At 28.8% G+C, this 72,089-nt stretch overlaps 4 protein-coding genes and 1 long non-coding RNA gene across 8 annotated transcripts; 2 read left to right on the top strand and 3 right to left on the bottom strand.

The window, feature by feature from the left end:
* Positions 1–10,145: 10,145 nt before the first annotated feature.
* Positions 10,146–11,275, bottom strand: LOC124920585 (caffeoyl-CoA O-methyltransferase 5-like). The gene is made up of 3 exons (XM_047461098.1): positions 11,052–11,275; positions 10,834–10,978; positions 10,146–10,744 (listed from the first exon to the last, which is right to left on the bottom strand). Exons 1-3 carry the CDS (start codon positions 11,210–11,212, stop codon positions 10,319–10,321), a joined length of 732 nt encoding a protein of 243 aa, XP_047317054.1. The 5' UTR covers positions 11,213–11,275; the 3' UTR covers positions 10,146–10,318.
* A 24,133-nt stretch (positions 11,276–35,408) lies between these two features.
* LOC124920902 (3beta-hydroxysteroid-dehydrogenase/decarboxylase) lies at positions 35,409–43,117 on the top strand. Of its 2 annotated transcripts, none has more exons than XM_047461482.1 (12): positions 35,409–35,777; positions 35,930–36,019; positions 36,090–36,223; positions 36,958–37,128; positions 38,603–38,728; positions 39,592–39,671; positions 41,046–41,244; positions 41,449–41,554; positions 41,973–42,147; positions 42,276–42,432; positions 42,528–42,594; positions 42,676–43,117. In XM_047461482.1, exons 1-12 carry the CDS (start codon positions 35,546–35,548, stop codon positions 42,819–42,821), a joined length of 1,683 nt encoding a protein of 560 aa, XP_047317438.1. In that variant the 5' UTR covers positions 35,409–35,545; the 3' UTR covers positions 42,822–43,117. The 2 variants fall into 2 exon arrangements, with proteins under 2 accessions (XP_047317438.1, XP_047317439.1); XM_047461483.1 differs by having other exon boundaries at positions 35,636–35,777; positions 35,923–36,019.
* A 1,279-nt stretch (positions 43,118–44,396) lies between these two features.
* LOC124921697 lies at positions 44,397–48,588 on the bottom strand. Of its 2 annotated transcripts, XR_007097703.1 has the most exons (4): positions 48,412–48,588; positions 47,959–48,153; positions 47,091–47,191; positions 44,397–44,642 (listed from the first exon to the last, which is right to left on the bottom strand). It is a non-coding gene; the product is annotated as an uncharacterized LOC124921697 (long non-coding RNA). The 2 variants fall into 2 exon arrangements; XR_007097702.1 differs by having other exon boundaries at positions 47,959–48,588.
* An 8,965-nt stretch (positions 48,589–57,553) lies between these two features.
* LOC124920661 (cell division cycle protein 48 homolog) lies at positions 57,554–61,807 on the bottom strand. The gene is made up of 9 exons (XM_047461200.1): positions 61,716–61,807; positions 61,460–61,625; positions 60,395–60,623; positions 59,531–60,297; positions 59,223–59,444; positions 59,065–59,136; positions 58,713–58,994; positions 58,249–58,608; positions 57,554–58,071 (listed from the first exon to the last, which is right to left on the bottom strand). Exons 1-9 carry the CDS (start codon positions 61,742–61,744, stop codon positions 57,769–57,771), a joined length of 2,430 nt encoding a protein of 809 aa, XP_047317156.1. The 5' UTR covers positions 61,745–61,807; the 3' UTR covers positions 57,554–57,768.
* Positions 61,808–63,430: 1,623 nt separating this feature from the next.
* On the top strand, positions 63,431–68,500 carry LOC124920040 (dolichol kinase EVAN-like). Of its 2 annotated transcripts, XM_047460429.1 has the most exons (14): positions 63,431–63,664; positions 63,868–63,980; positions 64,273–64,479; positions 64,630–64,734; positions 65,203–65,273; positions 65,362–65,442; positions 65,522–65,736; positions 66,491–66,680; positions 66,791–66,856; positions 67,371–67,459; positions 67,532–67,646; positions 67,833–67,884; positions 67,978–68,078; positions 68,182–68,500. In XM_047460429.1, exons 1-14 carry the CDS (start codon positions 63,483–63,485, stop codon positions 68,293–68,295), a joined length of 1,701 nt encoding a protein of 566 aa, XP_047316385.1. In that variant the 5' UTR covers positions 63,431–63,482; the 3' UTR covers positions 68,296–68,500. The 2 variants fall into 2 exon arrangements, with proteins under 2 accessions (XP_047316385.1, XP_047316384.1); XM_047460428.1 differs by lacking the exon at positions 63,431–63,664 and having other exon boundaries at positions 63,847–63,980; positions 68,179–68,500.
* The last annotated feature ends 3,589 nt before the right edge of the window (positions 68,501–72,089 follow it).

Genomic DNA, 72,089 nt, shown 5'->3' with positions numbered 1-72,089 from the left:
TTAATTTCTGTTTTCCTTTAATTATATATATATATATATAGTCAAAATACTTAAATTTTTTATGTTTTAAAAAACTAATGAGAATTTTTAAACTAAACAGAATTATATTTTATTATTCTTATTCAAAATTTTGAGCAATATTTTCATTTTGAAAATCTTTTTATTTATATACTGAATACTAATTATTTTAAAAAATTGGATTGGTTAATACGAGTGATTTTTGGTTACGATAAATTAATGAAACAATAGCAAGTCCAATGGCTGCTTCAGCGGCTGCAATAGCTATAATAAAAATGGAGAAAATGGATCCTTTTAATTGACAACTATAAAAAAAATCAGAAAATGTTACAAAATTTATATTAACTGCATTTAATATAAGTTCAAGACACATAAGGGCTCTAACCATGTTTTTGATTGCACCTATTAAGGCTACTAAAAGAATTGTTGAAATAAGTTCAAATGGAAGAAAAAAATATGTTGATAAATGAATACCAATTTGTTGACTATTACTTATCAAATCTTGCTCTAGAGTCTTGTTTGATCTTGTAGTCCAAATAATGCTATACCATGACGTATCTAGAATAATAGTAATTGGAGAAAAAAATACTTGTACAAATGATCGAAGTAATTCCATTTACAACCGTCCAAATGTATTATTTTCATTAATTAGCTTTAAATTAGAATGAAACTAAATAATTTATTTTATGGATGTGAGGTTATAATTTATTATCAGTAAAGTATATTTTTTTATAATTTAATTTTCTTAAATAATTTTCAGAATTAATATTAATATTTAATACAAATCTCAATAATTATAGATGACTTTTTAGATGAGAAGGGTTTATTTTAGTTGAATTTATTTATAAATAATCAAATTATTTAGATGAAATATTTAATAAAAAATATTAATATATATGAATGGAATGTTATATTTATTGAGTTTATTTTTACTAACATTTTTTCTTTAAAAATAGGAGTATAAAAAACAAAAGTATTACCATAAAAATAAAAGTTGCACAATAAAATTAAATTTATAAAACACATTATTATTTCAATAAAAATGGGAGTATTAAACAAAATAATTGATTTTAATTATTCCAAGTTAGTGTATACATATGAATATATAAATCTAGAGCTAAACACAATTATCTTAAAATTAAAGTATTTTAAGTGAACAAACATTTAGAAGTACAATAACTTGCATTCAAAAGTATAATGACCTACAATGACTTAAAGTACCTAAAACAAACCAAACAAAATTAGAAATTAATGCAATAAAAAAATCAAAATATCTTTTTATAAACGAATTTTATGATAAAATGATCAAAATTTCACTAACTAATAATTTTTTTATATAATTAATATATATGATAACTGAAACTCTTATTATTCTTGCAGTTTTTTATAATTAAAATATATAATATTTTAGATGAGAATTATTAGGTTTACTTTTAAAATAATTAATAAAAAATATTTATATATATATAAAAGTATATATAAAAAAAAGTAATCGATATAGAATAATTAATGATGAAACATTGTTAAGAAATGATGAATATATATATAGAGAGAGTAATGATAGGGGGAGCGAAAGATTTGTAGCGAAAGTGCAGCGAACTGATGAGGAAGGCTGGCTAAGGCATAATGACTCAACATTTCAAATTTTTTATTTCTCTCTCTCCATTCATTAATAATTTCTCTCTCTTTTCTTTATTAATCATTTATTTTTTATATTTTCTTCGATCTTTATTAATAATTTATTTTTATAGTTAATTTATAAATATATGTTTATATATTTTATTATTTAACTTATTTATAAAATTTAAAATAATAATAGAGACAATAATAAATTAAATAAAAAATAACAAAATATATATATTCAAATATATATTATATTTGATGAATATATATTTAAGAGAATATAACATTAAATATAAAATTTCTTAATTTTTTAAAAAATAACAAAAAAATATATATTCAAATATATATTATATTTGATAAATATATATTTAAATTAAATATAAAATTCTTAATTTTTTAATTAATTATTTCTCTTCTCGATTAATATATATATATATATATATATATATATATATATATATATATATATATATATATATATATATATATATATATATATTAATACTTTATTTATTAGTTTTTAAAATAAGTTATAATAGAAAAAATAATTTGTCAAGATAAACTAACTCGAATCAAATTATACTAATATTCAAAATAAATATAACTCAAACTAACTATTAATCGTAAATAAAAATGTTTTTGATAAGAGTTAACTCAATAAGGATAATATAAGAAGAGAATATATAACATTTTGAGTTAATTAATTAAGTTTATATTACAATTCACAAGAAAATGAAATATAAAAAAAAAAAATTAAAGAGAGAAAAAGGAAAAATAACTAATAAAGAATTTAAGTAAAAAATTATATATAATTTTAAAAATTATATATTTAATTTATTCCCTATTATAACTCATTTTAAAATCAAATAAATATATAAATTATATATAGGGAGAGGAGAAATAATTAATTTTAAAAAATTAAGAATTTTTATATTTAATTTTTTATTATCTTAATTTATCAAATATAATATATATTTTTTTATTAATATATATATATATATATATATATATATATATATATATATATATATATATATATATATATATATATATATATATATATATATGAACATCATTTTGGAGAGATTTTATGTACATATAATTAAATATTATTTATTATAATATAATTTTATTTATAATTTTATTATAAAATATCTTATTAGATTGTGTTATGAAATAAAAAAAAAAATAATTAAATAAAAAATAATAATTTTTAATTTTTTTTCTAAATTCACATAGACAAAGAATATTCGGCTTTCTCTTGATTTCAAATCCTTGTCTTTCAGTTTTTTCTTGCAGGCATTTGAAATCCTCCTTACATATTTTCCTATGTATAGCCATCACGTTATATAATTAATATATATGATAACTGAAACTTTTATTATTCTTGTAGTTTTTTATAATTAATATATATAATATTTTAGATGAGAATTATTAGGTTTACTATTAAAATAATTAATAAAAAATATTAATATATATATATATATAAAAGTATATATATAAAAAAGTAACCGACATAGAATAATTAATATAATAATTAATGATGAAATTTTGTTAAGAATTAATGAATATATATTATAAGAAAGAGAAAATATATATGTTGATGAAGATCATTTTGGAGAGAGCTTGATGTACATCTCCAACATTTATATACATATAATTAAAATATTAATATTATTTATTAAAATATAATTTTACTTATAATTTATTATAAAATATCTTATTAGACTGTGTTATGAAATAATATAAATAAATAATTAAATAAAAAATAACAATTTTTAATTTTTTTTTCTAAATTTAGGGAGGTAAAGAATTTTTGGCTTTCTCTTGATTTCAAATCCTTGTCTTCTTTCGCTTCCCATTTTTTTTGTGGGCATTTGAAATCCCCTTTACATATTTTCCTATACATAGCCATCACGTTATCATCTTAAAACAGTAGGTATTTAGCTAGAAGAACAAATAGGATAACACGCATGACCAAATAATAAATGATGATAGAATTAACAACCTGCTATGATTAAATTCAGACTAAATCACATTATTATTATTAATATAATATGAATATATTAAATAGAATAATCAAGACAAATATTATACAATAATGAGAATAATAAATAAATTAATTAAACAACTATTATAAAATAATGTGAATAATAAATAAATTTAGAACAAATAGGATAACACCGCATGACCAAATAATAAATGATGATAGAATTAACAACCTGCTATGATTAAATTCAGACTAAATCACATTATTATTAATAAAATATGAATATATTAAATAGAATAATCAAGACAAATATTATACAATAATGAGAATAATAAATAAATTAATTAAACAAATATTATAAAATAATGTGAATAATAAATAAATTAATTAAATGTTATAATAAATAATAATAATAATATTTCAAAATAAAATTGGAAAATAGTAAAAAATATTAGGTTAAGAATATAGAGATCATATGCATTTAATTTTTTATTTTATTTTATTAATTGGTCATAAAATTTAATCATTACTCATACTTTGACCATATCGGATTCAAAAGAAGATCGATAAAATGTGTAGGATGTTATTGCAGCTGCCTGAAACGATCAGATTCAAAAGAAGATCGATGAAATGTGTATGACGTTGTTGCAGGTGCCTGAAACGATCAAATTCCTAATAAAAATTTCAAAATAGTGAACAACAGATTGTTGAAACATAACCTAATACAAATTCAATTATTGAAATATTATATTGATAGAGAAATTGAGAAGATTACAAGTCGATACAGAGATAACACGCTTGGAGACCGATGATGTTGTTGTAGCTGCCTGAAATGATCAAATTCTTGGAAAAAATGCAAAACAGTGAACAACGAATTGTTAAAACATAACATAATACAAATTCAATTATTGAAAGCATGATATTAATAGAGAAATTGAGAATATTATGAGTCGATATGACTATTCTCTCTTCAATTGAACCTTGTTGATCTAGGATTATTTATATGAGAAAATATTTGGGTGGAGAAGAAGATGAAAAGTCGGGTTGATTTAACATATTGGTTTAATTGTAGTTATATACGTTGATATAATCATTATTTAATGTTAAATTAAATTAATAGATAATTATAATATGATAACTGAAAGTTTTTTTATTCTTGTATATTTTTATATTTAATATTAAATGTTAAATTGAATTAATATAAATATTTTTTTTATAATTAATATAATATATTAACTAAAACTCTTATTCTTTTTACCGTTTTTTTATAAAAAAATTCAATTAATATATATAATATTTTAAAGAAGAATTATTAGATTTATTTTTAAAATAATTAATAAAAAAATATTAATATATATATATATATATATATAAAAGTATATATATAAAGGAGTAACCGACCTAAAATAATTAATGATGAAACTTAATTAATAGAATTCATGAAAATATATATACGGTGAGGGAAAGAAAAACAATTCATAAATGAAGAGAGAGAAATATAAAAAAATACCTTGTGATATGAGAATTATTTTGGAGAGAGCATGATGTACACCCTCAATATTTCAAATTAAGCGTTATTAGATATATATAGATATGTACCCAAATGTTGGTAATAATTCCAACCTATCTTGTGTAGTTTTGATATAGTGATATTATTAAATCAATGATTGTGATTAGTGCATGCATATAATGATTTAGACAAATTCACATAATTATTATATTAAAATCTTTCTTTTATTTGATTTAGTTGTATGATAAAACCTTCATTCAATTAATGTTAAGGTATATCACTTTTGTTACTTAGTATGTCTTAACAATAAATATTATTATTATTTTATTTTTTTAATTAGTTATAATATCTACAAATATTTAATTCAATATTCAAAGCTCTAATTTAATGCATATATGTATTTTTAATTATAAAGACTATTATCACAATTATATCTATGGATAACTTATTTAGGATATATAATCATTTAATGTTTATTGTATATAATGCGACAAATCTTACGCAAAATTAATTGAAGTGATGAACAATCTTACGCGACTCTTACGTGAATCTTAAATATTCAGCTAAGGTTGTTGATATGGGATACTTTCTAGCTTTCCTGTTCTGACTATTAAAGCTCTCGTTGTAATTTCTTGTCATTTGATTGTATCATTTACCGGGGAAAAAAGCACGACTCCATCTTTCCATCCCAATATCTACCAAATAGACAACTATACGAGGGTCCTTAATCCTGATCTTGTAAAAAAACGATTAAACATTGGGATGGTGTATGCACGAGAAGCCAATTCAAATTCTGCGTGGCAGTGATCATTTTTAAATTTGGCCATTATGTTCATCTTGATGTGGTATGTGCATGCACCGTGATATGCTTCTAGAAAAACTAAGCACAATGCATTGACAATATTTGGGTGTCTATCGGATACGAAGACGAGATCTTGGACTGATCCAAATGCCACTCTTAGTTGTTGCATTAAGTATGTACAAGAGTTATTATTCTCTGAATCAAACACGTCAAAAGCAACATAATATAGTTGATCATTTGCATACAATGCTATAGCCACCAATAGTTGACCTCCAACCTTGTGCTTAAGAAAACTAGCATCGACGCACAATACAGGACGACAACTGGTTCTGAAACCCCTAATTGAGAGGCCTAGGGAAATGAACATATACCTGAAATGGCCGTGCCCATCTGTCTGGATGTCTGTTATGGTACCCGGATTATTCATCTTCAACATGTAGAGGTATGATGACAAATTACCATAGGAATCCTCTACAGTCCTCGCACCGCCATTAAGGCTTGTTCCCTAGACCTCCAAGCCTTATTATAACTCATCTTTATTCCATAACGTTTATGCATGTCTTCCATTATTTTCTTAGGCATGTGGTCATGGTGATGGTCCATATACTTGCTCTCCATTCATTCCCCAATAACCCATGATGGTGTTTGCCTTTCATTCCATCGCCTTTACACAATTGAACATGTATGATCTTTTACAAATTTCCGAATCTCAAACATTTCCAAAGATTTTCCTTTCACAGCACGCAATCTCCACTTGCAATTCTAATCCAAACATTTCACCACCCAAATATTTTTTTTTGACTTCGGCACTTTGAATTCAAAATGATTAGCCATCGCATATTTATGTAATCAGTTGAAGTTCTCTTTTATTCTCAAACAATGAACTGACTTCAATTTCCAAAGTTAATGACTCAGGTATCGGATTTTTAATGTCAGGTATGTTACTAGCAACTCAATCACTGCAGCTTGGTTGGAACTCAATTCTAGGAATCCAAACACTACTTGGATTGGTACTAGCAACCCAATAAGCACTACTAGGTTGGGTAATAGGAACCTAATCATCATCCCCTCATTCAGACGCAAACATGGTTCATCTTCAATGTCATTTTCGATTTCAAAGAAAACCTCCCGCTGCTTCGGGAATACGTCAAGATCATCAATTTCTGGAACCACTACACTTTCTTGAGTTGGGTTTATTGGATTTCTAGGTTGTGACTTCTCTACTAAGAATACACACAATGGAGTACGGTTGTGGACTTAAACTACTTCATGTAAAAAGAACTCCACATCCACATTTTTTATATCAATTATATAAGAAAATTTGACATTCATGCCAAGAGCATTATACTTTGCTTAAAGCAATAAATCATAACGAGATTTATCAACATCAGTAGCATAATAGATTAGATTAACTAGTTGGGCATAAGTAGAATTTTGGAGAACAATCGAACCGCTGTTTGACTTTGTAGAAAAATGAGTAACATCATCTGTAGTTTTTCACTCTCCATCAAAGTAAAAAAGTACTTGAGCTGCAATTGAAAATAGTTCAACAACATTACAAGAATTACACGTATTGTAATGTTCTGTTGTTGCCTCACTCACGACTTTTACTTACTTCGGTTGTTGTTTTTTGAAGATGGCGTGAACCATAATCGAGGATGAGTTTGCTAGTAGAGTTTCAGAAAATCCAATACAACAACTTTTCTAAAAGTTTGCAGCAATGAATCTAATGGGATAGGAGCCCCCTATCCAATAGGTTCATTGAAGCAATCTTGTGGACAATTCTTGGCACATTGTATTTCCATGAAACATACCAGCAAACTCCTCATCAGTGAGTATTTCGCGTGAGTGAGACACAATACGCGTGAGTGAGCAAAATATGCGTAACATTTGTCTTTGTTCATATAACGTAGTATTGATTCACATTCATTCAGGAGTTATCGAATACAACCTAGCTATACTATAATATAATCAACCTAGTGTTCATAATCACTAAAGAACATAAACTAAACATACCCATTTTGAGAACAAAGAGTAGTGGGTCACGACTTCAAATGGAGAGGTCGTGGTCGTAGTCGTCGTCAGCTGCTACTCGTGGTCGTGGTTGTGGTCTTCAGGAGAGTAGAGTTTGAGAGTACAGTCGGAGTGGAAAGTGAGAGAGTCGATATTTGTGAATGTTTTTTTTTTTAATTAGGGCAAAAAAATATATATACGATGAAAGACGAGAAATGTCATTCACGTGTTTTCATCTAAAACGCGTGAGTTTATAAACGAGTTTTAGATGAAACGCGTGAATGGTATTTCTCGACTTTCCATTTACGGGAAATGTCACTCACGTTTCATCTAAAACGCGTGAGTTCATAAACGTGTTTTAGATGAAAACGCGTGAATGGAATTTCTCGTTTTCGAACGGTAATTTAGTCGCGCGAGAGGCAATATAGACTTTTCGCAGGTAAAATGACCATTTTTACTGTTTGACCTAAGGAAATAAGATCTCCTTCAATTCTTCTTAAGAAAGGGTATTTGATTTTTAATTTTTTTAAAATAAAACACAACTTTTGATCTGCACTTACTGAAATTTTGAAATCAATTTAAGACTGGACACGAAAAAGATTATTTTCCTCAAAAGTTTTTTTTATAAATTACTTTGTAAATTCCAAATAATTTAATATATGTTTTTGTATGTAAGTTTTAATGGGCTTGATCAACATATTTACTCTCTTTATTTAACATTATTATTAAAAATACATAATTTTTAATATTTTTAATTTAAGATATATTTTTATAAAATACAATGTGACACAAATTAATTAATTTAAATTTAAATATATATCATTAAAAATATATTTTTACATTCATTTTATTTATCTTATTTTAAGTATTAAAAAATAATAATTTTTTTAATTGATTGTATATTTTATTATCATGAAATTAATAAATAAAAATAAATAAATGAATATTATATTATTTTTTATTATTATGTGTAATTCTACTATATCACCTATTTAGAGCAACTCTACTGTCACGCATAATAGGTTTTGATGCTCTTTCTTTCTCTAACTGGCCAACAAATCAAAACCAAAATGCATTTTGATCTCCACCCTCTTTCAACAACAATATGGCTATTTTTTCAAAATGTTCTTTAAACTATATATTTTTTATAACTTTTGATATTTATATATAAAAATTGATTTTTCAATATTTTTTTAATTAAAATATTATAATATTTTAATTAAAAAAATGGTTGAAAAAATACAATAGGACACAAATTAATTAATTAATTTAAATTTAAATATATATCATTAAAAATATATTTTTACATTCATTTTATTTATCTTATTTTAAGTATTAAAAATAATATTTTTTTAATTGATTTTATATTTTATTATCATGAAATTAATAAATAAAAATAAATAAATGAATATTATATTATTTTTTATTATTATGTGTAATTCTACTATATCACCTATTTAGAGCATCTGTCACGCATAATAGGTTTTGATGCTCTTTCTTTCTCTAACTGGCCAACAAATCAAAACCAAAATGCATTTTGATCTCCACCCTCTTTCAACAACAATTTGGCTATTTTTTCAAAATGTTCTTTAAACTATATATCTTTTATAATTTTTGATATTTATATATAAAAATGGATTTTTCAACCATTTTTTTTAATTAAAATATTATAATATTTTGTAAATGTATATTAATTCATTAAATTTTATTATATTTAAAATTTTATTTAACTTTATTTTATTTTAATTTTATTAAATGAATGAAAAAAAATTAGGGTTAAATACGTAGAATTGATAAATATATAAATAATATTAATAAAGTTAATGTAATAAATGAATATTTTAAATATTATTTTGACTTAAATGAGTTTTGGGGTTGAAAATTTATACTATATTGATTAAAATTTTATTTTATTTTATTTTAGTTAAATAATATAATATTATATATTGCACATTGGTTTAAAATAAAAATTAAGAATTTTATCACTGAGATTATAAATTTAAAGTTGAGAAGGTAGATAAAAAGAAAATTGAATTTAAAGTAAAATAGGTTTAATTAATTTATCAATTTTTATAGTAATTTTGTGTAATAAACTCATGATAAAATAAACATTATAAAATACTATCTATTATCTATAATGATTTTGTTGTAATTTTGATATTTAAATTGATAAATTAATAAATGAATTGAATATTCAGAAATATTATTGTTCAATTATAAGATAAAACTTAGTATTATTCTAATAACTAATGATTAAACAAGCCATCAACAACAGAACATACTAGTTTATAGTACTTTGGCTCTTATAATGAACCTATGAAAGAGATAGATAAATAGATATGGGCCATAAATAGGGCGAAAATCATTTGATGCGACGGCACAGGGTAACACCATCACCAATGGGGAGCATGCAGATCTCGATCCTTGGATCAGCAGCTAGCGCTTTATTGAGCTCCAGAACGAAGTCCCTACTGTCCATTATGTACTTCTTTAAGGGAGCATCAGGTGGCGCCGCCACGGAGCCGCCCCACAGGGTGTTGTCATAACCGATTACTCCCCCGATCTTAACCAGATCGATCAACCTCTTGTGGTAATTTATGTAATTGTTCTTGTCCGCATCTACGAATATGAAATCCAAGCTTCCATAATTCTTTTCATCTTTCAACATCTCGTCAAGAACTGGCAGAGCCGGTCCCTCTTTGAATTCAATCTTATGCGCCACCCCTGCCTTCTCAATAACTGGAAGACCCAACTCGTAGTCTTCTCTGTTTATGTCCATTGCTAGAATCTGTACAATACAATTATTACGTACGTACAAAATCTCAAGACTATTTTCTATAACCAGCAGCAGGCTTAATTAATTAATTAATTAATTACCTTTCCGTCGTGGGGGATAGCTAGGGCGGCGGCGAGAAGAGAATATCCGGTGTAGACGCCGATTTCCATGGTGTTTTTGGCATTGATCAGCTTCAAAAGCATGTTCAAAAACTGACCCCCGTCGGCAGAGGTGGCCATTACGCTCCTGTTTCAATTTGCAAACTCCCTAGTAAATATAAATGGAGAAATTGAAAAGAAAAGAAAAGAAAAGAACTGACCATGGATGCTTAGCAGTGACTTCCCTGAGTTCTTTCATGGATTCCGGCTCTCTAGGGTAGACACTGGTTTCAAGTATATACTGGTAAAGATCGTCGCTTTGAAGAAGGCTCTTGTGGCCGAAATCTTGATGGCTCATCTTGTCACCGCCGTTGGCCTCCATCTGATGTCGTCGGTATTTTGGTTTCGCCGGAAAATGTTTTATAGTTAGAAGAGTTCCTGAGGAAAAAGGAAGATGGAGGTACTGGGGATATATATATATATATATATATATATATATATGGGGATGAAGGGTCCGAATGAGAGAGACATATCAAAGTAGACTTTTTATAATTAAAAAAAAAAAAAAAGTTATAAGGGTTTATGTCACATTTTTAAAAGTGAACTTGAAACAAGCTCGGCCCTAACGTAGGTCCCGATTTCTAGAGTCCACTCCATTCAGTGGTTGCCAGTTGTTGGTGAAGGAAAGAAAGTAAAAAAAAAAGAAAGAAGTAAACATCAGTCTTTAATCTTTGCTTTGTTTGATACCAGCTGTTGCCAGCCTTGCGAAGGACCCATACTTTTTTTTCATGTAAGTTTGGGTTATTAAAATTTGGGAAGAATGTCAATTTTATTTATAAAGTTGGATGAAGGTGTCAAATTTGTTTATTAACTTGTAAAATTTTATTTATGTATACAAACTTGTCAAAAAGTGTTAAATTTATTGAATTTAACAGAAATCATTAACGGTGTTAAAAAAATTTCCACCTGTTCCTGCCATGTCATATCCACGTCATTATATAAATATATTAACTTTATAATCAAATCATTTTTTCAAACAGACCTTATATCTTTAAATAAAAATAAAAATAATATCTCTGTAATTCTTCTTCTCATCTTCTTCCTCCCTCACCAAACAGGTTTCACCCCTCTTCCATTACATTCAATCTAAATCTATCTGCATAAAGATCCTTCTAATATTTTGAGTACTGATCTACAACCTCTCTCACTCATTTAATTTAACAGTGTTCGTTTCAACATTTTCTCATCACGTATGCAAATCTCGGCGGCGGAGGAAGCGATGAAATTGGAATTGAACGTAGCTTCGATTTGACGAAAACGGAAGAGGAAAGTGATGAACGATAGATTGGAAGAAGTGGCGTACCGTCTGGGGAAGTTAGGGTTGTGAGAAAGAGTAGAAAGAGAGAGTATTGATGCTATTGATATTGGGAAGATCCATTTTCGTACCATCGTTTGTGTTTGTGGATGCTTGAGATGAAGATAATAGCTTTTCAATCTCTTCATTAATGGGTGTTTGAAGAATGAAAATGGGTTTAGTGAGAATGAACTAACTGAATGATTCAATTTGTATTATTTCTTTTTGTTCTTCAGTCAAGCAATCTTCTTTCTTTAATCCGAACCAGAGAGCTTTCTCTCTCTACCTAGATGGACTCTAGGTGTCAAGTGGGATGAGAATTGTGAAAAATGTATTAGAAGAATATAGATTGAATGAAATAGAAGAGAGGTGGAACAGTTTGGTAAGGGAGACGAAGATGAGAAAAGAATTACAAATATATTATTTTTATTTCTATTTAAAGATATAAGGTCCGTTTGAAAACAATGATTTGATTATAAAGTTAATATATTTATATAATAACGTGGATATGACATGGCAGGAACAGTTGGAAAGAATTTTAACACCGTTAACGATTTCTGTTAAATTCAATAAATTTGACAATTTTTAACAAGTTTGTATACATAAATAAAATTTTACAAGTTAATAAATAAATTTGACACCTTCATCCAACTTTATAAATAAAATTGACATTCTTCCCATTAAAATTTAGGATACACTTATGTTATTTTTATTTAAACTAGTATGAGTGGCTTGTTTTTGCATAATTCCGAATTAAATAACAAATAAATAATATTGATAAAACATCTAAAGAGATATGATTTTGAATAAATATACAATACAAAATACAAAAATAAATATGTGATAAAACATTAATTAAAAGTTAAAAATATCAATATTTTATAAAATAAATATACTACAGTCAAAGCTAATAAATCAAACAAAATATTATACAAATTAATACCATACAGTCAAACTAATCACACTAGTGGAATTTGGGGTCACCGATGCTTACGTTGTCCTTAAAACCCCTCAAACGGTATTAGACTAAATCCGATGGCTCCACTATCCGTTAGCATATCTCGGTATTATCCGTGTCGGTAAAAGGGAAAGGCTTTTCCCAAGAGCTTGAAACCTTTCGGTAAAGGGTCGTCGACATCTTTCACTAGAGTTGTCGGTAAAGGCCCTGTGACAGCGTTTCAGAAACCGTCGTGGTAGACCGACGAGTTTAGTAACAGCATTCAGTAGGTAAAACCGACAATTTTAGAGAAAACTGTCGACAGGTAAAACCGACAGACTTAGGGAAAAATGACGGGAGGTAAAACGACAAATTTCAACAAAGTTGTCGATCAACGGCAGGTATAACGCCCAAAATCTTTTGATGTTTCCTATAGTCTGTTAATTGGGCGACCTACGATTCCCCAAAACAACACAATGTCATTATATTCAAATTAAGATTACATCATTAACTCACTTGTACAATGATAATTATTCTTAAAGTATAATGCACAACCTTTGTCAAATTCAATAATTGACTCTTTGTTACCGCATTTCTGCATATACTTGTTGTATATATATTGTATTTTAAACAATTGGTAGCACAATACTATTAAAATTAATGCTAAACTATAATATTCATACTTGTAAAATCGTTTTGCTTTTGGGCATTTTTTTTAATATGTACGAATGCGCCCGTTCTCGTGGATAATTCTTCCAATGAGACAAATATGGATAGACCTGTATTCGGATTAATTGAAATTTGTGGTAAATCTTCGTCTTCCAAATATCTAGCACATAGACTAATAATCTCATTTATCAGATAACTCTCACTTATTGAACATTCATGATAGTTTTTATTTCGTAGATATCTTTTCAGTGTACCCATATAGTGTTCAGTTGGGTACATCCATCTATACTGAACTAGTCCCCCAAACAAAGTCTCGAGGGAAAAATGTACCGAAATATGCATCATTATGTCAAAAAATGATGGTAGAAAAATATTTTCCAATTTGTAAAGTGTCAGCGCAATATCCAATTGAAGTTGTTCTAGGTCCTCTAAAATCATTGCTTTAGAAAACAACAATCGAAAGAACCTAGATAAATTTACTATAGCATTGTACACTTCATATGGAAGTAAGTCACGTGTAGCTAAAGGGATAGGTATTCTAACATTATATGACAATCGTGACTTTTAATTCACAAAATCTTCTTTCTTCCAAATTTATACAATACCAATATTAGAGAAAAAGCCTTCCAACAATCTTAGATCCTTTAAGAATTGGCAAAGACGTCTTCTAGAATCGAAAGACAACGTGAAAGGGGCTTTGGGATAATGAATCACACCTCCGACATTCACAGGATGTAAAGAATGACGTCTTATGTTCAAGATTTGTAAATCCTTGCGAGCTCTAGGATCATTCTTAGTTTTTCTTTCACATTCATGATTGTTCCTAGAACATTGTCACATCTATTTTTCTCAATGTGGATCACATCTAAATTATGTCTCGGCATATGCGTTTTCCAGTATGAAAAATCAAAGAAAATATTGAGCTTGTTCCAATTATCTCCTCGAGATTCATGACATATTTTTATTCTCTTCCTACGGTCTGTAATTAGAATTGTGTCTCTCAAATCTCATACTTGCATATATGATTCTCGTTTTGTCAAAAGTTTGGAGGGCGCTCTAAATTCGGTACAACCATCAAGCGAATCATTTTCCTTCTGGTATTTATGGTTTGGTGGAAAAAAATAGCGGTGAGACATGTAGCATTGCTTCTGTTAATTAGTTAATCTTAATGATGCGGTGTTGTTGTTACAACACGGACAAGCAAGTTTCCCTTTTGTATTCTAGCTAGATAAGTTTGCATATGCTAGAAAGACATTTATTGTCTATATATCAATGTCGTTCTCAGAATTAGCATTGAGAAGTGTGTGCATTAAAGGTTGTCACACCGGTATGCCACAACTCAGTCAACTCTTGTATCAAAGGCTGGAGAAATATATCAATTGAATCTCCTAGACCCCTCGATCTCGGAATTAACATTGATAAAATGAAATTACTTGAATCCATAAAGATAGTAGAGTTACATTATAAGGAATGAGGATAATAGGCCAAATAATATACGACTTTTTCCATTAGCAAAGGGTTGAAACACATCGCTCGATAGACCCAATCTCACGTTACGAGGGTTTGAAGCGAAATATGTGTGTTTGTCATCAAACGATTTCCAACTAATTGAATCTCGTGGATGCCTTAACAATTCATCTTCCACTCTTACTTTCTTATGTCATCTCATCATCAGAGAAATCTTAGAGCACATGTATAGTCTCTCCAGTCTTAATGTCAACAGAAAATAACGTAATACCTTGTTGGGCATGCATTTTTCATTTAGCTTCTTCTTCACGACTCTACTTCTTTGGTCAGTCTTCATTCTTCCATCCAGACAATCCATGTACTTTGTAACTTTTCAATTCCTTATCGTCCTTCTAAAATAACATGCAATTATTCTTACACGCATCTATCTTCTCGTATGTAAGTTTCATGTATGTGATGAAATTCTTACACTCATAATACGACTTTGGCAAGCGTGAATCTGAATGTAAGATTTCATCCACAAGTAACCTTAGCAACATGTCAAAAGAAGTGTTGATCTATTAACATTCTTGATGTGAAGCAATTTCAGTAATGCTGATGTTTTTGTAATTCTAGAGGTTTCGTATAAAGGTTCCTTCGAATCATCAAGCAATTTATAGATTTTTGGCATCCTCCACGTGTTCTTCACTACAGATGAAGAATACCAAATTAAAATACTAAATAATTTGGTCATTCTATGAAATAAATCATTTTTACATCAAACAAGCTTCTTCATCCTGATAACAAGTTCTGAGATAAGAGACAAATGAATAATAAAAGAAAATGAGAGAGCTGACTATTTTCCACTTATTTATTTGAAACAAACCTAATACAACAAAAAAAAAAAAATCAAATTCCAATAGTTAAACATATGAACCAACACTAAGCATGCCAACTAAGCATGCCATCCGTAAAAAAGTATAATATAATGAAGGCAGATTTGATGAGAAAAATAAGTTCTGCTAATACCATGGGAGTGAAACCCATCACGATGATGCTTAGTTAAATAAGAAATAAAAAATCTTCAAATGTAAGGTATATTGCTTTTTCGGTATGGCACAATTTCTACTTTTTATGCACAACACACATCATCATCATCAAATCATCATCATTATTAACAGAAATGAAAGATAATTGATAAACACCTAATTAAACTCATGTAAGCCTTGAAATATGATCTATCTATCTTTCTAAAACCTAACAAACAATAAAGTTAGAAAAAAGAAGGTGTACGTATGTAAATGAAAAGTGAAAACCCTGTATCTTCATCAATTGGTTAAGAATTTTGCGCATTTGAGCCAAGAAAAATAACAACAAATAATTAAGTATACAACAAAAGAAGTAACAAACTGACCAGAACGGAATTGGGCGTTAAAGGGACTCCAGTTGATGTCGTCAGTAGTAGGTATCCACCACGGCACGGCGTAGAAATGAATCAAAAACAGAGAATGAGAGCGAGATTCTACAATAGAATATCGAATAGAATAGATAGAGAAAAAGAAGAAGAATTTTTTATCCGATGAGCCACAAAAATCTACATTCATTCACGAAATAAACTGAAGCGGTCGAAGAAGAAAAAGATGTAGAGCGTAGGGTATATAGGGCTAAGTATTCGGGCGGGGAACTACTGGAAACGGCAGGCGAAACAGCGCGGTGCCAAAATTGTTGGGTTTACCCCATCAAAATAATATAAAGAGATTTCAATGAAATCCGTCGCCAAAAGAAAAAAATTTGTGCATTCTCACGCCTTACCTTATACCGACAGTTTTTCGAAGCTGTCGGTATTGGAACAATTTTTTCGAGAAATTTTGTCTCAATGTCGGAATTTAGGTAAATACATATAGCTTATGTACGTCGTCGGTGATATCGTCGGTAAAAACTATCTTTTCACTAGTGTCGATCACACAAAAATAATGAATTATCATTCATTTTATATTAATTATTTCTCAAAATATTATAAATAAAAATATTATACAAATGAATATTTTACTGTCAAGTTAATCAATCAGAAAAAAAATAATAATGAATTATTATTCATTTTATATCAATCATTTCTCAAAAATAAAATATTATTTTGCAACAATCAAATAAAGAAAATAAGATAAAATAAACTAATCAAACATCACTTATTTGTTAAAATAAAATGTTATTATAAAGTGTATAGCACAAAAACAAAAGAAAAAGAATAACACAATCCTATACAACTCTCTTCCAACTCCTAAAAAATCTCACATCTTCCATTCCTCTATCTTCATTTGTACCAATCAATTGAGAATTTATATTAGCGGACCGTTGAGCTTTAAAGGTGCAACTTCCCGTCACGTGTAACGTAAGAGCCGCGTAAGATTGCTCTAATCCATTGATAATTTTGATAATAGTTTTCATAATTAAAAAAATATATAGGAATTATATGCATTAAATTAGAACTTTGAGTATTGAATTAAATATTTATACATATTTAACTAATTAAAAAATAAAATTATAATCATATTCGTGATTAAGACATACTAACTAACATAATTGATATACCTTAACACTTGAAAGAGATTTTTCATACAACTAAATCAAATAAAAAGAATTTTTTTAATATGTGATGTCATCAATTATGCAAATTTGTTTAAATCATTAGTATAGACACTTTATTTTCAAATTTATATTTTTAAATAAATTTGGAGCTTATATCTAATTAGATCCAAAAAAAAATTTATACAAATTATTATTAATAAAATAAAGTGTTGCAAAATAAAATAAATAATAGTTTGATAAATAAGTTTAATTTTAAATTATTTAATTTATTATTAAAAATTTTATTTTATTTTATATATTTTAGTAAAATAAATTAGTAAATAAATAGACTAATATATATATATATATATATATATATATTTTTAATTTTTTTTGAAAATAAATAGAGTAATAAAATAAATTTATGTTAATATTAATTTGTTTTTATTTTTATTTTTCATGATTAGGGAAAATAAAGAGAAAAAAAATAATTTATTTGATGCCCGAATAGACAAACTCTCTCTACGACCATAAATTTCAAACTCCTTTCCTAAAAAAGAAGAGTATAATCAATCATGAATGAATAACATTAATACCACTATAAAAAATATAATAATAAAAAAGAAAAAAAAAATGAATGATGGGATGATTTTAAGGAGATAATGATTATTTTTTATAAAAAAAAAAAAAAAAACTTAAAATGCATTGGTATATATAAATAAAATAAAATAAATAATAATAATTTAAAATAAATGATATTTTAGTATTTTGGTTAATGAAATAAATGATGGATTGGAAAATTGATTTTATATAGATTAAAATAAAAACTTTGGCCGGCCTAAATGATATTAAAAAAAAAAATTCAATTTTTTAGTGTGAGATTATTTGAGAGTTTCTTATTTGTTCAAAAATCAAGAAATTTTTATCATTTTATAAAGTATTTAAGGTTCTTAAACTCTAATTTTGTCTTAACTCAATTTAATATATACATTTCAGTTTGTTATATATCATTTATAATTTAGTTTCTATAAATTTAAATCGTTAATTCACTGTTAACCTAATTTAAAAAAAAAAATGATTAAATTAATTTTATTATAATAACTTTATATTAAAAATATTTATATTTAAATTGTATTGAAAAAGCAGGGGTCATTCTTGATCTCTTTGTTGAAGAACTATAACCTCAAAGATATCACAGAAAATATAAGTATTTGCAGCAACACTAGAGTTGAAGATGAAGTTGACATTTTTACATTTAAATGACTTTTTAATTATTTTATAAAAATAAATAATAATAATATTTTTAATAAAAATAAATTTTTTAATTTATTTTTAATTATTTAATTTAACTTTTGTGTACTCAAAATAAAAAAAATTGTAGGTTGATTTATTTATAATGATAATCAACTTTATGAATATAATAAATTTTAATTTTTTATTTTTTATTTTTTTTATCAAATTTATTTATTTATGAATAATAATTATTATTATTATTCTTAACGTATTTTATTATGAAAAATTAATACATAAATACAATATTACTAGCTAGTTTATTAAAAAAATTGTTGAGTTTAAAATATAATATTTTATTATCTCAATAACTTAGTTGGTTAAAATGTTATAATTATATTGTTATGTTATTATATTTAAGACTTGTATGTATTGTTTTTATTCTTATTTTTAAAATATAATATTTTTAAAATTTTATTGACGAATTAATACACGAATTAACAATTCTAACTTGTTAATCTTACACAAATTTTAATTTAACTTGTTAATCTAAAAAAAAATAGATGCTGCATTATGATACTAGAATTGCGTAATTTAAAATAATAATGCAACATCTATTTTTCTTTTAGAGCTCATTCTAGTTATAGTCCTAACTCTAACCATAAATTTGGCCAGAAAAGTTATTGAAATATAGATAGAAGACTTAGACATTATTGGTTTTTTTTTTATATAGTTATTTGTGTTAAAATATGGATAGGCAGTAGTTGTTTGAGTGATTTTATCATATTCAAATAATATTTTATAATAAATAAATAATTTTTAAAATAATTAACATTATATAAAAATAATATTTTATAATAAATAAATAATTTTTAAAATAATTAACATTAAAATAAATTTATATATCTCAACCTTTTAAAAAAAATGCTATAGGTTATGATTCAAATTTACAACCTAACAAAAACAAGTAAAACTCTTTAACCAATTAATCGACTTAATATTTTAAATTCAATATAAAATTTAATGAAGGCCAAACATTCATAACATTATATATATTACTTAATTTTAATTTGTTTGATTTGTCTTGTAATAGTTACAAATAAAATTAAAAATATTACATGTATGTTTCAAACTTGTAACCTAATAAAAACAAATAAAACACTCTAACAAATTTAAGTTAATAAAATTTTATATTTTAAATTCTACACAATATTTAATAAAAGCATGTCATTTTTAACAATATAATCTCTATCATTATTAATTTTTATATAAATATTTTATTATATTTATATATATAAAAAAAATCTATTAAATTAGAATGTATATACAAGAAAAAATAAATAAAACACAACAATTTATTTAGTATTTTCTTTTTAAAAAAATTAGTTAAGAAAAATATGATATAAATATTTATATATATAATTAAAATAAATAAATCATTATATAATTACTATATATTAAAAAATAAATTAGGATATATATATATATATATATATATATATATATATATATATATATATATATATATATATATATATATATATATATATATATATCATTATTATTTTTCTTTAATATTAGGATAAGAGATTTAATTATTTTTATAAAAATATTATTTAGTATTTTTTTAAATTAGTTAGAAAAAATATGATACAAATATTTATATATAAATTAATTAAATAAATATGTAATATTATATAATTATTATATATTAAAAATTAAAGTATGAGATAATTATTTTTAATTAGAATAATTTATATAATATAGAAAAAAATAAAAATAAAAATAAAAATTATTTTTAATAATAAAAATTATATAATATATTGAGAAAAATAGGATATAATAATAATGTTATATATATATTATTATTATTTTTTATTTAATATTAGGATAAGAGATATAATTATTTTTATTATATTTTTTTAATATGAATAAGAAAAATTTATATAATATATATAGTTTTTCAAAATTTAACTTACCCAATATATATATATATATATATATATATATATATATATATATATATATATATATATATATATATATATATATATATATAAAATTATTTCGATAATCATAAGTAATTTAACATTTCTTATAATCATAAGTAATTTAACATTTCATACTTAATATTAGAGTTTAAATCTATAAAAGTAATTATTATATGTAGGTGCGTGAACATGGTTAGAGGTAAGGAAACGAGAAAACCTAAGTTTTTTTTGAAAGGTTAGGGTTAATAATAAATTATTAAAATATAATTTAGATTATATATATATATATATATATATATATATAGGTATAAGAGATTTTAATAATGCATTTTTTTTATTTTTAATATTAAAATGATTAATTATTTATATATATAAAAAAAAATCTATAAACTATAATAAATATTTAATATTTTAATATATAATGTTCTTAAATATATAAATTAGAAAACAAATTAAAAATATAATTAACTAAATAAGTTAAGTTTTCAAAGTGATCATAAAATTCTTTTTAATTTATTTATTATTATAAAAGAATAAAATAATACATTATATACTTGAAATAATATTTTAGAATTAACAAAACAATTAAAAAGAAAATATTTATATATATTTAATATATTATTAATTAGAAAGACTAAAATAAAAGAAATAAAATATATTTATTAAAATTAAAAACTGTAAAATAAATTAATTAAAATATTTAAATTAAATTAATTAAAAATATATTTAACTAAATATGTTAAGTTTTAAATTTATTGATAAATATATTTGAGATTTATTTATTATTATATCTTTATTTTAAATGTTTTTTAAACTTTTAAACTCAATAAATTTAAAAATATAAGTAAACATTTAATTTGTATTGAATTTAATTAATAAATTCAAATATTTAAATAATATTATTTTTATTTAAAATGTTTATATTTAAATAATATTTTATTTATATCTTTATCCCTATACATGGGATCTATGCTAGTAATTTATATTATTGTTACATTATTTTTAGATCGTATACTCTATACCTATATTATTTTTTCTTTATATTCATGTTTTTCAAATTCACTCTAGCTCTATTTTTGAGAGATCAGTTCATGCACATGCTCTTGTCTTCATGTAATATTGGGTATTTGGTTACTCATTCCCCAATAAACATGAATATCTATCGGGTTTAGACAGTATTATAATAATATTATATTTGTGACCAGATGTCCAGGAGATCTCTTCTTAACATTTTTTTAATATTTGTTGGATCTCAATTTATATATATTTTTATATGAATCTCAAAGTATATATATATATATTTTATTTTAAATAAATCACTAGTAGAAAAATAGTTCTATAGTTTAGTTAATGAATTTTTTTTTATCATGATTAGTAATGGTTTTATAAGTAAATATATATCAATAACGGCTTTATATAATCGTTACTCATATTATCTGTGAGACTCTTCTTATGGATAAATTTGATCATATTCCATTAGAAATATTATATTTTATGTAATTGAAATTATAAATATTAGTTTTTATTTTATTAAAATTTTTATTTTATTAATTTTTATAATACATATTTAAATTTCTATTAATATAAAGTAATCAATTAAGTTTGTTAAATTTATTATAAATATTTATATTACAAAATAAATACAATAACACAAACTTTTAATAAATAATTAATGAATTAATTGAATATGATTTTTTATTTACTGAAATATTTATATAATTATTTATTTATTTTAGTTAATTATAATATTTATATTAACATATATATATATAACATAAAAGTTTTATTATTAATAAATAATTTATTAATATAAATAAATCAACTCACTCACTATGAACCTCTACCAATGAAATTTATCAAGTATTCCTCAAATGAAGTATGGGCTGAGATCTTTACAAAAACATGTCGCTTTCTGTTGCCTCGAATCTGGTTTCGCCTTAATTAAATGTGTCGATTCTTTCCATTTTCATCTCGGTGATTATTTTTGCTTGACGAAGTTGAGGGGTTCAGTGACAAAAAGGAAATAAGGAGAAATAAGTTTAGGGTTAGTTGAATGACCATTTAATTATGTTTAATTAGGCCGCTAAAACCTCAGCCAAAACATTATGTTTTAAGATGGTTTTATGTTGGGTAACTGATAACATAAAAAAAACCCTCAAAATTAAGAGTTTACATAAAATCGTTTACCAATTTTAAACTGATAGATCAATTTTAAACTCATAAATCTTAAGAGTTTAATTTGAAAAAATAATAGTTATATATTATTATTATATATATATATAGTTAAGTATTTTATTCCTAACTAATTTTAAAATTTTATATATTTAAATATAAAATTAATTAAAATTAATAATAAGTAAATACCACTAAAAAAATATATTTATAAAATTAATTATATTAAATTATTTAAATAAATAATAACATTTTTTAATTTATAAATACAAATTTATTTATTTTAATGTAAAATATTATAAAATTTTAAAATTAAAATTATTATAAACTCATAAAATCTTATTATTATAATTTTAAAATTGTCTATTTAAAAGTTACTTAAAATGAGACTAGGATAACTTATCTTTAAATCATAGAAATTGTAAAATTTTAAAAAGTAATTTGAAATTTTAAATGAATGAATTAAACAAATATTTTGTAACGAAGGATCCCGGTCCCTAACTCTAAGCCCTACCCCAATCTTGCCCATATAAAAGCTTTAGCAATTATTGTGGACATAGAGAGAAGACTTGTGAGACTGGAAACGGTTTGACAGCTAGGTAGTAGTACTTATTTCTCTCTCTAATTAATTTTTCTCTCTTTTATTTTAATAAAAATTGGTTTATATTTAATTTTGTTTGGACACGTCAATGTAGTTAAGTGATAAGAGTCGGCTTAATAGACCAAAATGTAATGTATTCGATTTCATCTGAAAGCATTTTAAGTTAAACGGGGTCATAGTTGTAGAGTGTAATGTTAATTCTCATTTATTCAAAAAAAATAAAATTATTAAGTTATTTAAATATTTTTTTGAATTTAAGTTATTAGGTGAAAAGATTTAAGAGTATTAATATTTAATAAAAATTATAATTTTAAAAAAAAAATAAACAAAAAAATATTTTGATGGTTAAATTGATTAATTTATTGATAAAGAGACTATTAAAATATTTATTTAAAAAAAATAAAAGGTCTAATTGTATTTGTCTCTCTAAATATCTGTACTATCACAAAATATTCCTTTTTTTTTATGTATAAGTTAAGTTAGTACAGTGAATAAATTAATAAATAATTTGATTGTTTCATTCGATTATAATTAAATAAATATAAATATATTTTAAGATATAAATAATATAATAAATATAAAATTAATACATATCAACCAAACTTATAAATTAAAAATAAAAACTATAAATTAATGGGTTGAATTATCCCTTTATCGGATTGGTGCAAATTTGTTTGTACTCAACATGTTACTTTGTTTACACTCAACATTTTGAGTGTTGTTAGTCTTATCTATTATCATACTCAATGTCTTTTAAATATCTAGATTTCTCATATAAATTAGATCTAACTATCTAAATAATATTTTACCTCTCTTCTCAACATTTCTACATGGTATAGCAAGTTTTTTCATCTTGAAAAAACCTATTCACAATTTTTTGCTGCCTCCTCCAATGGTGAAAATAATCATTGGAGGAGAACTCAAATAATTATATTATCTCATATTTTTGAAATCATTTATCAAAAGTCCCATAACGTTCTTGAGCTCTTTCTTGGCAGTTTTGGTCATTTCAAAAGCTGTATTTTATATCTCGGCCGATATGTCCATCTTCGTGTCTCGACAGATTTTTCCCAGACTTAATCTGTTTAAACATTATCACCGTCCAACTAATGGTATAGTCTGCTTACAAAAAAATCAATTCAGCGACACTCCGGCAATTCAAAGTCATCTCGATGTCATCAACATCGATCCAGAGACACTCCGGCGATTCAAACGCCACTCGTTGTCATCAACATCTAGTAACACTCCGGTGATTCAAACGTCACTCGTTGTCATCAATATTTAGCGACACTCCGACGATTAAAACGTCACTCGCTGTCATCAACATTCAGCAACACTCCGACAATTCAAACCGTCACTCGATGTCATCAACATCCCATCCCCTCGGCAACATCCTCTCCGCTCTCATAGTTGTCCAAGGCTCTTCCTCTTAGGTGGCTAACATTCACATCAAAGCTCTTCCCAAATCAATTTGAGGAAGTATGTGGTAAGTTGGTCAATCTTAACATTTATTACCAACTTGAGGAGAGTGTTGAATTATCTCTTCATCTTGGATTGGTGTAAATTTGTTTGTACTCAACATGTTGTTTTGTTTAAACTCAAGATGTTGAGTGTTGTCAATCTTTACCTATTATCACACTCAATGTCTTTTAAATATATGAATTTCTCATGTAAACTAAATCTAACTATCTAAATAATATTTTACCTCTCTTCTCAATATATTTGTACAATTTAAAAACAGTTTTCAGCTACATTTTTATATCAAATGTAACATCTTTCATCCATAAATTATTTTTCGGTTTCTCAGCTATATTCTAAATTCAATGTCGTTTCCATACAAACCTGTAAAATTGTTTGATAATATATAGTTATTTGAGTGAAGAATGGGTGGATAGATAATAATTATTTACTATAGGATTATTTTATAGTGTTTTTTTATAATTTATGGTATTTTTTATCTTTTAAATTATGTTTATTCTTTTATCTATTAAATTATGTTTATTTTTTTATATTCAAATAATATTTTACAATAAATAGCTAATTTTAAAAATAAATAACATCAAAATAGTACTAACCATTTACCTATCTCAACTCTTAAAAAATAATAGTATTTATATTAGTGTTATAATATTTGTAAATCATACCCTTTTAAATACAATTTTTTTCCTCTTCATTACTTAAGGTTCATTTCATTTTTTATAAACTCAATCTAACTCTATTTTCTATATTCGATCCTGCATAGACTCAACCTGCGAGGTATCCGGGTTACTCGTATCCAGCAATGATGGAATAGGGTTTGGGTCAGATCGAGGATGAGTAGTTTAAATTTTAAAGGATTGTAAATCGGTCCTCACAATGTTTAGGTTAAGTTATTAGGGCCGTAATATTAAAGCCTTGTGGGCACTAGTAATAGATAGAAGCCCATTAATAACATTTATAGCACATTATTGATTTATATATATATAACTTTTAAATATATTTGTGACTTATGGAGATCTCTTCTTAACAATTCCTTAATATTTGTATGATCTCAAATTATATATTTTTTATATGAATCTCAAATTATATATATATATCAATTATAAGTTTAATATATAATATTCTTTTAAAAAAATAATTATATGAATTTATATTTATTTAAAATAAATTTGATCATATTCCATTAGAAAATTTTATGCAGTTGAAATTACAAAAATTAGTTTTATTTTATTAAATATTTATAATATCTATTTAAATCTTTATTAATATAAAGTAATCAGTTAAGTTTGTTAAATTTATTATAAATATTTATAAAAAAATAAATACAAAAACAAAAACTTTTTATAAATATTTAATAAATTAATTGAATAAAGAATATTATACATGATTTTTTATTTACTGAAATATTTATATAAATATTTATTTATATTAATTAATAATAATATTTATATTAAAATATATAACACAAATGTTTTATTAATGATAAATAATTTATTAACATAAATAAATCAACTCACTCATTATTTAATTTGTAAAGGTAATAATGAAGCATAGGCTATTGACTTCAACCTCTAATATTGAGAAATTTGACTAAATGGTCTTATTTGACTCGGTGACTAACTTATAAAATTAAATGCGTTGGTGACCATTTTTATTATTTTGGACGAAAATGCTCTCATTGCGAGACGCAATCTCTGTTTGCGAGACGCAATCAGATGCATTGTGAAATGTCACAATGTCCTTGCTATTTAATAAAAAAATTCTCTTTCTCCCATTTTCTTTTTTTCTTTCTTCCCCGATCTCTCTCTTCACGGTCTTCTCCCTTCTCCTCCTTCTCTCTAAAAATATAAACGGCCGAAGACGGACCCCCGACGTTGGAATCCCAGCGAAGGCAGACAACCATGATGTTCGGTACTAGTATGCTTCCTTTGTCCTTCTCTTATTGTTTATTCCTTTCTTTGAACGCATGGTTAGGTTTAGGGTTTAAGGATTGATTGGTATAAATGTCTTCGTTGTGGAGGATTCCGGTTGCGTCTCGCAAATGCGGGTGCGTCTTACGAATGTAGTTGCGTCTCGCGACCAGACCATTTATAATTAGTAATTGCATTTCAATGGTACGGTTGCGTCTCGCGATTGATAGTATTATTGTTTTCAATTACAGCTGAAGTATTTTCTGAAGTATTTGTTGTGTATAATGGAGAGTGGAAAATTGCAGTTGATGGTGCTAGGTCTTTTTGTGCAAAATCATGCAAAAACTTTGGATATACACCAAAATACTACATTTTCCGAATTAGTTGATATCATCTATCAGAAGATTAACGTGCAAAAGTCTACATATGATGTTCCGCCAAATCTTCCCCCTGTTGTTATTGATGAAGATGACGATTTGGGAACCCATTTATCACGGTTGATTTCAGGTCGCACTTTGTCACCACTGTGTGTCTCTGTAGTAGAGAAGTCATCACTTACATACCCAAGTCAAGATAATGTACTACCACTACTTACTCAAAAGACTATACTTGGAGTTGTTCCTCAACATGTTGTCTTTGAAAGTGAAAATGAAGGAGGAGGAGAAGATGAACAGGCTCATTATGAACTAGTTAATTATGAACGGGTTAGTGACTTACAAGCTACTATTAGGGCCGCACCAACAATTGCACACATGCATCACCGATCATCAATACATACACCATCTAGTGCAAGAGCATCAATGGGTACACCATCAAGTGCAAGAGCATCAATGGCTACACCATCGAGTGCAAGAGCATCAATTGCTACACCATCGATAGACCCGACAGACCCAACATACCTATCACCGACAAACCCTTCATTTGCGATGCCATTAACTAGTGAAACTGTATTAGAAGTTGGTGCGTTGTTTAATAATAAAAAAGAACTTCAACCGAGGCTATATAAATATGCGATGACTAATCATTTTGAATTCAAAGTGGAGAAGTCACGAAAACATCTTTGGTATGTGAAATGTTTGGATGAGACATGCAAGTGGAGATTGCGTGTTGTGAAAGGTAAATTATTTGAGATGTTTGAGATTCGGAAATTCAACCAACAACACTCATGCTCAGTTTTGTCGAGGCCAGAGAAAAAATGCAAACACCAGCATGGGTTATTGGGCAATGCATGAAGAGTAAGTACATTGACCATCACCATGACCACTTGCCTAAAAAAGTAATTGAAGACATGCAGACAACTTATGTGATACATTTGACTTATAATAAGGCTTGGAGGTCAAGGGAAAGGACTTTAATGGCGGTGCGAGGAACGGTAGAGGATTCCTATGGAAAATTGTCATCATACCTTTACATGTTGGAGAATAATAATTCGGGTACCATAATAGACATCCAGACAAACGAGCTCGGCCACTTTAGGTATATGTTCATGTCCCTAGGCCTCTCAATTAGGGGTTTCAAATCCTTTTGTCGTCCTGTATTGTGTGTTGATGCCAGTTTTCTTAAGCACAAGATGAGAGGTCAACTATTGGTGGCTATTGCATTGGATGCGAATGAATAACTATATCCTGTCGCATTCCGTGTTGTTGATTCAGAGAATAATAACTCCTGGACTTATTTCATGCAAAAATTAAGAGAATCAATTGGATTAGTTGATGATCTCGTCTTCATATCCAATAGACACCCAAGCATCGTCAATGTCTTGTGTGCTGTTTTTCCAGAAGCAGACCACGGTGCGTGCACATATCACATAAAGATGAATATTATGGCCAAATTCAAAACTGATAAATGTCATATGGAGTTTGATCTGGTTTCTCATGCGTACACAGTCTCCAACTTTAATTGGTTTTTGACAATATCAAGGTTAAAGATCATAGGATTGCTGCCTATTTGGAAGAAATTGGGTTCCAAAGATGGAGTAGAGCATTTTTCCCCGATAAGCGATACAATCAACTCACAAAAATTATGTTGAGAGTTTTAATAGTCAGAGTAGGGAAGCAAAAAGTATCCCATTTCAATAATGGCTAACTATTTAAGATTCACAATACAACATTTGTTTAATGATAGAAGAGAAAAAACGTTCAACCACCAAAAATGTTTATCTCCCACTTATGAAAAGTTATTACGTGAGGATTTTGAGAAGGCCAGATTTTATACTGTATCCTCGCTTAACCAATTGGAGTTATATGTGCATGACAATGAGTCGAATGTTAAGTCAATTTGAAAGACATGGACTGCACTTGTAGGATATTTGAAGTATTCGGTCTTCCTTGTACGCATGCATTGGCTGTTGCCCGTCACCGAAATTTGGTTTCTTATGACTTATGCTCAAGGTATTGTTCAACTCAAAAATTCAATCTATTTAACCAATTAAATGCATATGTGGAGACAACCAATTCAAGTCAATTTTGTTTAATCGTTCTATTTTCCTTCTTACAGGTATTACACAACTGAATCTTGGTTGAATGCATATGCGGAGACATGTTATCCTGTTGGTAATGAAAACAATTGGGATGTCCAGAAATTATCAAACAACGTGTGTGCCTAAAACCACATGTTAAGGTTAAGAAAGAGCGACCACAAACTAAGTGTAGGACATCCCAAGGTGAGGTCCGTAAGGTCCCAAGACGATGTAGTTCATGTGCTGGTCTAGGACATAATAAGGATACATGCAAAGCAGTGATGTCTGCACTATCTACTGCAAGAGCAAGAACATCATCATCTCAGCAGCATAAGTCATCATCTCAACTGTACGAACCATCGTCTCAGTTGTACGATCCTTTAGCTTGAACTTGAATTTGTGAATCTGTTAAGCTTAATTGCATGTAATGTTTGTTTTATAATGATGAGATTTTTATGACTTGTGATATGTTGATTTCTATGATTTGATTTATAATGATTTAACCTTGGTTTATTGATCATTCTTTTTGTAATCAAATATAATAACCAAATGCCCACGTAAATAAGATGAGTTATTTCATTTGATGCGAAGAAAAAGAAGCAATAAGTGTACAAATTCAATAGTTCATAAAGCAATAAATGTCTGGCTAGGATGAAACAAATAATCCAATTAAAACCTCCATTCGCGAGACGCAACCTCCATTTGCGAGACGCACCCGCGAGACGCAACCGTCTTTCTCTTCCTTCTTACATCAACCATATAACAAATGTTTGACATTAACATTATATCAACTAGGGCTGCAAATGAGTTGAGCCGAGCTCAAGTTTGTTGGAGCTCGAGCTCGACTTGATTAAGTATTTATTAGCTCGACTCGAACTCGAGCTCGAATGAGCTTATAAATTTGAGCTGGAGTTCAATTTGACTATATTACCCAAAAGCTCGACTCGACTCAAAATCTTGAACCAAAATTGAATTATATATAATAAATTAATTTTTTTATATTTTTTATATTTTTTAATATTATATATTATATACTTTGACCGAGCAACTTGCGAGCGGCTCACGAGCGACTTGACTCATTTGCATCCCTAACATCAACCATATTATAAAAGTTTGACATTAACATTAAATCAACCATATTACAAATGTTTGGTATTAACATTACATCAACAATATTACAAAAGTTTGATAAATAATATATGGTTCTACAAGTTGATGAAATAACATGACCGCCCACTTTTCTCTCCAAAGTTTCATCTCTTCTGAGGTCACTTCTGCTAGACTTAGGTTTGCAGTCAAGTACTCCATATGCATTAGTACAAAGACACCACAATCTCCACTCTTCGATGCTTTGGGGACTTGTGACTCTATAAGTCTTATGTATGACATAACGTCTAAAGAAAGCCGAGGAAACCTCTTTTTTAGGAGGAGACGGTGCCTTATCAAATATATAGGGAAGCATTTCGCACATTGGTTGCATAAATTCATCAATATTAATATAAACTCCGGGATTGCAATCATATATGTTTATGCGCCACTCTTGTAGACGGACAACACAAAGTATCCAGTGGACGTTTTTGATGTTCAAAGGAATATATATATCATCGCATAATTTCCAACTGATCATAAATCTTTTTTCAGAGCAGCCCCAGAAGTAATCCATAAAGTTTCCAATCTCAAAACCAACAGGATCTTTAAGAAAATCTTTGTACTCAGAAATGAACTTAGGGCTGAGCCAACAATCTGCAATTGTAAAATTATTCCGATATGTCTTTGGATATAGGGCAAATCTTCTTCTCAAAAGTAAGAAATATGCATCGATTTCCTGCACGATAGAAAAACATTCAAAATACAATCGCAATTAAGGTCGCGAGACGCACCCGCAAGACGCAACCTCCATTCGCGAGACGCAACCAAAATATTTTTCATATAACATTGAAGATGACTTACCTCATCTTGCAGCCAGACGAACCTTTTCAGCACTCTGCGAAATAATGCCTTATTAGCTTTCGAACTATTGAGATTAATTTTCTCTTTGTCGGTATTTGGATCTTTCAACCATGTTTGCAATTCAGTCATCAATTGATCGTCATATTTGAGAAGGGGATTGACGGTCATAGAATTATTTAACTTGGGTAGTTTTAGATTAGGGTTGGTGAACAAGGCATCATTCTTCGGCTTCCTTGTCCTTCGCGAGACAAATATGATTTTAGGAGGAGTATTGAATAGTTTCAGATCATCTTCCTCCTTCTTTTCCTCTATTTTCTTCACTACCTTCTTTTCATCCATTTTCTTCACTACCTTCTTTTCCTCCATTTTCTTTACTACCTTCTTTACCTGCTTTTTTTCACTACCTTCTTTACATTTTCCTTCTTCTCCTCAATCGGATTCTTCTCAATGTTCTCATTGTTCTCCACTTCTACATTGTTCTTCATTTCTTCATTCTCCTCCATCGGATCCTTCTTCTCCTCCTCTTCTAGAATGTTCTCCATTGGATCCTTCTTCTCCTCCTCTTCTACAATTTTCTCCATCGGATCTTTCTTCTCCTCTAATTCTTCATCCATATCAGCAATGTCCTGCAAAATGACTCCAATATTCGAATCTACTTTATCATCATCCATATCATTCTCATTCTCCTTCTCCATCGGATCCTTCTTATCCTCCACTTCTTCATCCATATCAGCAATGTCCTGCAAAATGGCTCCAATATTCGAATCTACCTTATCATCATCCATATCATGCTCATTCTCCTTCTCTTTCTCCTATAAAGTGGAAAAATATTTAGCTTTAGGTCATTCGCGAGACGCACCCGCGAGATGCACCCGTCATTTTCATCTAACATTGAAGATGCATTGCACGAATTACCTAATAGGTCTTCTCATCTAGTTTGGTTGTTACTATGGCCGTCTTGTTGGTCACATGGTTGGCGAACTAGTTGCTTATACTGAGAATCATCTTTTGAAACAGAATAAAGTTGTTTTTGTTGATTCACTTTGATGTCTCTTATGTCTCTCTTCATCTCTTCGACAATTTTCTTCATCTTATGACATATACATCGAACAGGAGATGCAGGCGATGATGTAGGTGCTGAAATTGTGGTTGGGGGACTAATGGGACTAGGGGAGGTTGCCTACAATGCATGTTGGCTGCTTTGTTGGGAGCTACATCATATTCAAGTTTTATCTTCCTCTTGGGAGGTTGGATAGTAGTAGGTTCTTCATCTTGATCTTTATCTACTTCGGCTTCAACCTTTCTCTTTCTCCTCCCTTTAGTAACTCCCTTAAACAAATCATCGAATGAATTGTCAATTTGTTCAAAATCCTCCCCACTATACAATCTCTTCTCCGTGGAGGACTCTTTCATCGTAGTCAACACCGTGCTATGAAGGGTAGAATGTGCCTCCTAAATGGTGTTCTTCCTTTTGGATTGATACACTAGTATCCTTTGGCGTAAAGGGCCATTAAACTTCTTCCTTATGGCGAATCTATGGACAAAACTTTGGATAACCTCATAGGTCCACACTTGTAGTGCTAGTGCAAACCCATAAACATTATAAACAAAATTATTAGTAACTCTAGTCTCCATCTTGGACATATATAAGAACCTGTGGCGTTTCATGTCCTGGTTAAGACCCTTCATGGTGACTTTAAAGGACAACTTTCCCCATGAAAATCGGAGGAAAGCTTCAACATCTTCCACCATATGGATTAATTTGACATTTAGAATCCGCCTTAGGTCAAACGAAAAGAGGTACTGGCAAATTAGGCATATCAGTCCCATCTTCCATGCATCTTCCTTCATAGTGCATGTCATAAAACAAGCTTCCATCTCGTTCATTCGAACTATCATATTCCTTTTAAAATATTTTATCAGCAAGGGTGGACAACCTCGACATTCATTTTTGAATTCAGGCAATCTGTCGAAGTTGAGGCCTGTAATCAACGCATACTCTTTCATACCAAAAGTCAGTTTCTCCCCATTCAAGTTGAAAATCATCCTATTCGAATTGGACTTAACCTTCCGAAGGAGCATCTGATGTAGAATTGTTCCTGAGAACAACAAGTCCGGAACTCCTTTAATAAATACTGAAATTGGCAATTAAGAGCCCTCTCCATAAGATCCATCTTTTTAAACTTTTTAGTTATTTTTTTAGGGTTTGGACAAATTTCCAAGAAATCCTATCACGAAAATCAGGAACGATGGAGTCTGCCATCTACAATAGAGAAAACAACAATGTTGGTGAAAACATTTTACAACAAATATAAATAAACAAGAAGCAACAGTCAAACGCGAGAAGTAACCGCGAGACGCAACCAGCTAACCCTAAATCAGTAAACCATTCGCAAGACGCAACCAAGTTTGCCTAAACCCTAAAATAAACTCTAAAATAAACCATTCAATAAACCATTTGCGAGACGCAGTCAAGTTTGCCTAAACCCTAACAGAACTTAAACCATTCGCAACAAAATAGCATAACATAAACCATTCGCAACAAAGTTTGGCTAAACCCTAACATAAACTCTAAAATAAACTATTCAATAAAACATTCATGAGACGCAACTCTAAACCCTAAACCCTAATATAAACCATTCGCGAGACGCAACCAAATTTGTCTAAACCGTAACATAAACTCTAAAACAAAAACTAACACTAACCTGGACCTGATTAATGAAGACGATGAATGAACGAGAAGACAAGGCAGGCAGTAGTGAGATAAGAAGAGGCTAGAGAGATGAGCAGGAAGAAATATAAAATAAGTAATTCGCTTAAATATAGTGCAGTGCAACTATCGCCTTCCATTGCGACACGTGTTGACCTCGAGATGCAACCGCGAGACGCAACCGCGAGACACAACCGCGAGACACAACCTCCATTCGAGAGACGCACCCGCGATACGCAACCGCGAGACACAATTGCTCAATATCAAGCTCTGCTCGTGCCCGCTCGGCAACAATCGCGGCCGCTCGGCAACAATCGCGCTCGCAAGGCGAATCAACATGAGACCTCATTAATTAAACATCTACAATCAAGGAAAATCAATTAAACAAACATTCATCAATTAAAAGAAAGAAGAGAGAGGCGGCAATGAAGAGAAGAGGAAGGCGATGTCGTTCGCCGTTCGGCGTTAGAACTTGTCTTCGTCGTTGTGTTCTTCGCGAAGGGGAGGCGAAAGAGAAGAGAGAGGCGGCGATGAAGAGAAAGGCGTCTTAGGGTTACGGCGGAGAAAGAGATCGGAAAGCGAGAAGAGAGAATGAGAACAAACAAATGAAAAAATGAGATTTTATAGGGTTTAGGTTGCGAGACGCAACTGCGGTTGCGTCTCGCGGAGGGGCAAAATCGTCCAAAATAATGAAAGTGGTCACCAACGCATTTAATTTTATGCGTTGGTCATCTGATCCTTTAGCGCTATTATGGAGGTCATTTAGTCAAATTTCCCTAATATTTGATATTTTTAGTAGTTCTTGATGAAACATGGGATATCTTTGAGTTTGGGTAGATTGAGTAGTTTAAATCATATCGAATTCTAAATTGATTATCATAAATATAAAAAATAAATATATAAATATTTTAATAATAGTTATATATTTAATTATGTTTATTAATATTAAAACGAACACGAAAACAATTTTGTATATCTTAACTACTCTAAGAATAATATTTATTAGGCCCATAATAATATTGTAAAACCTTTTGGCACTTGATTGAAGCCCATTAATAACAATTACAGCCTATATAACTTTTAAATATTATATTCGTGACCCGATCCTCTATAGATCTCTTCTAAACAATTCCTTAATATTTGTATAAGATTTAGATTAGACATCATTTGATGAAGATGATGATGATTACAAGCACCTGAATCTACTTCATTTCCACTAGTGTTGATTCACTCACAGTCGAATATGGCAACGGAAGAGAGATGGTGTGTTGTGACCGGCGGGAGAGGTTTTGCTGCAAGGCATTTGGTCGATATGTTGGTACGGTACAATATGTTTTCGGTTCGTATTGCGGATTTAGGTCCATCGATCAAGTTATTTCCAACAGAGGAGAATGGAACACTCGACGAAGCCCTTAGATCTGGCCGTGCTGAGTATGTATCTGTTGATCTTAGGGACAAGTCTCAAGTAATTCAAGGTGAAAACTATCCTATGTCTTCTTTGCTATCTACTTTCTTTACCTCTTCAAATTCCACAACTCTCCTGCATTGGAATTGGAATTAGGATCGGAATCGGAATTTCAATTATAATAGCTAATTTTCCCCTGCATATTGTTTTGCTAGTACACAGCTTGCAAAGGAGCTGAGGTAGTTTTCCACATGGCTGCACCAGACTCGTCTATCAATAACTATGAGCTACATCATTCTGTAAATGTGAAAGGTATAAGATTTTACCAATAGATCCAAACATATTGTATGGCATTTTAAATCTTTTATTTTATTTTTTGCAGGAACACAGAATGTCATTGATGCATGTGTAGAACTTAAAGTGAAAAGGCTTATTTATACTAGCTCTGCCAGTGTTGTATTTGATGGAATTCATGGAATTAATAATGTTGATGAATCATTTCCCTACCCGTTAAAGGTACATTTTTCACTTCCTTCTATTTTCCAGGGATGACAAATCCATAAGAATTCAATCGCACAGAATCATATTCATGTAGAACTTCCATGGAAAGGCGACAAAATTCACAAATGTAGGTGTCATTAGGATTCTATGACGCAAGACATATATTGGGGGGTAGGAAGTACGATAAATCTGTTACAGTTATCCTATTCTAATTAAGCTAGTATTCTGGCCACATGCCCTCGTGTGATCCACCCATTCAAACCCTAATATATGCTTCGTATCAGATCCAACCAACACCTCCACTATGGAAGTTCCTTCCCATCTAAAAAAGAGGATTATGCTGAATCTAATATAATTTAATTTGGATAGGGAATTTTCTGGGTGGTTGAGTTGTGAGGAAAACTCAGAGTATGTGAATTTAAGATAAATAATGAAGAGAGTTATTGGATTTTGGGTAAAAAATCTTGAAGGTAAAATATTTTCCCTAAGGTCTTGTTAAACCTTAGTAAAACTTGCTTAGAAGTGCATGATTGTGGAGTTTTGACTCTCCTTAAAAAAGGAAAAAGAATAGGAAGGCACAAGATTGATTTATGTTCAAAGGTGATCAAATTTAGCTGGTTCCATTTTTTAGTTGCGAATCTATTTAAGCAACTTCCTTTTTCCTATCGGATTAACCTATGTGTTTGATTTTTTCTTACTTAGATTGTACCTCATGTGCTCTAACGTAATATTTCCTTTTGATATTCCAGCATAACGATACTTATTCTGCAACGAAAGCTGAAGCAGATGCATTAATTCTCAAGTCTAATGGTATAAATGGCCTTCTTACTTGCTCCCTCCGTCCAAGTAGTATATTTGGCCCGGGTGATAGATTATTCGTCCCTTCCCTTGTTTCTGCTGCGAGGGCAGGGAAATTGAAGGTAATAAAATTTCTGATCAGTTGATCTTTTTGCTACTCTGATCACGCCAATATCTTTTCCAAGGTTCTAATGTTTCACATGGTTGTTATCCATGTAGATACGGATCTAAGATTCTCATTAACTTTGGAGTAGGTTAATTAGTAATATATCGTGGTTGAAGCTAACACAATGTATCTCTTCAATAATATTCAGAGACCAAGTTCATTTTTGCACGTGTCTTGTTACTCCTTAGGAAAAAAAAATTGAAACAGGAAGGTTATTGTTTAACTGCACATAGGAATATCATTCTTTGAGTTTGTTATGTGAGTTAGTGCAAGAAAAAAACTTTCTCTTAATGTGTGAGAAGGGTCCTTGATGCTAAATCATCTTTTGGTCATGTCTCATTTTGATGCATTCTTTGTTCTGAAATTATTAGCATACGCTATATACATTATGTTACTAAAGATATTTGCTTCTGCAAACTGATTTCCACCTGTATTTTCTTTCCATTTAATATTCCTAGTCTTATACAATCATTTTTGGCATTTATGATCTGAGGCACTTTCATTTGGATGGTGTTGTTTCTCAGATGTGCTTATTATAGATAATCTAAATTACTATCTACAAATTGAGTTTTGGAGGGATGAACACTAATGTTTGTGGTACATGATAAAGATTCAGGGTTTGAGGATCAAAAACAATTCTTGAATGAGGTATTCAAGGGGCCAATCAAAAGATGACACATGGCCACAAGATTATAAGAGTAGATTAAGATAATTATGATTATCTTAGTAGATAAATATAATTAATTAAACAGAGTATTTATCTGATTAGAATTAGAATTAAATTAGGATTAGTCTTATTAAGTATACTACTATTACTACATACATGGATTATCAATATGTAAAGCATATTAAAAAGAATGTAAAGCATATTATTGATAAACTGTTATTAAAAATAATGTAAAGCATGATTTTATGAATGAAAAGTTCTAGTTTCTCTCCCATATTTTTCTCGGTCTCATCTCCTTCTTTGGAATTTCCATAATTGATGACTATCAGTTTGCTATTAATGCTGCCACTTACTAATATTCTGTGTAAAATAGCTCTAGTTTCAAATATTTTGTCCTGCAGAATTCATATTAACTGATTCACTTGCTTTTTTATATTATTTTATTTTTAAGATTCACTAGCTTTTGTTGATTCAAAAACTGACAAGTCAATATATCTTATCAAAGTTGACAAAAAAATTAAAACTAATTCTTATCAAGACTATTGTATCTAATCCTAATTCCAAGCTGCACCTAATCTGCATGAGATTTTAAGTAAACTTGTTTAAAACAGATGATTTCTTTTGTTTATCTCATCTCATGACCATTTAGTTCTCTACTGCATCCAGAAACAAAGTAGGATGTGTTCCGGTTCATCTTCATTGCATCCATTAGGGAGAACTGAAAAATCTGAACAAACTATTTACATGTCTATATAAATTGCAGTTTATAATTGGTGATGGCAATAACATGTATGACTTCACTTATGTGGAGAATGTGGCACATGCCCACATATGTGCTGAAAGAGCTCTGGCATCAGAAGCTATCGTTGCAGAAAAAGCTGCAGGGCAGGTAATTTTTGTGCCTTTATAATTATGTTGTAGTTTTCAGATTTATTCTGCCTAGTCTATACTACTAATTGTCATTTCAGTCTTAATATTGTCTTTGACAATTTATTGATAACCTGTTATTGTGCTCCAGTGAGCAATTGAAGGATGACGTGTCTAGTAAAGAATTTTGCTTAGCTCCTTTTTTCTTTTGGGCTTGGACTCTAGAATTATTAATTTTACTAATGCAATCTTTATTCCTTGTATATGCAGAAGGCTCAATACATATAGTCTATTAAATAATGCTGAAAATCATCTAGAGTCTTACCCTCAATGTTAAACCTGGTTATATTTGGTTTAAAAATGCAGGATTTATTTTTTAATTCTAGTCTATAGTTATACTACTAATTGCCATTTCTAGTCTAGGCTCAGTACGTTTTTGTTTTCCTGCAGGATTTATTTTTTAAATAAGATTTCTTCATTTTTAAAATATTATTTCATTCCGTCTGATTGTGGATAATAAATTAATTTCGTTTAGTACCATTCTGTATGTGAATTGATTCAGCCCAAATCAATATACACCTCAAAAAAATAGGTAAAAATTGGTTCTTAAAAATGCTTTGCATCCTTTTGTACCTAAGGAAATGCCTTTTTTATCTGTTGGGATGGATAACAAATGACAAGGGTTTGTTTCCCAATGATATTTTGAATGGGTTAGCATGTTCAAGCTGTGCATATAATGCAAGTGCAAATAAATCATAATTTTTTTAACAATTTTCCTCTTGAAATATTTTTTTCGTACAAAATGGTATTAAGATATTTGAGTGAAGGGTCTTTATTTTGATTCATGTTGCATTTCTCTAATAGTTACAAAATTGTGTCTCTCAGGCGTATTTTATCACTAACATGGAGCCATTCAAGTTTTGGGAATTTGTTTCAGTTGTTCTTGTAGGCCTGGGTTATCCAAGGTACTAATCTTTGATTCCTTTCATTAGCTTAGCTGTTAAACAATAATGAATGAGCTAGGGCATTGGTTGTTTAAACTTCTGAAAGGTGCTAGATATATTGGTCTGAACTTTAGTCCATTGCTAATCAGTAATTGAAGTTTAAATGTTATTAAGTTCTAAGTGTTTTAATAATGATGTTTAGAGGATAAACAATGTTTAAATAGGTTATCTCCTATAAATAAGATGCTTGTACCATTTCTAGTTTCTCTTCCTTACGTTGATGATACAAGTTTCGTTAGATATATATAGATTATCTCTCATAGACAAGGTTCAAGCACACCATTTCCGAGCTTTCTTCTTTTAGTTCATTAATTTTATTTTATTTTAATGTAGGAAGCTAGCATGATCCCCACAGTCTTTTAGTTCATTAACTAATTTAAAGTTAAAAATCAATACCAATATATGCTACATAGGTATTTATATAAAAATAGAGTAACAGTTCAGGGATATGAACTCAACGGGAAGGAAAAATCTTAACTTCTAAAGAGGATGGTTAACTCTTGTAAAGATCTTTTATCTTTCACCATCATACTTCTCTCATCAAGTTTAGTATGAAATTTTATTGAAACAGTTAAAATCTTGACCACTCCTGTTAACTGTTCAATCATATATAACTTGTACTTTAGAATTGTCTTGTTTTCTTTAAATTTTATTGTACACATTACTAACAATAGCTGATTGTCAGAGTTGATTAACAGATTAAAAAAAAAGAATGCTAATAATTATAGGCTTTAATTTGGAAATGGAAAATGGTTTTCCATAACAGATGATATGATATCTGTGAGCACATTTCTAGTTAGTAAGGGTACTCTTCTTCTCTGTGACAAATTTGTCTATAATTTGATATTATTGGTTCTCAACTCAATTCTTATGTTTTTCCACAAGTTCACTTGTCTATTCTGCCTCCCACCTAGTGCGAGGGGTTATTCTTTTAATTAGCTATTTGATTGTAATGTATTATCATATGCAACCTTTTTTCTTGAAATGTTTAAGTTTGTATTAATAGAATTGAGGCAAATGCGACTTCTAATAAATACAAACAATGTCTATATGTGACGTAGAACCAGTAAGCCAAATTGAACTGATGTATGACACAACAATTCTTGTTTATTTATTTATTTTATCCAAGGGCCGGGAAATGTGAAAAATGAATGTCATTTTTTGCTCCTGAGAAACAAATGACAGATTCAATACTATACAGTGCGAGCTTTCGTTCTTAATAATCTCTTTAGTGATTCATTGATTTTCATGTTTTTCTTCCTTCATTTACGAAGTCACATGCATGTGCAACCTAAACAAATTGTTGTACTCACATCATTTTGACTTGATTTGCAGGCCATACATTAAGATTCCTGCCTGTATTGTTATGCCGATTGCGCATCTAGTCGAGTGGATATATAAGCTATTAGCCCCTTATGGTATGAAGGTTCCACAATTCACTCCATCAAGAATCAGACTTCTCTCTTGCAGTAGAACATTCAATTGTTCAAAGGCAAATGAACTTCTTGGTTACACACCGATTGTACCTTTTCAGGTAAATCAACAACATAGATTGGAGTGAAGCAATCTCTTCTTTCCTAATTATATGGGCCAAATTATAGTCACAGGTTACGCTTGAGTTCTCATGTGGTCCCTTGTCTCCCTGTTCATAGTCACAGTAATAATTTTGAGAATTGGGCCTGAATTATTGTGCTTCTGGCTTTTGAATTTACATCTTATAAGATTTGGTCTTCTGTAGGATGCTATGAGGAGAACAATTGAGTCGTACTCACATTTACGAGCTGAATCCTTGCCTCAAAAAAAGGGTTCATCAAAACCTTCCACATATCTTGGAGGTGGAAAGGGTAAATTGATTTCTCTTGCATTTTAATCCTTCATTTCCTCTTCCTATGATATACATTGTTTTGCTGTGTTCATTCATTTTTTTTTGGAATCATTTGTTGTTTGTTCTTCCTCTGGACGTTTTCATTCATGTGTTACCCATATGTATATTAATGTTAATTTTTAACCAAAACATTAATGCCAAGATGTTCAGACGTATACATCTTTACTGAGCATCTAAATTCTAGTATTTCTTCAATGTTAGAAATATGATCAAAGGAGTGTGTAGTTTAAAATTTTCATTTTCTTTGGTAAATCGCATATGCTGACACAATCTAGTAATAAAGTATGATTACAATTGTGAAAGCACGAATTATTTATTTTGGATGGAGATTTAGAAGTTCATGTATATAATATTGACTCTAGTTATTGATATTGCAGTTGCTAATGTACTCCTCTGGAGGAATAAAAAACAAACAGTCGTCACACTGTTGACATTTGTTTTGATCTATCTTTACTTCGTAGCATCTGGGTATACTCTTGTAACAGCAGTGTCAAAGCTCCTTTTGGTCGCAGCCACCTTTCTGTTCATACACAGCCTTCTACCTGAGAAAATGTGTGTAATATATATTAGTTTTCTTTTTATTGTGATGAACTTCATTGACATACAAGTCCTCTCTTATCCTCCATAGAAATCAATTATTTACTCCTGACAAAACCTCAATTGGTACTTCCCTTGATCAGATTTGGATATACAATTGAGAAAGTTCAAGGTTCGAAACTCTATTTTTCCATGGAGACGTCTCAAAAAAACGCATCTTTAGTGGCTTCGTCATGGAATTATGCTGTGAATGACTTCAGATCTCTTTGCAGAGGAAACGATTGGTCCTTGTTCTTCAAGGTAATTTATGCAATTTATTCTGGGCTTATCTCAGCGAGCTTAATGGTTTATTTTGTTTTGTTTAATCTAGAAGTTTTATAATGGTTGTCAAACAGGTCACTCTATCTCTATTGGCTCTGAGCTTGCTAGGGACGATTTCTTTGCGGAGCTTCTTCACTATAAGTATTTCTCTTTTTCTATCCATTCCACTTTACTGCGATGAAATCATTTTATAGAACAGTTTGTTATTTCATCCTGTGGCAGGCCTTCCCATTGCCTTTATTGCATTCTATATGTACGAGCAATATGAGGAACAGATAGACGAATTGTTTACAGAAGTTCTCTTACATGTATGCAAATTGAGAGCCGATATTGCCAACAAGTTACGAAGAAAGAGGATCTACTATTAGAAGCATAACGATAGTCTGAGAATGATTGGCAAGTTGGTGTTCTCGGTCATAACCGAATCACTTGGGATACAAAATTTGTTTTCGCAGGTCCCCAATTTATTTGTTCCATCTTCCTTTTGTTTGTATTTCATTGATTTCCTGAACATTTGGAGCCAGGTTTGTTCTTGTGGTAAGTTGGAATTCTGAATATTTGGTAGCAAGGTTTGATGATGTTGTAGATTAATACACTACTATTTGAAGGTGTTGAAATGGAGTCTCTTCACTACTTTATTTTATAACAATTATTTTTCTCATAATAGAAGTTGATGTTCATATATATAGTAATTGATTTTGATGTAATGTGTATATATATAGATATAATCAAACTTAACTTTAAAGTGCAAACCTTTTATCATGCTCTATGAAAAAAGTACTATATATTATTCACATATTTGATCAAGAATTTTCTCTATACAAACATGTATTAATTATGTTAATTGAATTATACCTAGTGGGAAAGTACATATTATTTTTTACTTTTGATTTCTTATGATCTTATCAGAGTTACTTGTTTGGTTAATTCTTTTTTTTTTAACTATAACTAGTACTATTATTATTTTTAGTTAAATTATTTTATTTTACTCTTGTACAATTAAATAGTAATATTCAAAGTATAAATACATTTATTGGTAGAGTGTTTCTTCTAAATTTAAAAATTGTTGACAACAATAATTTCTTTTATTTATTAATAAAAGCTTCATCTTTCTCTCTGAAAAAACTTTATATGCTAACAAGTTAAAATTAAATTATTAAACTAAAATCAAAATTAATTGTTTAAAATGTAATAATTAACTAATTAATGATAATGATATATATATAATAAATACAACTAAGACAACAATAATAATAATTGAATTACAATATTAAGACAACAATTAAGCCACTATCATCTCTTTAATATTGGAAAGAACAAAAATAATTTGTTTATGCATATACTATAATTTTATACCTAATACCATACAGAAATTAAATATATACAACTTAAATTTTTCTCTCTATAAAAAAAATGGTTATGAAAACATAAAATTTCACTATCTTGAAAGTTCATCAACCATTTAGTTTGTTTAAGAAAAATCATATTCTTGTGATTTCATTTGTCTTTATCATTTGATAATTTTCAGATTTAATTAGCATCGATATCATTATTTTTTTTTTAATAATTTTAGAAAGTTGTACGATTTCTATAATTATAACATCAACTTCAATTTATACCATATGAGACTTTTCATGTTTTAATTTGAATTAACCTAGTTAGTTTTGAGTTCACTAAAAGAAAAATATATATTCATTTCCAGATTTATTATACTTTCACGTCTGTTTTAATTCTTTTTGGAAATGATGTTTACATAAATTAATTAGTAGTTTTAGGGTTTGTGAAATTTTGTAGTTCCCTCTCTCATAGGGACTTTCTACTTTTAATTCTATTGGTCTACTCTCTATTTAATTGTTCTACCATTATCAAAAAAAATCTCTCATTTGTCTTGCCCATAAATATATATGATACAATTATTAGTTTTCACAATGAAAAATATTGTCTTAGTTCAACCTTATTTTCTTTTTCAAACTCAATGTTTGTATTAAGGGAGGAACAAACAACCTTATAGAATTTACACAAATTTAATGCAAAACAAACCAAATTAACATACAAAAAAAACAATGAAAAGTTATATGGATTGAACTTCAAAAACCCATCCTTATAATTAATTACCTCCAAAATTCACTATCTCGCTAATTGTTGCTTCAACAAAGCTAGTAGTCTAGTACCCCGATAAAGGGATCATCCTAACAAAATCGAACTTCGTAAATAATACTCCAATGTCTGTGACAAAAACAATACAATAATGTGAATTATAAAATGTCCTAATGTTCAATTACATAATCATATAGAATTGATCGGTAATTGATTCCAAGTTGAGTGACCTTTTACTTCCTTTCACAAAACACAAAAACAATGGACAATTAGTCGAGGCCCTGAGGGAGAAGTATATAGTCATATGGAAGCAAAAGATCAATTCATTAAAAATTATATATAGACATCCAAATACACCAATTACTCATTTATTTAAATTGAATAGATTAGCATTTCACCAAATTAATGCAGTTAAGAATGGTTAGTGTAAACTTCCCATGCACATTATAAATCTCATATAAAAATAGTATGTTTTTCTCACCAAATCCCCAAAAATTCATCCAATCCAGTCTTTGATCTACAAATACTAAAATATCAAAAACAAACATTTGCACCAACTAATCAAAGTTTCTAGAGAAGATCACAGGCATCCAAACTTAGAACCCTAAAAGCTTAAGAAAGTGATGGAAGCATGCATAAAAATGAAATGTAGCTGCTTAATATATACTGGTCAATGAATCATATCATGTCATGATTTTGAACCAAAAACACTAGTTTTAATTCATTCATTGTTGCCATTAATGATTAATTACTACTGTGTAGAGATAGATGACAGATCGAGGGAACTGGTCCACCTATATATATACAGATCTATTATCTATATCAACATGAAAATTTTAAAATGGAAGTTCCAAACAAACCCCACAATTGACAGTACTAAGAATATGACATGTTCCTACTATGTATTATTGATTTTGCATGTCTGACTATCTAATTTCAAACTGTTTTTTTTTTCTATCCCAACTTGCAAGCATATTAATTAATTGTTACAGTACTATATATGAAATTTAAATTAAATACCCACGTGGAAGCAGCAACAATTGGATATTCAATTAATTCAAAGACATCTAATACAAATATATACATATATAGTAAAAACATTTATTTTGACGATCCAAAGTGATCATGAGACATGATTAACTTATCAAAGCAAAAGTTCTTGATGTTTATGTTTTCTATTCTTGTCTGCTTTCTTGATGTTGTTTGTTGATGTTTCTGACTCGATCAATACTCGTGGCAAAGAATTTTTTTTGGTTTTATTTCCTCACAAACAGCATTCTCTCCATGCCATTTATGTACGAAATGAATGAAAAATAAGCAAGTTCGGTTAAGAGATTATGATTAATTAATCACATCTGTGATCAGGGCTTTTTTGTTTCAACTGTATGTAATCAATCTTAATTACCAACTCATGAATATATTGTGATGTTTTTCTTATGAGATGCATTTCATTTTGAACAAAAAGATAAATAAATTTGATGAACAAGATTAGGAATTGGCCAGTATATGTATTATATATGGCCTTTGATTATTTCCTTCCAATTTTTTTAATCTACAATTAATATGTTAGAATTTAGAATTAGGAGGAGTTTTAAAGAGCTAGGGAATAGGATTTCAAAGAAAACTTTTTCTTATTTTATTTCTCTACACATTTACAATAATGAGGTTACATTCCTGTTTATACTGATAATTGTTTTTAGAACTCTCTCCGTATCTATTTATAATTTCTAAAAAAAAATAGAACTCTATAGAATCCTCTAGGGTGTTCTATATAAGATTTCTCAAGAATATTCTAGAAAGCTATTAATACTAATGAGCTCAATCTTATATATTAATCAAAAACATCAAAATCCAAATCAAGTTTATATTTCAACCCAATATACATTCAAGTCATTATCCTTGTAATTAAATTAATGAACTTTTTTTTAAAATAACTGTATAAAATTAGGTAATGAGTTTTTCAGAAATTGAGCTTCCAGACTGTTGATCTCAATCCTTTGATTTTGGGTGAGTAATGTATTTTGGAATTAATCAAGTTGTTTCACTTTGATTGATTCATGCTAACTAATGTCATAGCTTGAATTACTTTGGTTATGTTCTTCCATATATAGTCAATGCATGAAAAAATCCCACTTTCTAAAAATATCTTATTAACAAGTACAATAAAAACAAATAAATGAACTACATTAACTTCAAAAAAGAGAGATGAAAAAATAAGGAAAACCCTTTGCTAATAAATACACAGCTGATCTAATTCAGTCAAATATTTCAATTGAATAGATTACTAGATCATGCATGTGGCTCACTAGATTAACTTCCAAAATATTTGCATCTCCAATTCAACCAGTCAACATTAAGTGACTCACTAGATCAAGTCATGATCAGTATATCAATATAGATTATCATAAATATTTAGATTAGGTTTTACTAGGAAGCTAGTGCTTAATCTTAATAATTGGATTATGACATCAATAACAATCAACAACTTTTGGGGATATTTTGATTGAAAGGAATGAAGGCAATGGAAGACAAAAGTTTACCTCAAGAGTGTAGAAAGCCAATTATGATGAACCTGGATCCTTGTTATTTCCCTGTTCTTGGTTAACTACTATATATATATCGACCGCCATAGCTAGACCTCCTGCGGTTAAGATAAAACAAGGTCTGCTTGCTCTTAAATAATAAGCTCATTAATACTCACACTAGTTAAAAATTAACTGTATATGGTTAAAAAGACCCCAAAAAATGAAGCCAATTTCTCTTTGCATGGGTGTATTGTTGTTTGGCACTTTAGATTGTTTTAAAAAAATAAATTATAAAGGATGAAATTGTTTCACTAAATCCACAATTTTGAAATTAATATTTTTTTCAACCAAAAAGTGTACAAATTCAAATCTCATTACAAGCAATTCAAGTGAGAAGTAGGTCATCATTAAGTGGGATGTTATGTTAACAGAAGATTAAAAACAAATGATTTCATTTTATTTAAACAAGACAAAACAAAAAGGCACTGCTGCCTATATATATACCATTATAAGATTCTTATATGAATATATACTAAATGGAGTTCTTATCTCTATTAACATAACAATGTTATATGAATTGGAGGTTAAATAAACTCCACAAATTTTATACTTTTTGATGAAATGGTTTTACCTTTGCTTTTAAAAAAATAAGAATTAATTAATTACTTCATGCATCCATCCATTGTTCTTGGATTACCAAGAAACACTCTTTTTGGACTGTTGTGACTGCTAGAAAATAATATCATATCCAATCAATTATCAGAGAAACTGAACAAACCCACTTCCAAATCAGTTGATTTGGAATCATAAAACAAAAATCAAATTGCACTGTTATGGTAAAAAATAAAAAACCTTAAAAAGTGTAGATTTCCCAATAATATACCTGATCAGTTCGACTAGGGCGGACTAATGAGTGTAGATCCATGAAACATGAAATTAAGGTAGTTATTTTTAGTTGTCTATGGCTGATGCAGCATCATCAAGATTCTCAATCTCAAACAACAAAAGTTAATTGTATGTGAATCTTGATGATGCTACATCTGCAAACGACGACTTTCAATCCATGCATATCCTCAACCTGCTCAACACAAAATAAACAATCTATTTATAGAGAGACAAACCAAAAAAAATATAAAAATATGACTTTTCAGTCAAGACCCAACTCTATCGTGGCACACTTTTATAGGCTAAAATGCAAAGATATGACGTGAGATGTGAACAAAGTTCTTCAACCACCAAGAACAACCAAAAATAACAAAGAAAAGATCACTAGAGCAAATATTCCGGCGACGGATTCCGGCGAAATAGAGAATACCCAGTTGAGATTTTCTCTTACCGATGATGATTAATTGTCGGATCTAGAGATATTGAAGCCCCAAAAGAAGGGAGGAATCAAGATTCACATGAAATGATCAAGAAACCCTAAGCAGAAGAATAGAGAGTGACGGATCTATCTAAAACTCTTTCCTTCTTTATTATTCATTCATTCTTTCAAAGAAAAATAGATAGAGAGAGAAAGAGAAAGAGGGTTAGGGAACTCACACTTGAGGGGAGGGTAATAAAATATATAGAAAGAAAGATTATTATTATTATTATTATTACTTTTATTATTAATATAAATATATATATATATATAGTCTCAGATCATTGACAGGTTGTTTACTCAGATTATTCTTTTTTTCCTTATCAATATTTTTGCTTAGGTTACTCCTTTTAGCTTATTTCTCCATTTTTGTTTACCTGCTGGATTTATTTTTAATCACATTACTTCATTTTTAAAATATTATTTCATTCTGTCCGATTGTGAATAACATATTAATTTCCTTTAGTGTCAATCTGTATGTGAATTGATTCCATCCCAAATCCTTTTGTTCAAACTTTACCTAAATATCACATTTTCAAGTTCAATTCCTTGTAAGATCATTACAAGTCCTGCTAACTTTTTAAACAAAAAAATAAATATATGTAAATGCAATTGAATTGTTCAAATGATCATTTTGATCAAATATTAGACTACTATACTGATAGGCTTTATTTTCAATTATATATTATTTTATTTGTAGTGTTATCTTTTTAAATTAAAAAATCTTAATGGATCAAAACTGAATAATTTGAAATTATTTGGGTTGTATAACAAAAATATTATTTTTATTTAATATTTAAAGTATATAAATAAAATAGATTTGATAATTTGATTTTTAAGTAAAGGAATGTTGGAATAGGATGATGAATTGTTTGAAATGCAATGTATTTAGAATAACCTTTTATTCAATAATAATCTAATATACATATATTTTTGTTTTAATGAAGAAGGTTAGCATGCGGTCATGAGTCTCGTGACGACGATTAAATAAACATATATGTATTGATAATTGTTTTTTTTAGATTTGCCTATTAGTACCATTTAAGTCTTCTACATATTTATGTTTTTTTTTTATTATATAATATAATTTTAGTTAATATTATACATAATTTAAATATATAGATATATAAAGATTTATGTAAAAAATGTGTTGAATTTAAGTTTACTCTAAATAAAAAATTATTATATATCAAATATTTATATATGTGAACTTTATTAAAAATAATAATAATATATTAATCTTCTAATGTTTAGAAAGATGAATTATGTGTATATTTTTCTTTTAGAATAGTTTTTTTTTCTCTAGTGCATATGAAACTATCATATCCATAAAAATTACAAAAATACCCAAATAATTTTGACCAATAAAGAAAGGCAAAATAGTGGGGGTTTGTTTTTCAAATGAGAAACTGAATTTTTATATAATCCAGATTAATTGTTTGAAAATAGAAAGTCAGTTTAACTTTGAAATCTTAAAACAAATCTAACAAATACATTCAGTTTTCTTTTTGAGCTTGTTTGATGTGTATTTGATGAGATTGTTTTTGAAATTTTACTCTATTTTTTTTATAAATTTTTTTTTATCACATTATTGTCAATCTAATAATCAAATCATTCTTTCTTTAATTAAAATACACGCTTAATTTGTTGAAATTATTTGAATAATCAAAACCAAAAAACATCATTTCACCCTCTTTTATTCTATCACATTATTCAATTTATTAAAAAAAATACTAAAATATCGTACATTTTAAATTATTTTATTTATTTATTTTATCATTAATGTTCTTTAAATTTCCTTACCAAAAAGTATCACATCTTCCAAATATTTTTAAATAATATAGATCCAAACAAAATCATACTTTATCTTTATAAAATTTAAATTTTAAATACAAAAATGACATTATAATAATTTAAAAAATTAGAAATCTAAATAACTTATTTTTATAAAAAAAACCTTCAAATAATCAAAATATAGAGAAAAAAAACCCTTGTGATAAATTTATATTTTTTATTCTATTCAATGGTTTATGATGTCCAAACATTCAAATTAAAAACTGAAAATAAAGTAAAAAAAACAGTAGAAAACAGTTTGTAATCTACCATTAATTTTCTCTTTTGTAATCTAAATTTATGTAATTTAATTTTTAGAGTAATTTGGTTTGGAATGAATTTGAATTTTGTTGAGATCAATTAAGAATAGCTCTCATAATTTCATGTCCTGGTTTGAGTGCATTTTTATTAATACTCTCTATTTTTGTTGCTTTATTTTGGCATTGTACTTGTGCTTTTATTTTATTTATTTTTCTTACAAAAATCCCTAATAAAAATGACATTTTGGAAAAAGTAGATCTCAGAATAAATAAAAAATGACTAGTTGATAATTGATAAAAGAATTTAAAAAAAAAAAAAAACAAGGGCTCGATGTTACTGTACGATTGAGACTATCTCTCTTCGTCTGACAACTGACATCATAATGGGACCTACACGAGCTCAAATGGAGAGCGTTTCGCCACGCCCTTAATTCATAGCCATAATAATAATAATAATACACTTTTTTTTTTCTAAAATATCTCAAAATATGTTGATACTTTAATTTCAAATATTTATTAATACTTTTAAAATTAATAATTTCACATTTTTATTTTTGTTTCAACTAAAACTATATATATTAGTCCTGTTTGAAAATTCATCTGCTCTTCCTTGTTGAAATTTCTTTTTAATTTATTTAAAAACTATTTTTATTTTTAATATTTATTAAGATATTAATTTAAATAAAATAATTTTTTTATTTACAAATGGAGCCAATTATTTTAATAAGATTCTATTCTTACATTCCTTTAGCTTACCATAATAGTGGGTGCTATTTAATTTATTTATTTTTTTATGAGATTATTATTTAAGAAGACTTGTGCCAACTTTAATAAAAAAAAAAATATTCTAAACAGTTTGAGGATAAGACGTGTCATGTGGCCAATTGGTTATATATAATTTAATAAATTCATGAATAATTATGTTGTTAGATAGTTTAATGTTTAACTATATTTGATAAAATTAAAAATTATATTTGAATACTGAATTTTAAGTATTTTATTATTTAAACATCTAGAGATATAAAAATGAATTAAAACATTTAAATTTTAAATAATATTTAAAATTAATATATATAGAAAAAATATGTATTAAAACTATTATATCTTTATATATTAATTATATTAGTTAATAAACTTAATATATTAAATTATATAATTTGATATATTAAATATTATTAAAATAAATACTAATATGTGAAGAAAAAAAAATCTAATATAAAGATTTTTATTAAATTTATAAGGACAAAGTAGTTTTTAGAATAGTGTGTTATATTTTTGTATTTTAAATATATTTTTATTTAAATAAATAATTATAAATATTATATATATATATATATATTAATTTTCTTATATATATATATATATATATATATGAAGAATGTCAATTTTATACACCAAGTTGTAAAAAGTCTTAAATTTAGTATCAAAATTTTATTTATATGAACTTGTCAAAAAGTGTCAAATATATTTAAAATAACAGAAATATTAAACGGTGTTAAAATTTTTGCCACATGTAATATCCACATATTTTTTATTTTTTTAAATTGATATTATTTTAATTATTTTTTATTCAAACAAAACATTAAAATCTTTTCTTATTTATTTTCTCTTTCTTTACCTTCACAACTTACCATTTTCTTTAAATATTTCTCTCTTCGTTTCTCCATCTATGAGTAATTTTATTATTAATAATAATATTTAATTGATTAAGTATAAAAATTATTCTAAAAAGTAACGAGTTATTAAGACTTCGCCACAGCACTGACAATTTAGGATTCGGCCAACAAAGACTTCACCACAACATTGACAATTTAGGATTCGATCAATGAATGTTTCAACCAATGATGATGAAGTGTAAGGTTTAACTGAGAAAGACTTGGATTTGGGGGTTACGTCTTGGAGCTGATAAAGTTTAACAGGGTGAGTATTATAAAAACTAAAATTAAAACAAGTCGGTTAAGGGAGATTTTACCTTGATTCAGCATTTTCCGCTAATGGCGACAATGATTTAGGGTTCGACTAATAAAGATTTTGGCCACAACGTCTATGATTTAGGAATCGGCCAACAAAAACTTCTACCAACGATGATGACTATTTAAAGTTCAGTTAGAGAGCACTTGGAGTTAGAAGAAGGTAAAAATCCAAAAGAACTTGAGTTAATCAAAGAGAGAAAAGTTAGAAAAAAATGGAGAGTTGTGGAGGGATGAGAGAGAAAGTAAAAATAAGTTTTGTTTAAATGGAAAAATAATAGAAAAATAATTAAAAGTAATATCAATTTAAAAAATAAAATAGGTGGATATTAAATGTGGCCAAATTTTTGACGCCGTTTAATATTTTTGTTATTCTAAACATATTTGACATTTTTTTGACAAGTCCATACATATAAATAGAATTTTGATACTTAATAAGTAAATTTGACACATTCCTACAACTTGGTGTGTAAAATTGACATTCTTCCCATATATATAATATTTCATTCATTTTCAAATAAAAAATAATATATATTTACTAACCTAAAAAAAGATATGAAGCTTAATAATTGCCCATACTTGAGTTTCCTTAATAAAAAAATTTGTATTATTTCATGATAAAATTGTTTTATTTCAAAAAAAATTATTTAAATATATTAAAATAATTCAAGTTAAAATAGAATTGCATTAAAAATTAAAGTAATTTTTTTATTTTTAATTGAAATTGAAATAAAAGTTATGCTGATATTTTTAATTCAATATGTAGGAGAATTAAAATTAAAAATTATATATATATAAGAAAGACACAATAACAATTAATGAAAATAAATTTTAATAATATAAAAATATATATAAAAAGAAAAAGGTAGTCTAAAGAGTGAAGGCTTCCACTTGGATATGGGGCCCAGTCCGTACAATATGATGTGGCATGACCTGAATTATATTTGTTTTCGTGGGGACAACTCTAAATGTTTTTATTTTCTTTTTTTTCCAATTTCTAATAATAATTATGGAGACTAAAAATAATAAATTGATTACAACAGTCCCCACTAGCTCCCACTGCCACTGGATTCCCAAGTGAAAGTGACAGGTCCGCCAACTTTTTTTATTATTTTTATTTTTATTTCATTTTTCATTATAATTAATTTATATTAAATTAACTAATGATACAAAATGAGTTATTAACTGATGTAACACTTATTCTCTGTGACTTGTCCAGAAGCTAATTATTTAAATATTAAAAATTAACTTTGTTCATTTATCTTATGAAACTTAATTAGTGGGTTGTTTAAATAACAAATATTTAATGTATAAAATAATAATAATTTTTTAATTGATTATTTAAACAATAAGATTGATTACAGAATGTAAGTTGTGATAATAAATTATTTTAAAATAATTTCAACTACCCAAAAAAGAACAATGCCCCATATTAAAATGTGGCACTACACCAAAATGTACATTTTGGTGGGAATATTGAAAGAGAGCTTATTAATGTTTAACATTATACATTTTGGTGGGAATATTGAAAGAGAGCTTATTAATGTTTAACATTATACATGTTTTATCATTATATCTATTAATGGATTCTACTTAATCAAGATATATTTAAATTTAGTAAGCATCTCGATGCGAATTAATACTTAAATTTAATATCATATATCCACATAGCCCCTTCTATTATAGTGAAAAGTGACATTTTAAAATTTTTTCTTTCTATAGCAAAATTGAGATTTTTCATTTTTATTTTAACCATAGCTTATTTTGGAAGAGGACTAATATGACACTATTTTATTTAAGTATTTTTAATGGGAAGGAATCGAAAATAGTTAGTCGCTTAAATAAAATCATTTTCACTTAAATTACCTTCAAATCTAACCATTGAAATATAAAATCAATACTTCTCCAATATTAATTGTCAATAATGTGAAAGGCATGAAAATTTATAAATCATGTTTAGCTTAAATTGTTTTGTACCCAAGTGATATTTTTCAAAACCATAGTCTCCAAATTATTTAGATGAGTTGTTAAAATTTAAATGTGTCCTTTATTTGATGTTTTGTCCTAATTATCATTATCTAAAAATTGACATAATAAAAAATAAATTTAAATTTATTTATATTTGAGGTCATAAATAATTTTCACATGCATTATTATTTTATTTTGTCACTTTGACAAAACTTGGATGGAGGCCCCACTTTGAAAGCTTAATCTTCACAATCACAATGTGAGATATATTAAGTTGTAACTAACTTTCAATATTATTTGTAGTAGGAAACAATTCATTATTTTGACAACTGAGTTTCAAATATCATGTTTCTAAGTTAACCCAAGATATATAGATCAAAATGAGTACCCTTTATGAAACTTTAGTGAAAATCTCTTATGATACACATTGAATGTGTAAATATTAACTTTTCTTACCTCAAAATGATGCAAAAATATGTTTTATTTATTAAGAATTTAATTATTTAAAATCATGATTCATGTATATATTTATAAAATGGAGAATTTAGTAAGAGTTTATTTCATAATAATATTCGTTATATATTATTATTATTATTATTGTTTATATATATATACAATAAAGTATAAAATTAATCTAAATAATAATAAATAAATGACATTATAAAAAACCATAATTATAAAATTAATTACAAGTTTTATTTGTTTGAATTTTTTAGTTAATAAATATAAATTTATTTTATTTATGCAAAATCAAAATAAATTATAAACTTGTAAAATAATTATAAAAATTTAACTAAATCAAGATCATTAACATTTTTAGAATCGCAAAATTTTAAGAATAATCCGATATTCCGAGATATATAATACAGTTGAAGAAAATAGTTCCCATAGCCTAATTAATCCATTATAAATCATGATTTCCCGAAAAAAATAGATAAAAGAAAAGGCAACTTATAATAGTCCCAAATAAAGTGGACAAAAAGTCTTCACAATATGAAAATATTAATTTATTAACAATGGAAATGATACCCTAAATTTGTCTTAATTCCATTACAAAAAGTTATATTTTTTCATCATACATATCCAGAAAAATAATATATTTGATTTTAATTATTTTATCCTAATATTTACCTACCTTATATGATTCTTATAGTCTTAGAATTTAATAATATGGTTGGTTATTTGAAATAAGGAGATGAATATTGAGGGGTGTTATCTTTTTAAATAAAAAAGAAAAACTTGATCCAATAATGAAAATGATCACATCATCATCGTTATTATTATTATTATTATTATTATTATTATTATTATTATTATTATTATTATTATTATTATTATTATTATTATAAAGAGATGAGTGAATGGAGAATAAAAAACCAAACTAACTTAAATAATGTAACCAAACACAGGACACGCCGAAATTCGGTGGGAATAAAAAAAGAAAAAGAAATAGGAATTATGAAGGCATGACACGTGTCGAAGCACGTGGGTAGCACGGGGAGATGTTGGAGGGGAAGGAAGTACCAACTAGCAATAGGGAGTCACGCCGATGTCACGTGAAGGACCATGCGCGTATCAGATGCAGCCACTCTTTTAATGTCCACTAAATAATAATAATAATAATAAATAAAATAATAAAAGAATAAAGAATATATATAATTATCTTTTATTTTATTTTAGGTAGTTAAAATAACTAACTACGCAAGCAACAATCTAGGTCGTGACATCATGTTAAACAAATGAGATCAAACATACTAAATTCACTCTCTTTAAATTTTTTTTTTTTAAAAAGTTACAAATTAAAGCTTACGTGAAAAAGATTCCCTATTCTATGCCAATAGACTCGTGACATCCATGTACTGTTAGTTTTATTCGGTTTATTTGTTAAAGATTCAAACGAATTTATTTGTTAAATGATATTCTTATACAGTTTTGTTGACCCACCTAACAAATGCTTAGATTTTCAAATAATTTTATTTATCTACAACAGCTTATAATTCATTCAAAATTTCAATCTATTGTATAAATTTATTATATTTCCATCTTTATCTAAACTTATAAATGAATAAACTTGACTTACTTAGGTTTGGTTCTTAAAGTGTATTAATTTTTAATGAAAAACAAATTAGAAAATAAAAAGAAGAAGATAATAATAAAACTCTCATCAAACAAGCCTTTAGATCGATCTTCCTATATATAATTATGAAGTGTTGGAGAGAGAGAATTAAATAAGGTATTAATAATTTTCTGACACATTTAATTGAAATCATTTTTAGAAGTTACTGAATGAATGGGGTTTTTCAGACATTAGGTTACGTGCAAAGCTGAAAACAAACAAACAAATTATTAAGGGATTCAATTCAATGGGATTGGGAATAGAGCTTCAGCACTTATTGTATTTTATTTTGTAACTTTTTTTATCTAATATTTTTATTAAACTAAAGTGATGAATGCATTATTACTTATCTTTACAAAATATTTTTTTTTACATATGTATTTTAAACCTTATATGTATATGGGGACTGATTTGCTGTCCCAAATGGTTACTTTCTTTTAAAAACAGACTTACATGTTTAATGAGTTCCCCAGAAAATAAGGGAAAATTTGATGAAATGACCATAATAATTGCCTAAATTGCGCAATTGACCTGCGTTTATAAAAATTGTGCAAATGATCACTTCCTATTTTTCGGACAAAACTATTTTCGTTACGCGACGGAACCCTAATTCGTCGAGTGTGCCATCGCGTGACGTGAACGGAACACTAATTCGTTGAGTATGTCATAGCGTAACATTGCGAGTCGCGACCATGCCATCACGAGACGGAGTATTTTTGTCCGAAAATAAAAAGTGATTATTTGCACAATTAAGACAATTATTAAGATCATTTCATCCAATTTCCCTGAATAAGTTGTATGCAAACAATCTCTAGAGTTTGGTTTAACTAGGGATATAAAAAACAAAAAGGTATTTTCTTATCACACAATGAATTCATTCTACTCAATAAGTATTGTAAGAAATTCATGAACACATCAATGTGATTTACAAATCATCAAGCAAGATAGAAACCAAACCAACAGTAGAATTATGGAAGGAAAACAGCCATAAATAATGTGAAAACAAACCAGTCAGAGAATGAGAATGCATTTTGATAAAAAGGCAAAACATAAAAAGAGACTGAGCTTATGTTTGTGGTGTCGTTACTTTTGGTTTTGGTGATCCCACATAATATATAAGTTAGTACTTTCAGAAAGACAGACAGAAAACAAAAGTACTATTATAACATCCTCCAAGCCCTACCTAGCTATAAAGATCATCATCTTCAGCCCCGGTAGAGGCGGGGGTAGCAGCAAACGGGTCAGGACCCGAACCTGTCCTAGCCCCCGTGGTCTCTGGGAACCTAAACTCGGTTCCAAAGCCACGAGACTGCTGCAAGGTTTGAGCAAACGCCTGATATTTCCTGATGTCAGCATCGCTCACACTCCTCCTAGCATACTTCATAGACTCCTCAAAATGACCAGCCTTTATCTCCGCCACCTCTTCCTCCATATCCTCGTCCATAGAGTCTGGATTCTCACTTCGCTTCCTCTCCTTCTCTATGTCCTGTAATAATAATAACAATAATTATAAACAATTTATTCTATCCTATATTATGAAAACAAATTGGAAGGAAATAGATTTTGTGAACAAAGACATACTTTCTCTATGTCCTGTAATAATAATAAACAATTTATTCTATCCTATATTGTTAAAACAAAGATTTTGTGAACAAAGACATACTTTCTCAATATTCTCTCTTATGGCATACTTGCAAGAACGCTGACATATCTCTGTGATGTCGGCGCCACTGAAGCCTTGAGTATACTTGGCCAATGCTCTCAGATCCACATCTTTGGAAACCGGAGATTTTCTCATGCAGGCTTTGAAGATCTGGTGACGCGAGTCCTCGTCAGGGAGAGGAATGTATATTAGTTGATCAAGACGGCCTGGCCTGAGAAGTGCAGGATCAATGATATCAGGTCTGTTTGTGGCCCCAATTATGAAGACGGTCTTTTTCGCATTCATGCCATCCATTTCAGTCAGAAGTTGGTTTAAAACACGATCTGCAGCACCGCCTGCATCTCCTACACTACTTCCTCTCTGCAACAAGAATAATAATAATCTAAATCTCCAGTTCTTTGAACGTTTCTTTATAAGGAATCAAGTTCATCAATGAAGATAAACCAGAAAGGAGAAATAGAAACCTGGGTGGCAATTGAATCAAGCTCATCAAAGAAGAGAACACATGGTGCAGATTGTCTGGCCTTGTCAAAGATTTCACGAACATTTGCTTCACTCTCACCAAACCACATGGTAAGAAGCTCAGGACCTTTAATACTGATGAAATTGGCCTGGCACTCGTTTGCAATTGCCTTAGCCAGTAGTGTTTTACCACAACCAGGAGGGCCATAGAATAGGACCCCCTTTGATGGGGACATACCAAATTTCTCAAACTTCTCTGGGTGCTCAACTGGATATTGGACAGTCTGCAAGGGAAAAAAGGACAAAACTTGAGAAAAGAAAATACAATAATATTCTTGAAAATCTACAGCGCACCTCTTGAAGCTCGCGCTTAACATTCTCAAGTCCTCCAATATCCTCCCAGGAGACATTAGGCACTTCAACGACCTGTTATTAACAAAGAAAACAAATTATTCCTGCAGGTAAACAAACAAGTTGCGAATAATAAGAAAAATGTACATGCAAATACTTACAGTTTCCCGCAAAGCAGATGGATTGCTGATTCCAAGAGCAGTCTGGAAGTGATCGTTTGTCACTGCCATGGAATTCAGAATCTCAGCATCTATTGTTTCATCATCTAGGTCAATAACATCCATCTTCTCTCTGATACATTGAAGTGCAGCTTCAGTACAAAGAGCAGCAAGATCAGCACCGACATAACCATGAGTATCTTTACCAATCCTTTCAAGGTCAACCTGCCCAATAGACAGTTTACTATATCAGCTTGGTAATATCATTTTGGCCTCATTCCATGATCAATATTCAAAATAAAAGAATTTACCTCATCAGCAAGCTTCATGTTCTTGGTGTGAATTCGAAGAACTTCCAAACGCCCGACTTCATCTGGCACACCAATATCAATTTCCCTATCAAACCTACCAAACCTTCTCAATGCAGGATCGATGCTGTTGGGCCTATTTGTGGCTCCCATTACAATAACATGGGCCCGTGATTTCAGACCATCCATGAGTGTCAACAGTTGTGAAACAATTCTTCTCTCAACTTCACCATGAGTCTTTTCTCTCTTTGGGGCAATCGAATCAATTTCATCAATGAAAATAATTGATGGCGCATTTTTCTCGGCTTCCTCAAATGCCTTCCTCAAGTTGCTTTCACTCTCTCCAGCCAACTTGGACATAATTTCAGGTCCATTTATTAAAAAGAAGAAAGCACCTGTCTCGTTTGCAACAGCCCTGGCTATTAAAGTCTTTCCAGAACCTGGTGGTCCAAAAAGTAATATTCCTTTAGGAGGTTTCACACCGATAGATTTGAAAAGTTGTGGATGCCTTAAGGGCAATTCCACTAATTCACGGATTTGAGCCATCTGCTTCCTAACACCACCAACATCATCATATCCCACCTCATCCAACCGTTCCTCATCCTCCCTCTTCACGGGCTCACCCTCACAAAAGATTTCCGTGTCAGGAGCAACCACACAATATTCTGCAGGGTCAGTCTCAATAACTTTGAACTCAACACTCCTCATGCCTCCTCTAACCAGAAAATGATCACCTTTCCTCACTGGACGGTATGCCTCCACAAAGTAAGCTGCATAGGCATATTGATTATATTCATAATTCTTTCAAAGGGGAAACATAAAAAATAGCAAGGCTTTATTATTTATAATGCTGAAAAACAAACTTACGTTTAACGTACACATCAAACAAATCACCGGCAAGACCTTCTATGGTATCATCTATTGGTAGTATGTGGACACGCTTCCCATACTTCACATCTGGACATTGGTGAACAGAAACAATATCACCAAGTCGAATCCTTAAGTTCGATCTCACAACTTTGTTCATCCTGATCTTTGGCTCATCACAAGTGTCATCAGCAAGAGCAATACAGACAGTATCCTTCCTTTTCTTCCCCTGTAGTACATATACACGTGTCATAATTGTACAAGTAAATGTTTCTTCTCCATGACAAGAAAAAAGAAGCATGATTCATATATGTCATTGTGCCAATACATTGAGAAAACAAAACGATCAATAGAAGAGCATAATATAATACAGAATTCATAATTGTACAAGCAAATGTTTCTTCTCCATGGCAAGAAAAAAGAAGCATGATTCGTATATGTCATAATTGTCATTGTGCCAATACATTGAGAAAACAAAACTATGGATAGAACATATCATAATATAGAATTCATAACTCTGAACAGAACTCTCGAAATAAGTTATCATGACTTATTATCAACAAGAAACAACATATCATAAAACAGAATTCATAACTCTGAACAGAACTCTCAAAATAAGTTATCAGACACAAGAAAAAAGTACAACCTTGGAATCATTACATGTACTCTACTTCACCAAGTTCATCAATGCAATGAACTTGGGACAGATCAATTTCAATGGAAATAAAATAGGAACTCCTATAAGTAGGATTTCTTGCCCTTGTTCACCTGTTGAAAGTAAAATTGATTTGAATGTAAATCCCAAAGTTGAACTTAAGTCCCAAAGTTGCTACCAAAGCAAGAAATAAACGAACTTGCTACCAAAGTTGAAGTTACTAAGATGGCCTTAAAAATACATCTATAGGCTGTCAAGAAACCAAATTTATTCGATGAAATTGTGGGCTTAAATATTACATTCCCTGACGAACATAAGATGTGAACCCAAAATAGACCTAATATACTTTATTCAAAATAGAAACTCCTCAAGTCATTAACAAGGAAGACATGCAAGAATGGCGGTTATACCTTGATAAGGATGGTGTCTCCGCGGAAAAGCTGCAACTTCTCCATGGTATTAGGATGCATAGCGACCACGGAGTTGTCATCGTTAATGGCTTCGTCGACAACAAGACGATTGGGTGACTTCTTGCGGTCCAAAATCGCGGTGGAGAAGTCCTTCTTGGACCCTTTGCTGCAATTTAGAAGGATTACATATTGAAATAAACGGAAATCAGAATACAGGAGTGGAAAAATAACTCAGAAGATTAAGTAAGGAACTTACGAGTCGGATGATTCAGCTTGGTTACTCATCTAGAGCTTTGCAAGAAGAAGAAAGATGATTTCTTGGTAAGAAAGGAAAGATCAAGAGAAATTATATATATAAGAGAAAGAAACAGCATTAAAATACAACTTTGGGCCGAGGCGGTTGATCACTACATGGGAATTAGGCTTTAATTAATGGGCTTTAAATGTTGGAATTTTTGAAAGCTGATTCTACAATTGGGCTTACAAATAATAATAAAAGACCAATAGCGACATTAAAAATTATTTTTATTTTAACTTATATCCCTATTTTTAAACAAATGACATTTGTGTCCTCTTATAAGAAATTAAATTTCATTAAATTAAATAAGAATTATATATAAAAAATAATTAATAAATAATAATATAAAATAACATTTTTAAAATTAAGATAAATAATTGATGATTTAAATATCAAATTATATAAACAATTTAAAAAAAAAAAATATAATTTCAATATAAAATATTTAACAGAAAAACAAACTCAATTGAATTTCTAAATGATTTGTGTTGAATTAGATTAAGCCGAACAAACTAATGAAACGGTATCGAAAGAATTTTTATCAATTTTTTTGGACGGTAGTTAAAATTATCCTTGATCGAGAATTGATAAACAACGCTTAAAAATATCATAGTAAAATGTTAATGTCCATCTATATATTTATATTGTTGAGAAACTTATACAAATTATTCAAGGACACCTAGGCCTCAATGTGAAAGAATTATTATAATAACTCTTTGTTGAAGAAAAGAAAAATAACACTAAATTTGATTATTTTACTTCATTTCTGGCTAATAAAGGAACGGATACAGACTTTGAGAAATGACAATCAACACAATCATATGGTATATATAAGTAACAAACGACCAGGCATCAGGACGAAAAATCCGATTCGATTACATATGATGCCGAATCGAATTGAATTGAATCAAGATAATTCGACAAATAAAATTGAGGGGAAATTAATGAATTCAGGTGACGATATTTATGCAACTAATAAAGTATTAGAGAGTCTTATTGAGTTTTTTTTCTAATCTCTACCATCTATTAAAGATTTAATAAATTTTTGTAGTTTTTTTTTTTATCTATAGTGAATTATGTATTTTATTACCTTCAATATATATATATCACTTTTGAAAAAAGTTGACTAATTTTCAAGTTTTAATTTTTTTTTCATAGAAGGATAAAAAATAAACAAATAGGCATCCCAACCCTATATATATTTTCAATATATTTTTATTAATATAAGAGAGAGTAAATTAAAATATATATATATGATGTGTCTTTAAGCAAAGTTCTAAATCTACACCTAATTGAATTAAAGAGTGTATTGAATATGATCCAATTTATATGTTTTTTTTTATAATTTGGTGTAGAGATTTTGTTGTGGATCATATATTTAATATTAATTAAATTAAATTTAGAATTTTGAAAATGAGTTAGTATCTAAAGTTATTAAAAGAAATCTAACTTTTTCTTATTAAGACTATATATATTAAGAGAAATAATATTCTTTCTCTCCTTTTAAGAACATTTTTGGCGTGAAGAAACTAAACAAACTGATCATCAAATTTCAACACCAGACCAGGCATGATGTAGGTTATAGCTCGCGCCAAACCCTCTCTAGATTCCTTTTTCATTCACAGTTTCACCTTCCTCTACACTTGATCGTCTTCTCCGGACGGACGGACGGACGGACGGACACCCTGCACCTGTTCTCTTGCTAACTCTCAAACGACGGTCACCATGGCCCCGGTCCTGCTCAACGGCGAGAGGGCCGTGGTTGCGTTATTCATTGCTCGTACCCTTTTAGCAACTCCTCCCCTTCTTCTGTCCGAATGTCTCTCCATGTCCCTCCTCTCACTTTTCGCCCTCTTCCTCGAGATATTCGTCGAATCCTCCACTTCCCTCTCCCAATTCAAGACCAGGTATGTATGTAACATATCTTTCGGAAAGGAAATCTCTTTTCAGCTTAACAAAAGACAATCTTTTGTATGTATGACGTTAAAGAATCATGTAACCAAACTACAAACTAGGTGGTTTGTGTTATATCGATTTTGCCGTGCTCCTCTGGCTGTCTTCAACGCAAAACTTTGTTTAATGTTTCATTTTCCTTTTACTGAGTTTGCAGGCCAGGAGCATCATCAGGGATTCTCCTTGGAGCAGTCACGGTTCCAAGTGTCATGATCTCGAGGTTGATACAGAGGTCTAGAGCAGTTTCACTTCATACCCTTGAAGTGGGAGGTACACCTCTCACATAATTTGGTAAACATGAGATGTTAAAATAACTCAAATGTAGCTGAAGATTAGTCGGTGTTTTATGAGATCATTTACTTATGATTAGTTAAATTAGTGTTTCTTATTCTGGGAATGAAACAATGAGACTGAAGATTAAAACATGTTCATCATTATGTTGCTTCAGTGTCGGGAGAATTGTAAATCGTTTACTCATTGTTGTTCGTAATGTCTCGATTTCAACATTATTTAAACTACTGTATTTGCATTCGACAGCTCAATTAATTATTTCTTTCCATAGAGCTTGAACATCTGAGGATACAATATTGGACTGCATCTGCCTGCTGCTTCAGCATGCTCCTTTTTCTTGCCTTTGTTCTTCTAAATGTTCCAGAAACCACACGCTCCATTTCTTCACGTGGAATATGGGGTGTGCAATTTGGCTTATGTTGGTTAACGTTGTATGCTGCAACATGTTGTGTGTTTTCTTCTGCAAAACCTCATGTTGGTGAGTTCTCATATGGAACATTTCCTTTTTTAAATCATTTATTGTGGTAGACTAAGAGACAAGATACTCCCCTCTTAAATAAATAATATTTGTAAATCAGTTATGTCACTGTCCTTTTGATATTGTTTTGGATTTATGCTATTTTTGCAGGTTCGGCTATTTGTTCAGAATTATTATGGGTGCTCTTCCAGGGGTTTGCTGCGGTGAAATTACTTCAACATGTGCTTTCTACTTTCCCATTTTGTGCTTCTGCTGGTGAGGCAAAAACTTCTTCTCTAATTCAGAAAGAATCCGTTATTAAGGCTGATATATATATATGTGTGTGTGCATTTTGATATGGTCTTTTAACTCTCTCTTTTCAGTATGCCTTATGCAAAATGACGATTAGTAAAAGTTTCCATTGTCCATGTTGATTTTTGTGGAAAGAGCATTATTTAAATAAATAAAATAAAATACAAAATTGCGTTGTTATAAAAAAGAATGATTTTGGATTCATAAAATATCTTTAGAAGATGTGTTGTATCAAACACCAAATATTTGGAGATCTTTCTGGCAATGCTGTTTTTTCGTCTTCATTAAGCATTATCAGTTACCTTCTTCTGTCTAGGCCTGATTACACATTCAAAACATCTGTTTTAGCATTGGAGTCTCTTGCTTTGGAGATTTATTTCTGTTAAGTATGTTAATAGAGTTCTTTTAACATGAATTCTTTGCTGTTCTAAGGTGAGGCATTATTGGTGACTGCCGGTCTTACAATCTATTCTGGGGATATGATTGCACTTTCTCTTGCAAAAGTTAGTCCAGTATTTATCTGTTAAAGCTCCATTTTGAATTTGGTTGCAATGAAATTCAGTTTAGATACGTCTCGACCATTGTTTGCAGATTAATATACCCCGTTTATCAACACCGTTGGTCTTTGTAGGCAGTGGGATCCTTAGAAGTGAAATAAGTATCATTGTTCAGGTAACTAATAAGGGAAAACTCGAGGCAAATTCAAATCAGTAATTCAAGCGGGTTCTAACTATTTCCCTCTATAATACAGGGCATACTACTTGGCCTTCTTCTCTTCCCAATGTTATTCAAATTTCTCATTCAAGTTTGGTATCAATTCAGAAGCTCCACAAACCCTGAAGAGAGGGCGTACCATGAAATAGAAAAATCTGCTATTTTCTTTACTTCTCTGGCATTTATCTTGATAGTGATTGTTCCTTCCTGGATGCAGACAGTTAAAGAGTTTGATATGCATCCTTTCTTATGGTACTTCGTCTGTTTTCATTATTATCTTTTTATAGCACTTACAGTTATACTGGCATTTTGTTACCAAATGAACCAATAACGAGATGTTACGAGCCTATTTGGTATCATGATTTTTCATCTTGACGGTGTTCCCAAAAAATCTACATTTGTTATGTTTTTTAAAATCACAATTATCTAGAATATAATAATCTATAAAATAATCTGGATCTTGATTTTATACCAAATGAACACTATAATCTGGACCATGATCTAAAAACTGTGAAACAATTTTATTCCAAAAAAAAGTCACTTTCAATTTCCTCTTGGCGATTTTCTAATGGGATCGTGATTGTGATAAAATAACAGTTTCCAAATATGTGCATGTTGCTCAAAGACAGATGGTACATTGGCTTTAAAAAGAAGTCTATAGTTTTTTGCATGATGCTGCAGTTGTATGATTTATGTGGTCAAATTTGTTATTTTTGAATCAAGAACATATCTGTTAGTGGTATGTCTACTGATGCAGATTATGATGAGCTCTCAATGACATTTATGTTTCAAACAAATTGAATATCTGCTGGAAATGAATGGGTTGTACTTAGGTAAATCATGTCCAATGATGACCACGAGTTTAGAATGTTTCTGAATAAAGAGGAAACAGTTGAAGTTAGTGATTACATGAAAAAGCATTTGTTTTGATTTGATCTAAGACTGTAATTATTAAATTTGTCAGAGTTTTCATAATAAGTCGTTTCATGTTCTTCCAAATTTCCAGGGTTATTGTTTTTGTATTGTCGGAACCCCATAAGATGCTGCCATTGTGCGTTTATTGGGTTGCAGTGATATGTGTATCAGTTGTAAGGTTCTATAAGATCTCAAAGAAAGGCACAACTGAGAGGATTCTCCTCAGAAAATACTACCACTTGATGGCTGTTGCAATGTTCCTTCCTGCTTTAGTTTTCCAGGTTGTTATTTATAATGCAAATTCAAAGATTGGTTCTTGTGCCAGTTTTGTGTTATTCATGTTTACTTTTAGAAAAATTGTTGGCCTCATATTAGGTTTCATTTCCTCCAGCCAAAATTTCTAGATCTGGCCTTTGGTGTGGCTTTGGCAGTATTCTTGCTTCTTGAAATCATTCGAGTAAGTTCATTTTTGGATTGTTGAGTTGTACTTCTATTCTAAGATATATCTCCCCATTTAGAAACACTTATATTTTTGTTTCTATATCCGGATTCAGATGAGAAACAACTAATAAATTTCCAATTTATCTCTAACTAAATTTAGTTTCCAAAAAACTATCATCCTGAATTGTTTTTGAATCTAGGTGTTTCCAAATGGGGTTATATAACTAAAGTTCTCTTTATTTACTTTCACAACATGATGGTGAATGTTTTCTTAGGATTTTTGAATTGCTGGAAATTTCATGAAACAACCATGTCACATATCAACTGACACTTTGTGACAGGAAATTATTTGTTTTTGGACGGTTGTGACACCAAGACATTGAAAGGATCTGCTGTGGAACTAGTTATATTGAAAGAAAAAATTGTTTCTTGGGACTAAAAAGCATTTGAACTAATCTAGTCTGCAAATATCTTAAACAAGTGATACCATTGTTTTCTCTGGGTAAAGTAACTAGGCAATAATTGAGCAGGTATGGAGAATCTGGCCTTTAGGACAGCTTGTGCATCAGTTTATGAACGCTTTTACTGATCATCGTGACTCAGATGTTCTTATTATCAGGTGTGTTTGTGTTGTCTATTCCCTTGAAAATAGTGCTAGTCTGCTAGATGATAATTCATTTCTCTTTTGCAGTCATTTTTCACTTTTATTGGGCTGTGCACTTCCTATTTGGATGTCTTTTGGGTTCAATGATCGACCTCTTTCCCCCTTTGCCGGAATCCTGAGCCTTGGTATTGGAGATACAATGGTGAATATTTTTTATTTCTTCATAGTTAGTACGAGTCTCTAAGTTAAAGTGAAAACGTATCTAGATTTGGACAATTGATTTGGCATATTGATAAGTTTATCAGAGAAAGAAATCTAAATAAGAACAACAGTTATTTTGGGTTGGTGTACTTATTATACTTCCTTTTGGTTTCTTTCTTATATTTAGGCATCCATGATCGGCTATAAGTATGGTGTCCTCAGATGGAGCAAAACTGGAAGTATGTAGATTCCACCCACCATCTTGTTTGTAAACTTAGATAAATTATGCACGCGAATGAATCAAAATGATGGTTTCTTCTTTCTCTTGATAGAGAAAACTATTGAAGGCACTGCAGCTGGCATAACCTCAGTCTTAGCTGCCTGTTCTGTTCTTATCCCACTTTTGGCAACAACAGGATATATTTTTACACAGGTATCTTTCTCTTACCTTGGTTTTTATTATAAGCAATATCTGATTGTGGTAACATTCAAAATTTGTAATAATTCTAAAAAAAAAATACGAAATTGTGCAGCAGCATTGGTATTCTTTAATCATTGCGGTTATCATTAGCGGTTTGTTGGAAGCATACACAGCTCAGCTTGACAATGCCTTCATACCCTTGGTTTTCTACAGTCTACTTTGTTTATAAACCACATATATTTAGCCCAAATTTTAAACTAATAAAGTTTAGTCTTACATATCTTAATTGATGATCCCTATCCTTTTTTTGTTGCGATTCTTTTACCACTTTACGTTGCTTGTAACTAGGACAAATTGGTAACCTAATTATTAACTAGGCAGCTGCTGATCTACATAGGGATGAATTGTTTGGTTGTCAGCTTCTTTGATGGTAACACTTATCCAATGACCCTAGCTCGGAAACGTGTAGCCTGTTGACCAAATGAATGCGATTAGAGTAAGAATTCAATTTTTTTTTTAAATGCTATGAGTTACAATGAATAGAAATAGCAAATACCTCAACCGGTAAGGAAGGAACCAGCCATTCATGACATCTCTAACCTTCAAATAGGGTTGATGTTCGTCGAAAGAATCCCTAAAATGACTTGAATTCAGCCTGCAACAAAATTTCGTTACTGTCAGTTAGTGATAAACCGGGACCAAAACTTAATTCAGTTGATTTTGTTTTGTTTTTAAGAGTGTAAGGTTATGATTACTTTATTATTATTATTATTATCTTTTTGCTTCTTAATAATCTCTAGACTGTTTTCATGAATTAGGTCTCAAACTGAGAGGGTTTTAACATGGTTGATGAAATAATCAATAATTAGTCTTTTTTTGTGGGCTATATAAATTCCTTTTACCTTTATAAAAAAAGGTTGAGTGTTGATGTATTTATTTATGAGTTATAATGATTTTGATCATTAATATATACATACTACCCAGAAGTGACCTAATATTGAAAGGGACGTTTCATTATTGAATAGAACATGCATTGGTCTCTTATGTATGGTATCATCCCTTCCCCGCTTAGCCTGCCATGCCCTGTAAATAAGGGAGCCAAAGTTAAAAGAATGCACCCATCTATTGGTTTTACATTTATTCAAGAAAGACAGCAAATATTGTTCTCAAGTCAGTGTTTTTCGATTCCCAATTTGCTTTCCTTTGTAATTTTGGAATTTATGAACCTAACCTGGCTGTAAACGATGAACATGACAGTTATTAGACAAAATGACGGTTAATCCATAGATCAAACCAGTTATTTAGCATGTTAAACTTGATCTGTGGAATGTACATTATGTATCAAGAAGGGGGAAAATCTGCCTATAAGATTACTTTAGTTACATTCAGAATGCCTTTGGAATCATCTATCATAGAATCCAAATGCTCCAAAGAATCTTCCTATGGAACTCAGAATTGGGATATGAGTTTTCGCACTTGGTTTGTTAGAATGTGGTTAAAACTCTTATGATGAATGATAGGAAAGTGGCTTAAAGTGGTTGGGTCTTGGAATAATGTATTGGGCTCATGGTCTATTGACTATAGATAACATTTTTTCGATAGAGAATCAGACATTGATGAACGGTTATTACGAGACTCTATCTCGGCTGCCCTTTCATGAATCATGACGGTCTTAATATGGTTAATCTAAACTCCATCTTGGTTACTCTTTCATGCTGACTAATATGATCAAACAAAACCATGTCTTAAGGAGTAATTAACTATACATGTGTAGAAAATGATTATCATTCCATGAGTGAAATAAAATTTTAAAAATTGTCTATTATTATTATTATTATTATGTCTTAATTTCGGAAAGTGCCCACTAATTATTAACTTAAATATATATAATATGTGATAGTAATATGGTTGAAAACTTAAATAGATGAGATAATACAAGTTATACTATGATTTTAAAAAATCATTTTTATTGGTGTTTAATCATATTTTTCTTTTAAAATTATAAATTGAGACTTCAATATGTATAATTATCCCCCATATAGTAATCAGAATTTTCTTTTTAAAATTATTTTCTTCATAATTTAATTAAAAAATAAATAAATATATATATATATATTTAATTAATGATAGTTGTCCCATTCAATTAATTCTGTATTTTCTCTCTTATGGACGGAACAGTACTAGTGCTGTACATTATTGTATTGAAAAGATCAATACACCAACAACAATTGCAACTATATGATAATAATTTCTTATAATATTAAAGATTAAAAATTTAAATTTGAAATAAGTCATATAGTATCCAAATTCATCATTACAGTTTAACATATTATTATTTTAGTAATAATTATATATATATATATATATATATATATATATATATATATTGGTTTGTACATAAATTATAAGTAATCAGTTTGTAATTTTTTTTATTACAAATGAGTTTATATATTAATAACAAGTGATTTATATTTGAATACTAGGGCAATGTAAATAAACCAACTTGGAGGGCTTATTTGGATTTTAGGAGTCACTTGCTTGCTACAAAACAAAATACACGACTGAATCTTATTTTTGTCGGAATGTTTGATTTTGTGATGTTATTATGTATTGTTTATAAATTAATTTTTCAAAATAATGATAATTAAACTTTTTTATTAAAAAAAATAGTTTATTTAGTATCTTATGATTTTAATTATTAAGTAGCATTTTAAGTAAAAACTAAGCCGAACAAATAAATTCTAATCAAAAGTTCAGCAAAATAGTACTAAAAGATAAGTTCGATTACAACCGGGAGCGTTTTGAATATAAGAAGAGTGTCATAATCGTGGGGTGGGGAGTGATGCTAGTTTTCTTATTTAAAAAACAATAATAAAAATTATCCGACAAGTAGATTAGTTTGTTGGCTAAATATTAATAAATATATTTGAAAACAAACATAGACAACACAATGTATGATCTTTCAAATCACCAACACAGTTATCTTTTTTTGGACTAGTTTGGCATATACTGTTTTTTTTTCATGATCATTTTAAGAAGCTTTGGTATGTACTTTTCACAAAGGGTAAGTTCGAGTGGCATATAATTTATTTAGCTTTATTATTCAATAAATTAAACAATTTTAAATTTATCTTAATTTTTAATAATAATTTGAATATAAAACAAATTAAGACAAGGAACTCAAATAAACACTCTAACTAAAGAGTTGGATTTTCTTTTTGTAAGTTTTTGAAAGAACAATTCTCTATATTATAATATAAATATCTTGATCTAACAAAACAAAATAAAATAAAAGTCAACTCCTAATTTTCTCATAGACAAATTTAGCTAGGTTTGGACTTTGGAGAGGATGGTTACTTAAGAGAGGTATATCCCAATGTTAGGGTGGGCAAAATCACGACCATTTAGGCCGACCATTTTTTATTATCAATTTCGTTAATCGTTATTTTCGAGTTCAATTTCAAATTTATGAACAATTATTGTGTTTCTAACTCAGAATTAATTTGGTGTATTGAATGAATATTCATTTATTTAGTATGCTCAATTCTTAGGAGATTAGGTAATTTGGTCAAATGTTGTAGCTAATTTAACTAAAAATTGGAATAGTAATTAATTATAATTAAATAACTCATTTGCATATATATTAACCCTTTGACACTGAGTAATTTTTAAAAATAAAAAATTATAATTTAAAATTTTTCAAATAAAAGTGAAGTCGTCGTTGTAGGTCATGTTAATTTTTTTAAATAAATTAAAAAAAAACAAACTCGTTAGGTGTTCAAACTGTAGATTGAACCCACAATAGATGCTTTATGCTTTAACTTTAAATGCAATCAAATGAGCTGTTATCTTATTAAAGAAAATTCAACTTAAATAATAAATAAAATAATTATTAAAGATCACCTTTTATTATTATTATTATTATTATTATTATTTCATATATTTTCTATAGAAAACTCAATTTAAATTGTAAGATAAAAATGTTGAGATTTAAAATTACTGTGTGTCAATAATAAAGTTACA

This window comes from Impatiens glandulifera, chromosome 1 (assembly GCF_907164915.1).
Source record: "Impatiens glandulifera chromosome 1, dImpGla2.1, whole genome shotgun sequence".
NCBI lineage: Eukaryota > Viridiplantae > Streptophyta > Magnoliopsida > Ericales > Balsaminaceae > Impatiens > Impatiens glandulifera.
This window is presented reverse-complemented; position numbering and strand designations above follow the sequence as displayed.

What these genes read in the sequence shown, in the direction of transcription:
- LOC124920661 (XM_047461200.1), bottom strand. Translation starts at nt 61,744, where the DNA reads ATGAGTAACCAAGCTGAATCATCCGACTC. An exon ending in TTGATTCAATTGCCACCCAG is followed by an intron (nt 58,609 to 58,712) that starts GTTTCTATTTCT and finishes TTCTTGTTGCAG; the next exon opens with AGAGGAAGTAGTGTAGGAGA. An exon ending in TAAGAGAGAATATTGAGAAA is followed by an intron (nt 58,072 to 58,248) that starts GTATGTCTTTGT and finishes TTATTATTACAG; the next exon opens with GACATAGAGAAGGAGAGGAA.
- LOC124920902 (XM_047461482.1), top strand. Translation starts at nt 35,546, where the DNA reads ATGGCAACGGAAGAGAGATGGTGTGTTGTGACCGGCGGGAGAGGTTTT. An exon ending in CAAGTCTCAAGTAATTCAAG is followed by an intron (nt 35,778 to 35,929) that starts GTGAAAACTATC and finishes GCTAGTACACAG; the next exon opens with CTTGCAAAGGAGCTGAGGTA. An exon ending in GCGGAGCTTCTTCACTATAA is followed by an intron (nt 42,595 to 42,675) that starts GTATTTCTCTTT and finishes ATCCTGTGGCAG; the next exon opens with GCCTTCCCATTGCCTTTATT.
- LOC124920585 (XM_047461098.1), bottom strand. Translation starts at nt 11,212, where the DNA reads ATGGAGGCCAACGGCGGTGACAAGATGAGCCATCAAGATTTCGGCCAC. An exon ending in GTCACTGCTAAGCATCCATG is followed by an intron (nt 10,979 to 11,051) that starts GTCAGTTCTTTT and finishes AAATTGAAACAG; the next exon opens with GAGCGTAATGGCCACCTCTG. An exon ending in CTATCCCCCACGACGGAAAG is followed by an intron (nt 10,745 to 10,833) that starts GTAATTAATTAA and finishes TGTATTGTACAG; the next exon opens with ATTCTAGCAATGGACATAAA.
- LOC124920040 (XM_047460429.1), top strand. Translation starts at nt 63,483, where the DNA reads ATGGCCCCGGTCCTGCTCAACGGCGAGAGGGCCGTGGTTGCGTTATTC. An exon ending in TGCTTCTTGAAATCATTCGA is followed by an intron (nt 66,857 to 67,370) that starts GTAAGTTCATTT and finishes ATAATTGAGCAG; the next exon opens with GTATGGAGAATCTGGCCTTT. An exon ending in CAGGATATATTTTTACACAG is followed by an intron (nt 68,079 to 68,181) that starts GTATCTTTCTCT and finishes ATTGTGCAGCAG; the next exon opens with CATTGGTATTCTTTAATCAT.